Source organism: Condylostylus longicornis, unplaced genomic scaffold, assembly GCF_029603195.1.
Source record: "Condylostylus longicornis isolate FDR11 unplaced genomic scaffold, ASM2960319v2 ptg000077l, whole genome shotgun sequence".
Taxonomy (NCBI): Eukaryota; Metazoa; Arthropoda; class Insecta; order Diptera; family Dolichopodidae; genus Condylostylus; species Condylostylus longicornis.
Window position 1 is genome coordinate 339241 of NW_026578045.1, and position 72089 is coordinate 411329.

Here is a 72089-nt window from a genome sequence, read left to right on the forward strand (position 1 = left end):
TACCAATATTGTTATTATTGTATATTGTCACTTGATTTTTCATTCTTTAATTCTCATTTTAAATTTCCTGAATTCCTTATTATTCAGTTTTTCAAAATTAATGTAGACATAATCTAAAAGTTTAAGAAGGTGTAGGTATCTAAAATGATAATAATAATATTAAAAAATTTTTTTTCAAGATATTTCATTATGATTGCTAGGTATCTCACAATTTAATTAAAAATACATATTTAAATGGAATGGGAGATATAATTCGGTAGGTCTACAGGTACCTACCAAACAACACCTTATTTTTGTCAAAATTTAATTCTATTTACTTACCGTAATCACACCATCTTTAATTGTATTACGATTTCGTATTACCATGCCAGGTTTTTTAATATAAATTTTTGGCATTTTTGCAACACCAAATTAAACCACCACACCAATACGGCAAATATAGCAAAATAGCAACCAAAAAAAAATGATTTTCTTCTTCTTTTTTTATCTTTTCCCTTTTTTTGTTAAGAATTTTTTTTTTTTTTTTCGTTTTGCCCTTTTGCAATAATAATGTAGAAATTTTCTTTTCTTAGTGAAAAATTATTACACTTGAATTTTTTATTTTATTATTTGGGATTCCTTACAAACTACTCAATATTTTTCGAATAATAATTTAATAAAAATTTATTGGAAATTTTTTTTTTCCCTTAATAAAATTAATATCATATGTGTACATATAATAATTTTTAAGTAAATGCTTTTAATAAGGGATTCGAATAGAAATTTTGATATTAAAACAAAATATTAACGAAAACTAGAGAAAAAATTTTATTATTTTTTAATGTAATTAGGGTTTTGAAAAATTTTTTTTTTGGTTTCGTTTTTGATTCCTTTTTAAATATTGATAAAATTCACTTTTGTTTTAATTTTATTTTAACCATTTTGTTTGGCTTTTTTTTTCTTTTTTTTTCTTTTCTTGTGTTGTATAGTAAAATTTAAATGGGAATTGAATTTTTTCTTTTTTTTTTGATTAAATCATAAAAATTAACAAAAAAAAAACCAAAATAATGCCACTTTATATGAAATTTTAATTATTTTAATTTTTTAACTGAATTCATTATTTATTTAATATAATTATTTTATTTTTATAATTAATATTATATTTTAAATAAGAAATGAAAAATTTTCGATTATTTTCTTGCACTTGCATTTTTTTTCTTCTTCTTTCTTTTGCCTGACTGATTTTTTTTTTTTTCTTCAACCGATTTTGACGTTTTTCATATATATATATTTTTTTTTTGACATATAAAATATATATGTTTGTGTATGATGTAAAGGTTTGTCAAATGGCGCAATCGAACAAATATTTCAAAAATCAAACAATAAAAAATGATTGAGTATGAATGTATGTTAATTGTCAGGGAAAAAAAAACAAAAACAAAATTAATTAAATATTTAGTGACATCTATAATTGATATAAGAATTAAATAGAGAATTTTTGTACGATGGTCACTCTTTCGCAAAATTTTATTACAATAGGTGACTTTAGGATTTTACGAGACAGAATTAAATTTTAATTCAAAATACTCGAATCACAATTGAAAATGAATATTTTCAATTATAGATATCACTAAATATTTAATTAATTTTGTTAATAATTATTAAATATGATTATGCCACTTAAAAGAAGCTTCAGTTATTTTATCAAAAAATAATAAACATTGCCTCGTGAACGTGTTCTCTTTTTAATTTCAAAAAATTGAACATTTTCACCTTATAAAAAAAATTTGCTTCTAAAATAATTTTAAAAACTATTTTAATCATTTCAAAAATTTATTTGAATGAGGTTAAATTGAATCCGAATAAAAAATATGTTTGAAAGTTGACATATATGTTCTCTAACATGAAAATTTAAATAAAAATTTTTATAAAAATTAATAAAAATAAAAAACTTTATAACGCAATAGGATAAGGAATAACTTGTTCCTTGCATTAAGAAGATGGAAATAAAATTAAAGAATTCGTTCCAAAATAAAAAAAAAATTTTGATAGCTTCCATTGGAAACACTATGTATTTTTAATGTCACAACCACGTGCTAAAACCAAACAAATATAAATGTCAAAATATATAAACCAAAACATTTTACTTTGGTACGAATGAAACACGACATCGATAAACTAAACCAAACTACCAAACACGAGTTGTTTTAAGTGAAGTGGTTAAGTTTTATTAAAAATTATATAAATAAAAATTAATTGAATAAAAGATTCATAATGAAATTAAAAAAGGAAAATCAACAAAAAACAAAAGCTGATGAGAATGATAAGAAAATAAAAAAAAATAAAAATGGCATCTCGAAAGAAGAGATTGAGAATAGTGGCGGAAATTTAAAGAAAGTAAAAAATAATATCCAAAAACAAACAAGTCCTGTAGGAACGGAAAAGGTAAAAAGTAAAAAAAAAATAAAGCAAGCTATTGAATCGTCTGAAGCAATTAAAGATGCTAAAATGAAAAAACTAGAAAAAGCCGAATCACTTGCTAAAATCAAGAACCCAACTAACGAATCAAAAAAGGGGAAAGAAAATTCTGCTCTAAAATCTAGTATGTCGAGTAGTGAATTATTACTCAAATTGAATTCGGTATCTGCAGATAAAACTGATTCAAAAGAAAAAAAAACTGTTGAAGAAAATAACGAAAATAATGTGAAAATAGATACCAAAAAAAAATCTTCCTCAGAAAAGATGTCAAAAAAATCTAAAGATAACATTGATTCAAAAGAAAAAAAATCTCTTGAAGAAAATAATGCGAAAATAGATACCAAAAAATCGCAAAAATCTTCCTTAGAAAAAATGTCCAAAAAATCTAAAGATAAAAATAACCCTGAAAAGAAGAAGATAAAATTTGGTAAGGTAACGAAAGTAAAAAAAGTGAAGGATAAGAATGAGAAGACCAAATTGAAATTAAGTCAAAGTGTGGGTCCTTCTTTAGCAGAAGCTCCAAAATTTGATTTAGAAAATTTCAATGCGATATTAAATGAGGAAAATATTAAAAAATCTGTAAAAGCATTAAAGAAACTAGTTAAAAAGGAAACTGAAGAAATGAAAAATGCAATATTTAAAGATTATCGTTACATTATTAATTTTTGTTTGTTTAAGATTCCAAGTGCACCTAAACGACATGTTAAATTGTAATAATTTTTTTTTTATGAAAAAAGCCGAAAAATAAAAAAATTTTTTAATTTTAGAAATATAAAAAATTCGTTGGTTGGTCCTGATGATGATGTATTGTTTATTGTAAAAGATTTACAAAGAGGATTGAAAGTCGATTATGAACCAACAGTTCATCATTATGAAGACATTCTCCGTGAAAAAGGTATTGAAGGTATCAAAGCTATTATGCCCTTTAATCAACTTAAAAAGGAATACAACAGTTATGAAATGAAGAGAAAACTTGCTAATCTATATGATTATTTTATTTGTGATGGACGTATTGCAGGGCATATATTTGGATTTTTGGGAAATGTAATTCTTTTTTTTTTTATATAGCCAATTATCATAACACATTTTTTATTTAAATAATAATTTATTTTAGGCCTTTTCATCAAAACAAAGGTGTACTATATTCTCTGTACGTACAGAGAATTTAAATCATTTAAAAAAAGAAATTCATGTTGCTTTGCATAAAACTAGCTTTAGACAAGGCTCCAAAGGAGATAACATATCGATTATTGTAGGGAATCATAATAATTCATCAGAGCAAGTAACTGAAAATATCCTTGAGATTTTGAAACAATTGAAAGAAAAACTACCTGGTAGTTATCCTAATATAAGAAATGTAACATTAAAAGTTAATATTAAAGGTACTTCATCTGTACCATTATATATAAATATGGGAAAACCACTTAAAGGTACACCATATATTATTGGTTTGAAAGAGCAAAAGCTGAATAAAATGAAAGAAAAAGCTGAAGGCATTTTAAATAAATTCGCAATTACAAATGATGGCCATGTTCAAAAACTAACACCAGAAGAAATCGAAACACGAAAACGAAAGCTGCAAGAAAATAATGAAGAAAAAACTAAAAAGAGTAAAAAATCAAAAAAAGCAAAATCAGAAAAATCGAAAGAAGATTTGAATGGAAAATCAAAGGATATTAAAAAGAAAAAAGGAAAGGTTGAATCAGAGCAAAATGATTCAGATAGTGAAAATGATCCAGACTATGAACCTGCAGAAATAAATGAAGATGATAACACGGAAAACGATGACAGTGACGTTGATGATAGTGATGTTGCTGATAATGATGCTCTGGATAGTGATTAAAAATGTGAATTATTTCAAAAAAAAAATTTAAATAAAAAATAATGTTGAAAATTTAGATTAGGATTTTCTTTAATTTTTTTCATATAACTTATTCTAAGACTTAAGACTAATTTTAACAAACTATCATTTCTTATTTTTTTGGGCGACCAACACCTTTTTTGACACCCATTACTTTATCCTTATTATTTTTACCTGATAACAATGGATGGGTTTCATCTAAAGGAGCATTTGGCAGCATTATATCGTACTGATTCGTCAGCTTACGCTTTTTTGTGGGTGGTCCATTGTTGGCATCTTTTGTCGTAGTGGCAACCGCAACATTTTGTAAACTCATCAAATTTGATGAATCATTATCTTTTCCAATGTCATCTTGCGTTTGCCAGCCATCTTCAGGATCTTCAACTTCTGGCGCCATTGGTAAAAATTGCAAAGCACTTTCATCTTCAGCATCTTCATCTGAACTGCAAAACGCAGCTACTGGTTCGACTTTCAAAACATCAACCTCAATTTCTTCATCTTGTTTTGCATCTGCATTTAAATCAACTGATCGGTCTTCATCCTCTAAATCAAATTCAGATTCTCTTTCTTCATACTCGACATTTTCATCTAATTCTTTAAAATCTGGTGCAAATGCTGACCAATTTTCTACTTGATTTTGTGCCCATATAGAAACTAAACCGGAACTAATACTTGCAATTATCGGACGAACCGGATGCCATACAACATCTAATAATAATTCACCTTTTGTACCATGTAAAATTTTCACCAGATTACCAATGCTTTTTTCCCAAACATAAAGTGCATGCTGTCGTGCACTCCCAGCGCAAATATATTCTCCGTCACCTGAAAAACAGCATTTCTTCCATGTTGTTTTATTAACTAAATCTTGTAATTTTTGTATTGGCTCCGGTTCTCCATCTCTACCTAATGCTATTACTTCTTGAGAATCATAAACCCTTATAACTCGATCAGATGTATTGACTAGAAAAGCTTCACCCCTTCTGGCGAATTCAATACTTTTTACAGCAGTTGCACTTGATGTACCAACTATTATACGAAAACTTGCTACTATTTTTAAAGTTTCAACTTCTAATACTAAAATTCTTCCTTTAGCATTTCCGGTAAAAATATGTTTTCCGCGACGATCAAATGAGGCTACTATATTTAAATCACCATCATTATCTAATGGCAAACATTTATGTGAATCACCAATTTTTACTAAAACAGCAGCATAACGCATTGGACATACCAAAAATCTTAATGAATTTCTTGGATCATATTGCACTTTTAAAATTGGTGAAGGAAAGCGAAATTTATGATCTAGATCTCCACTTAAAACATCCCATACACAAACATTATTATCTGTAGAAGCTGATAAAAGTTTATGTCCATTACGAGTCCAACTTAAACTACAAACTGGATGAACATGAGCTGATATTATTTTAGCAATTCCTCTTGTTAAAAAATCCCATATTACAATGCGACCATCATTACATCCAACAGCTAAAAGTGTACCATGTTTATTGAAGGCACATGTTACTGCAAGCGATATACAACTAATATATATAGAAGAAAAAATGTACATCAGTTAGAATAAGTTAAAATTTCCGGATAACTAATAATATTTTCTTACTCCAAAGATCCATCAAATTCTTCCGGATAATTTTGCCCAAATGATTCTAATAATTCTAAATTCATGATTTAACCCTGTTCAATTGACGAATTTCTTTAATTTTTTTTAATTTAAAGAAAATATGATCATTTGTATTTTTTGAGACCGATAACGAAAGTTCAATGTATTAAAAACATAAACAAATTGAAGCAAAACAAAATGCCAAGTAAAGTTGTTTTGACAGCCGAAACGACAATTTATCGTTAGCGATAAAAATATTTGATATTTTTTATACATATGTAAATACAATAAGGGCGAATAGAAAGACGGCGATTATTACGTACGACGATTTGCAATTTCAAGCTTCTGCTTCTTTATAAAACATTGAAAGCAATGTAATAAAATTGTAATAAAAATGAATTTTTTTAAAGCTATCAGCATATTAGACAGTTTCTAGTTTTTCGTTACAGCAGTTATGTTATATAAGAATGTGTTTTCATCATAAATTTGAGTTTTATTAATGACAGTAACACAATTTGTGATACTAATTTCTAATTGAATAATTACTACCATTCGTATACGAATCCGATTTTACAGTTGATCATTACCTATGTTTACACAACGACTTTTGCATTAATATGTTTTTGGCAAGTGGAAAGAAACGTATATCAAGTCAACTATTCATGTAAAAGTCGTCGTGTAAACACAATTAATCATGATTTTTCAAAATCTGCTACACAACGTTAATTGAACAGTTTGGTTTAGTTTTTTTAGGACATCTCGATCTAATTAAAATAAAAAGTGATAAGAAATTTAAATCACCTGTGTTTAAAAACAGTCCGTTCAATATGTGCAATAACCAATGGGACTTGCTTGAACTAAAATGTCTTCTTGCATAATAACAATTTTAAATGTTCACGAAAGAACCCATAGCTTAGGTGTAAGACATTAGGGAAAGTATGTAAGTAAAAAGGTATTAAATTTTTATTACATGTTAATTAATTTCAATTTGATTAAATAATTTAAAAGAATAAGGCTAATTTCAAAATAGGCACATTTCAATTTCTATTTTATTTAGATTTTGATTGTTTCTTGAATCTCTTTTTAAGGCAAATATTTCGTAATTCAGAATCAAGTTCAAATTCATCAATTTGTGTATGTTGTGATACTAATTGTTTTTGTAATACAATTGGAACTTTTGGTGTTCTTAATTCAATTTCAATTAAATGTTGTTTATCTTTACATTTATTCTTTTTTCCCAATTTAAATAAAAATACATCACCATCTTCATCAATACATTTCTTACGACATATTTCAATTCCATCTTTTCTTGTTTTCCTATTAATATTCGTTAAATAATTATCATCAATTTCATCTGGTTGAACTTGTATGCAACGGCAAGTATTTTTAGGACAACGTTTACGATATTTATCTATTTTATTTGAATTGCAATATCCATTTGTTGAAGTCATTGATAGCTCGAAATTAGTATTTTCTTGATATAAATCATTAGCAGCATATTTTAAATTTCCACGTATTTTAGGTAAACCTTTTCGATTAATAAAAGATCCACCAGTTTGAGAACGTATTTGATTATTTAGAAATCGACTTTGTTGAAATTCCGGATCATTGATGAACTGAAATTTTAAGAAGATGCATTATGATAAAACTGAATTAAGGTGTAACATGATTTTATATTATCGATAAATTTATGCTTACATGTCGGTGACTTTTACAATTATTTTCACTTTCATAATCACTATCTTCAACATTAACTTGAAAAGCATTTTTTAAGACACGTATTGATAAACCGCTACCATTCATATCAGCTTCAAATTCATCATATCCATAAGGCTTATTTTTAAGACATTTACCACCTCCTGCGAATTTCCTGTCTTTATTTAAAATAATTTCATTTTCTGAACTATCATCTCTGAATTCAGTATCAGTATCATCTGCTCCAGCACTTAATCTTGTTGGAATATCATCTTAAAATATTGAAAATTTAGATTGAAATAAATTTTATATGTGCTTTTTGAATAAAAATTTTTGAAAAATAATGAAATTTTATTCTTATTTCATTTTAGTGTAACGTTTCAAATAAGGTTAACAATATCAAAAGTGGGATTCATGATTACTAAAGTGAAAGAAGGACACATCTGGAATTGAAAAAGCTTTGTAAATATTTAAAAAAATGAAATGCTTTACTTGGATACTAGATAAAAAAACAATTTTCAATAATTAGTTTTTCGATTACATTTGCTTTTTAAATTTAAAGTTACTAAAATTTTGACGATATTACTGAAAAATTCAATCTACTAAAATTTACATATAATTATTTCAATTAACTAAAAATTCATTAGACGATGAATTAACATTTAATTTAATTATGACATTGCCCATATCCTTTAATCATCTGGATTAATTTCTTTCCTGTTACAGCTGCTCTCATTAATAATTTCTTTGATCAATTTTTTGATCTTCAATTCCTCTATTATCAGAAATATGAAAGTAAAATGAAAAATAAAATATTCTTTAATTAATTTTTGAATTTAAAACATAAACAATAAAAGTTATTTTATTTAAATTTAAATTTTATTTTTGATCAGAACTTTAAATAAGTTTTTAGTTAAGATTTGTATTTTAACCAAAAATTAATAAAAGAAATTTTTTATTATTCATTTCTGATTTCTGAAAATCAGACTTTCAAAATTTCCTTGAAGAAGTTGGTAATTACTAGTTTCATTGTAGGAAAGTGGAGCAGATATTAAAGTTTTGGTCTTGTGTTTTTGAAATATTGTAAATTTTTATAAATTTATAAAGTTTCATTTTTATATAAATTTTACTCACCTTTATCACAATTATTCTCAATTTTATTTTGAAAGTATTCCTCTTTCGGAATACAATGTGATTTCATTTTATAAAAATATGGTATTTTAGTTTGATTTAAATTCGAAGTAATATTTTCACCACCACGTACACGATTTAATACATTGGTTTCATCATCACTTAATGATGTTATTGCACATCCTTTTTTAAATGGAAATGGTGATACTATTGTTGGACCCATACATGATAAACGTATTATTATAACCATATTACCAGTTTGTTTACCTTGTAAATCAAATAATGATAATAATTTTTTTTCAATTTCTGAACTTGGACAATATTCTTCTTGTTTTATTATTTCATTATTTATTGATTTCTTTTCTAATATTGGATTATTTTGTATAAATTCATTTGTAACACGATCAAATATATTTTTTAATGGAATTTCTGTTATACCCAATAAAAATTTACATTTTTCAATTTTTTTCTTATAAACATGAATATGTAACTTATCATTATCATTTATTTGACTATCTAAACCGAATAAACAACATTTACCACCTTTTGATGAATTATGTTCGGGATCAGTAGTAATACAACCACCAAAATCACGATCACATATTTGTACAAAAACGCTTGAACGAAATGTTAATTCAACACATGTTGGATATTCTTCTGGTGCACATTCATTTGGATGTGTTATTAATAGATCATCAATAACAAATTCAAACATATACAAGAAATTTTGATCCATTTTATTAAGAATTGGTTGATTGAGATATGACGATTCGTAAAATTGTTGGCTTTTTTAGTCGTTTCTATTAAATATTTTTGAACTTGTTTATAATTCTTTTTATTCGCAATAAAATTTGCTGTATTTTATTTATAAAAAATAAAATTTTGCTTCAAAATAAAAATATTAAAAATTAAATTTTTTGATTTAATTGTAAAATTTGGATTGTATATTGAAAATAATTTTTTAAAAGTTACAAAATTATTAAAATATTTTATGATTTATAAATCTATGTTAAGGATGTTTGAAATTTACTAATTCACTAATTAATACCATATTTTTTATTCTAATATAAAATACTTTGTTTGAAAAATTGTGCAATATTTTGAGAATTTTGAGAATTTCAACTAACATTATATTGGCTGAGTTACATTTTGCGTTTTTCGTAATCGTGGAGATTTCGATGTTTATGGAGCATAATAGAACTGAGCCGATAGTTAGTGGAATTACTATAAAAATATTCCAGTGTTTAAAGGAATTGTTGAATATGACTTGCTTGAATAGTAAGTAGGTGCTATGAGTAAATAAACATACATTTTTTATATTTTTAAAAGCTAGATCATATTCATCTATTAAGAATAAATTAAAAGTTATATAGAATTTACATTATGAACTTTTATTAAGAAGGGAACAAATTTAGAAAATTATACTCAAACAAATCAACATCAACTAGATTCAGTTGATTATTTTGCAGTAATTTAATTGATAATTTTTAAAATATAATACCTATAACCTATTTAATAATTCTCATTATTAATATATTTAACAAAATGTGTTTATGCATTATGAAAGGATCACGTTAAAAATTTTTTTATGATATGAAAAATCATAGCATATTAATATACATAGGGAGCATATCGATAATGTCCTATCTCTTAATAATTACATATATGTCACATATGTCTAACCCACTTCCCGTTATTTATAAAAAAAAAAAAATTAATAATATTTCCTACCGTTTCAAAATTATAAGATAACAGAATTTTGTAATGGAAGTTAAAAGATTCGATTTTTTTTTCTACTTTATTCAACTTTTATAATAAATATAAAAATTCATTCATATAATATAAAAAAAAATTTTTATAATATGTCAGGGGTAGTACAACTGTAATTGACACCTTATTTTTTGTTCAGTATAATGGCACCAAAATTGCAATAGGTATTATATTAATATGCAATTCAACTGATGAAGTGTAATTGCTGCATTGTACGTGCATAGAATTTTGAAGTCGCGGTTTTATTAATGCTGGGTTCAGCTGATGAAATGTAATTGCATTGTGCGTGAATGGAATTTTGAAGTTACGGTTTTATTAATGCTGGATTAATAATAGTTTATAGTTTACAGACTATTAGTATTAATAATAATATTACAATTTGATGTGTTTTTTTCTATTTTAGGGTGCAGAGGAAAATTACAAGGGAAAATCGATGAAAAAGCTGAAACTGGAAAATGAGCATATTCTTGATTTCAAAATTGCAGTAACACTAACATTAGTAAGCTTACAAGTTTTAATTAATGAATTGTATAACAATACACTTTTATTGCATTTTTTAAATCAGGGTATGTCACAAATTCGCTATACATATTTGACAAATTTGAAATTTGAAATAGGTTTCCGATCCCCGAAATGAAGATAAAATTGTAATTTTAATTTTTTTATTGAAAGAAAATTTAATACATATACATATATAATATTAATAATAGTGATTGAAATACCGATTTCTTATCGATATCAGTGGTTTTTTTTTATTTTAATGGTAGAACATCAATACAACTTATAATTAGTATGACAATTGATAAAAATATTTTTTTTTGTATAAAAAATCCATATTGTTTGTTTGTTAATTTTTAGCTTTTATATTGTTGTATTATTTTTATCGATAAGATATTTAATACATTTTTCAATAAATACATAAAAAAATATATATTTTTTTTTTTGAATATAATAGAGTACTTTAAGTTAATTAACAAAAAATTTTATTTCATTTACTAGTTAAATTTTAACTGGCGTCGTGATCGTTTGAAAATAAATCGAGAAAAAAGTATTCGATAATAAAAAATCGTAGTGATTGAAGCTTATCTATTAACGGTATAGAAAAATATATGATAATTTCTCTTCACTCTCTTTTTCTCTTCAAATTGTTAAATACGTGCGTTAAAGAGACAAGGGGGAAACCCCAATTTTGGTACAAAAGTGAATTTTTAACGAATTTAAAATGTAAATTAAAATTATCTTTTATTTTCATCATCTTATCTAATGGTATAATTGATAAAATATTCTAAATATTTTCAAAATTCTTTAGAATATTTTAGAATGATAAAAGTATATTTGTTAATATTTGAAATAAATTTGTGTATAACAGTTTTAAAATCAATTATTAGCACTCTATTTAGTATTTGTGGAAAAAAAAATAATAAAAAATAATTATTAAGATTACTTAGAAAAGATATTAAAATATTAAAAATAAATTAAATAACAATTATAATACAATTTTATTACAAAAATCATAAATTTGTAATATTTGTATAACAGTTTAATTAAAGAGTGTAATATAAAGTACATAAAAATTAGAAATATATTGCATCATAATTGAATAGTTAAAAATTATGAATGTGTATAAAAGTTATATAACATATTTACAAGAAAAATAAATATTCAACATTTGTATAACAGTTAGAATATTTTCTTTTTATACACAATTATTGAATGACAATTAAAAAGTGTGATATAAATATAAAATAAAATTTTTGTATATTAAAATTAGTTATACATTTAATTTTAAAATTAATTTAAAAAAAAAATAAAATTTTAAATTATTAAAATAAAAAACTTTTATAACAATTTTATTTATTTTTTATATTTTAATAAAATTTTTTAAAATTAATTATTTAATTATAATATTTTCAATATTTTTTTTTAATCTTTCTATATTATAATCAAATATAATTAAGTATATATTGTGAATTTTAATCCAAGATAACTTAATAATATCGATAAATACCAGTGTATTTTATAATAAAATTGAACAAAAAAAACAACAACAATTGAACCTAGATAAGATGTACTTGGGTTAGAGGTGAAAATTACTATATATGAAATTCTGAAAATTAAAAATTAATATATAAAATAAAATTAATATGTCGAATTCAAAATTTATTAAAGTTGAATAACAATTAGTGTGAAAACTGAGTATAAAATTTAATAAATTAAATGTAAAATATATAAAAAAAATTTTTTAATATAAACAAGTATATTATAATACATACATGTTATATACACAAACAAAATTATATTGATAATTAATATTGATTATATTGTCATGCGATTGACAATCAATAAGTGGCGTTTTAGTTAAACATATGTACTAATATACTTATCAAAAATAAATATACTTATTCGTGTATGATATGTTACATTAAAAATATAAAAATATTATTATATTATTAACCCATTAATAGGAAGTGTTACTTTTTGTACGTTTTTTTTAAATATACTCAGTCATATATTTTAATAGACAATATTGGTAGATACATGCGTACACACATACGAAGCTTTCCTTACATAACTCTCAAAATAATGAGTTCTCAAAAAAAAATAGCTCATTCACATGTCATCGAACTAGTGTAGTTTAAGTTAGTTTTTGTTGTTGTATAACAGAATTTCCACGCAAAAAAACCTTTTATTATTAAGCTACATGCAGCTAAGGAACAAATTAAGTATGATAATTTAATAATAATTATTAATCATTCACAACCTCTTGTTATAACAATAGTGAATAAAATTGTTAGTAATCGCGAATATATTATAGGAAACAAATGGGTTAATTTCTTTTTAATTGTGAAAAAGAAAAAAAAAATTCAAGTTGAAAATATAATTAATAACAAGTTTGTATAACAGTTTTAATTATTTGGGGATAGTTGGAATTTGGAAATAGCTATGTATATAGTTTATGAATTAGAATATAATTTGCTGAAACCTTGTTATATAGCAGTAAAAACTGACATATAAATTAAAATACAAAAGATTTGGCGTTTATTTTTTCTATATAAAATTGTTAAGTCATCTACCGGAATAAATGTGCGTAATTTTCTTAATTACAATATTGCTCCTATATTTTTAATGATTTTCATTCATTATAATATTTGATCCAAAATAAATACGTACTAATCTTAGTTTAAGCTTCCATTAACAGTTTTTTTTTTAGAAAATTAATTTACATTTTTTTTTGTTTAAAATTAACTTTTTATCGTTAATTTAGTGGATTAAGTAAGATTTTGTGATAATTTTATACTTGTTTTATAAATTTAGATGTCTATAAATTGTTGTTTATGATTAATTATAGTAAATAAGTAGAGCTTATTGTTAAAGAAAAAATTTGCAATTTATTTCTTACAGGGCCAAAAAATAGTCGAATTTTTTAAATTTTTGTTGTAAAGGACATATAGAACGATAGTAAATTTTAAAGTTTGTAGGCGAAATAAAAACTACTTTTTATCATTTTATCTAATTTATATTAAATATGAGAGAAAATTGCATTTTATAACAATTTTATTAAGTTTTGTTTAAAGTGTGCTTAGAAATTATAACACTTGTTTCTTTTTTAAAAGCAAAGAAAGTCGAGTTTGAGTACCAAACATGCAATATTTACGCATGTTTATTATTTATTTTTCTTATCAGTTTTAATAGGTTTTCAAGATTTCATATATGAGATAGCAAATTGATTGAGAGATTAAAATATTAAATATAGATTTCACTAGAAAATTTTTAATTAATATAATGCTATTAAAAAAAAAATTTTTCATTTAAAGAACCTAGTTTTAAAAGTGTGTTGTAAAATAAATGACAAATTTTCTGGAAAAATTTATATTAATATTAACTTTTTTTTTTTAAATTAAAATTAGGCAATATTTATTTAAGAAAATATTGTGGTTGTAATCATTTTTCGTATAGAAAATAAATGTCAAAATTCTGATATTTCAATAAAATTTTTACTTCAGTATAACAGAATTTTCATATAAAAAAATGCATTAATTTACGTAGTACTTCATAACTATTCCACAATAATATGGCCTTGTCATATAAATGGGACGTATATAATATATAATTTTCACTGGTATTAAAAACTTTTATTTTCATTTTAAGTGCACAAATAAGTATATTTAATGACGGTATTCCCCATACGCATATATGTACATACTCGTATATTATATATTTTCTCTTAATATTTTTATTATGTAGAATTTTAAATTTTTCTAAAGAAGCCTATCTGAAATTATAACAAATATTAACTAAAAATACAAGATATCTGCATAACTATTATACAAATATAATTTGTTATATATTGTCTATATACTTACTATACTCATAAATTCTAAAAACTTATTTTTAATTTATTGCTTTCCCTTTAGTGACAACAATTGTATGACATTATAAAATTATGTTTCTGAGAATTTGAGAAGCGTAAATTATGTTAAAATATTTATTTTGTTTAAGATTTTTTTGTTTTATATTTTTTACAAAATTACTAGTTATTATTTTGTCATCAATATTTATAGAAACTTTGATGCATATAATATGATATACCATAACTTATGATATTCCTTGATTTCAAAATTGCAATAGTTCTGTACACAATTTTACCATTTACAATTACGATCTTAATGCACTTTTATTTACAGTTATTAGTACACTATAATTGCAGCTATGCCGAAAAGGTCGAAAATAAGGTCTGAAAACTAAAAGAATCTCCTGGGTAAGAAATTACAGCGCAAATTTATCTTCAAAATTCTCCCCCTCAAATTTAAACATCATTGAATTGTGACCCGCGCCTATAATGCACTGTGTGGTGGTCGGCGGGTATATTAACAAACGGAATCTTTCTAATGCCAAGTCACCTCAAAGAGCATTTTGACCTTACTATGTCATGCGAGGGACTGGACTAGTGATTTACTCTTTCCTTAGCTACTCGTAAGACCAAAAATGTATAAAGACAAAAAATAACAAGACTATAGGAAATCACTGTCGCAGTACGAGAACGAACTGATAAAATGAAAAAGGATTAAATCAATAAGGGGCGAAAACCTTCCGAGATGCAGGTGGAGGAGGAGCAAGCCTTCTTATTTGCCGTCTCTGGAACAACATGGAAGCCTAGATGATTTAAAGAGGCGGCGACTCAGTGGAGAAATATCACCTACTGGAGTACGAGCAAGTCAGAAAACTGATGATCGCTGAAAGAAGGAATATAAGGAAGAAAACACGCCATACCCTTAATCAAGATGAGTTCTCCACAAGCTATGTAGCGGATACGAAATTAGTGAAACTGGTAGTTTTGCCGAGAAAATAATAGCTTCAGCTGTTCTGGCAAAAATCTATAGATTTGATGCGAACACTGGGTAAACAAAAGAAATGCCAATTAGAGTTGGACATAAGGCGAAATAATAAGGCGAATTAATAAGGCGAAATATTAACTTAATTTTACTTTGTTTTGAAGTATGCTAAAAAACTAAAAATTTTTCAATCATAGAGTTTATACTAAGAATATTTACATACACCTCTACATCTACAGTACATTCAAAAGAAAAAAAAACGCTTTCTCTTATCAATCTTATCAGTGTATCAATATTATGGTCTGATAACAAAAAATACTAATCAATATTATAAAATAAGTAGAGAAAAAAAAGTTTCCCACTTGTTAAGAAAACAATAACACCATTAAAACCTATTAAAGTTTCTGTTGTCGGGACATTGATTCAATAATTTATTGTTATTGTTAAAATATAAAAAGGCAATTCAAATAAATAAAAAGAAAAAAAAAATATAACAAAATTGAAAAGAAATTTAATTCAAAAAGCGATACTCTGTGTATTAATAAATATTTTATAAACCAATTTGTACTGTTATCAATACGAGTATAACATTTTAGTAAATTGTTGTCACATTATTTATGATTCATCTTGAAAATATTATACTGTGGTATAACACTTATTGTTTTTATTAATTTTTTCTACGTACATACATAGTATTTTTTTCATTTTTATTGATTAGAAAAGCCGGTAGGTGTACAGATTCAATAAAAAAAAAAATTACTTTCTTGATATCAGATTTTGATTTTTTTTTTTAAATTTTACACTGATTTATTATTATAACAAAAATATTGTCTGTAATTAAAAGTTTAAAATTATGGATGTCGCAGCTGTTTAATTATAAGTTCCACCTGGCGTGTAATAGTATAAAATTTTGGTCTGCAAAGAAACGTTTGGTAGTAATAGATAATTTAAACTTGTAGCGTTAAGCTTGTATAACAGAATTTATTCCATTAATAAAATATTCCGATGTGCCTGATCATATCTTGCGACAATATTACAAAAATGTTATACTAATGTACTCTTTTATTAAAATGTGTACATATATGTACCTGCATTATAATATATTACGCACACACATGTTATAATGTCAATAATGACATTTTCGTTAAACTTGAAATTATAAAAAAAGCAAATAAAAATTTATAATGTTTTTCAATTAATTAATAAATTGATAAAATTAAAAACATTTATTGCAGTTTTTGAAAATATTTATAAAGTGCAATCAATTTTCAGAAAACAAAAAAAAAACTCAAACAACGAACAATGTGAAAGCTCTGTTAGTGTTTATTTAAAATATTTAAATTTAAATAAATAAAAAGAATTTGACCTTCGGCTGTGATTTCACCAGATAGTAGAATTGAAGATAGTCTTGTTAATCCTTTAATTTTTAACAAATAAAAATTTTATATATACAAACTTATAAAATCTTATATAAACACAAAAGTATTATAGTAAATTTCCATTGAAAATGATGGCATACTCAAATATGTTATGATGTAATTTAATGGTTTGCATTAGGATTATTTCAATTCATATGAAAGTTTTGTATGTAAAGTGTAATCCTAACATTTATTAATTGTAATGTTGAAAAGTTTTATCATAATATACAACGGAAATACTCAAAGGTTGTAGACATTTACATTGAAATAATGTGCACGTGCATAAAATGCATACACACAATTATAAATTCAGTATTAAGCATTAGGTTTTACACATTTTTAAAAAAAAATAATTTAATAAATAAAAATATATATTAAAAATTATTAAAAATATTTATTTGTTGTTAAAATAGCTAAATTTATAAAGCTAATACTGCCGTATTTGTTAGTTGAACTGTGAAAATTGATTACAAATTTAAATTTTCAAATATTTATTCCTCAATGGATATAATTTAATGTTTAATCCGCAAAAGTTGAGTAGCGTGCATGTCTAACGTTACTCAGAATTCATTGCTTTGTCATATATAAGCTGAATTCACAATATTATACAATTATAGTTTGGCATACTCACAATTTGTAAAATGTCAATTTCCATTCCGTATACAAAATTTTGAGTTCGGCTCAAATATGACGAAGTTATGAATTCAATTTAAGAGTAGGCGCAACAAAAATTAATTATTATGAATTATAACTATGATAAGAATTATTAAATAATTATAATTTCGTTTTAGATATACTATAAATTAATATTACACCAATTAAAATGATATGTTGTATTTAAGTGTTCCAACATTTTGTGATTAATTTAAATACAATTTATTAGAAAAGTGCAATAAATATTTAATATATGTACTTAAGTAAACATAATAATAAAATGATAATAATGGACAATATATAATAAATATTATATGAAAAAATAAATTTTATTTTATAAATTTTTTAATTATTTATTTAATTTACAACAATAATATAAATTTAAAATGACTATCGTAAAAACTTTATGAAATTTTTATGCAATAATACATTATTTATTTTGATTTTCAATTATTATTACTATAAATTGCAATTATTTATTGAATTTATATGTACATGTTAAATGCAACGTAGAATATAATAAGTTTTATTAGGATTATGGATCAAGTAATACGCCGGCAATCAGCGCATATACAAAGGACATTAAATAATAGTAATAAAAGTGATAGAATTTTTTACGATAAAAAATGGGAATGGGGATTTTTAAGGGTAAGTTAAATAATTATATAGTTAAGGTAAAGTTATATTACATATAATAATATAGAAAGATATATGACTATATTGGATATTTATAGGCGTGCGTTCATAAAGACAATTAGGCGAAATTTAATGTTTAAATTGCATTTTATTTCTTGAAAAATTTTCTATTTACATTTAAATTCGATAATAATGCATTTTTTAAAGTTTGATATTAAAAATAATGCCGGATATTAAATAAATTTTATTTATTTGACAATAAGAAAATTGACAATCAATTTTGTTACACTTCAATAAAATATAATAAATTGTGTGTGAAATCGAAATCAATTGTCATGGAAAATCGATTGACTGGAATTTTTAAATTATTAAGTACATATTATATAAATTCTTTTAATAGAGTCAAGTGACATAAAGTCAAAACTCTATCGGTTAAATTTACAACACAATTCAGAAATTTTAGTACTGTAAAACAACTATAAGTACATACTATAATATTTGTGCATTTTGCTTTAAGCGCTCTGACAGTTTTATTCGTGAAATTAAATAACTAACGCTTGGAATTAAACAATAAAAATATATTAAAAAATAAATGTGTAAATTTAGTTCCTAGTATTTTTATTTTACTTTTCATTTTTATATGACACATTAATTTTATAATTCATTATAAATTGAATATTTTATATTTTTATAGAAACAATGTTTCAATTTAGAATTGGAGCCGTTTTATCAAACATATATGCAAAGATTACAAAGAAGTTACTTGTCAATATTTATTGTTTTACAATTTGTAGTTGGAGGTGCACATTCAATTGTATTAGTGTCGGTAGTAGATGTAAGTTTTATCCATTAAATTTCTTAAATTATTACTAAAATGCTTAAATTTAATAATAATTTCAATTAATTTTAGGATAAAGAACGAATATTTCCCGAAATTTTAATATATGTTGGAGCAATATTAGCAGTATGGGCATCATTATTTATAACATTTAAAGAAGATTATATTAGACGTAAACCATCAGCAACTTATATTGCATCATTTGTGGCTGTATTAGTAATGGTTGTAGCAGGTTAGCCAAACTTCTTAATATTTTCAATTTCATTCTTTTATTATTCAATATTTTACCTTTTCTTTTAGATTTATTAATACCATTATATCATTCATTAGTTGATTTTCCGAAACCAGAATTACGTCCAGCATATGCTGGTTTTGTTTTATATGCAATATATATATTTATACCGTTAAGTGAAAATTTACATGCATTAATATTTGGTTTGGCAACGACTGCTGTTTATATTTTAACATTTGCTATGATCACATACCGTTTAGATGATCAATCAGAGATTATAACTAAGACTCTTACTGATGGCCTATTTTTATTATGTGTTAATGCATTTGGTATGTATTTTCGTTTAATGAAAGAAATTGCAATACGTACAGCATTTTTGGATCGTAGAGAATGTGTTGAAGAAAATTTATTATTAAGATATGCAAGGGATCAAGAAGTTAGTATACAAAAATTTTGAAAATTATATTGTATATGAAAAAGTTACTTACATTTTTTGTAGAAAAATCTGCTATTAAGCATAATACCATCAAATTTAGCAAATGATTTGGAAAGAGATTTAAGAGAACGTATTGAATTAATTAAAACAGAAAATATTGAAAGAGATAAAGAAAAGGATAATAATAAGTAATGGAATTTTTAAAAATTTTGATTGATTCAATTCGAACTTTTCACATTGATATTGAAAATTTTTTCTGATTATTGCAGACTATCAAGGCTAAGCAACAGAGACACTCGTAAAGTATCAGTAAAACCACGTTTTTGGCGTCCAGATACAGCGTATGTACATCATATTCGATTTTTAAAATTACAATTTTTAAATTATTTGTAAATAAAATTAATATTTTTTAGGAAACTATTTGTAAATGAACATCATGATGTTACAATATTATATGCTGATGTTGTAAATTATACATATTTAACAACAACTTTAGATGTAAAGAATTTAGTTGAAACATTACATGAATTATTTGTAAAATTTGATCAAGCATCTGAGGTATTATAAATTAAATTAATATTAATAGTTATTGCATTAAGGTTTAGAAATTGAAGAGCACTCAATTTTTTTAAATAATGTTCTTTGTACATATACAAATTTTCTAAAAATGAAATATTTATAGGATTATACGATAGCATTTTTAAAATAACTTATCATTAAGTCTTTACTAAACTACCACATATTATTAGAAATAAATCTTAAATCATTAAAATTGTATTATTTAAGCTATTTACGTTAAATTATTTTTTAGGAATACAATTGTTTACGTATAAAATTTTTGGGAGATTGTTATTATTGTGTGTCAGGTATACCACAGAAAAATGATCATCATGCTAAAAGTTGTGTTGATTTAGGCCTTCGAATGATTCGCGATATCAGAGAAGTTAGGTTAGATTTATACTTTTAAGTATTTTAGTTTATAATTTCGACTTCAACTTATTTTATTTTTATTATTTTTTCTAGAACAAATCGTAATTTAGATATTGACATGAGAATTGGTGTACATTCAGGTCATTGTCTATCAGGCGTAATTGGTGCATGTAAATGGCAATATGATGTTTGGTCAAAAGATGTTGATATTGCAAATCGTTTAGAATCAACTGGAAAAGCAGGGTAAAATTTTATATGATTTTAATTTGTTAATTATAAATTGAATAGAAGTTTTCTTTTTTTTTAGGAGAGTACATGTTAGTAGACAGACATTAGAATTACTTGAAGGATTTTATCCATATGAAATGGGTACTGAAGAAGCTAAAAAAGATGAAGTGTTAAGAAGAAGTAATATTGAAACATTTTTAATTAAACAACCGAAAAAAGTATTTTAAACACATCGTTATCTTATATTATTTTTGTAAAATAAGTTAAAGTAGTAAAAATTAAATTAATTTTAAATATTTTCAGTTTTATATTTCAGATGAGCATCCAAGACAATCAGTTGGTGTTAGAAGAAAACTCGAAAGTCATTCTAGAGTAAGTATGAAATAAATGAAATTATCCTACAAAATAGGCTTATGCCCGAAATTTTATTTAATCCGACAATGGTATTATTAAACACTGTTTAATTCATTATTATTTTTACTTTTAGTCACCGAAACTTGATGCATCACCAAATTTCATGCAAAGTTCCATTGAACAATATAATCAAATTTGGATACAAGCTAAACTTGAGATGAGCAGTGAATTAGATAAAATGCCGATTGGAAAATTTCAGTAAGAATAAAAAAAAAAATCAAATTTTTAACAAAAGTTTTACTTGTTAACAATTAATATATTAATTTTAGTGTAAGTCGGCTATGGTGTTTTGGAAATCAAGGGCATTTAACACGTGATGAAATTGAAGAAAGAAAATTTCGAAAAAGTGTTTCAACATTTTTTCTATTATTTAAAGATTGGGCATGGGAAAAACAATTTCTAAAGGAGCCAGATGTTATGTTAAAGTACAGTTGTTTAGCTGGTATTTTAACATTTACTGGAATATTTATATTACAAATAATCAATAAATTGTAAGTTAAATTTTTAATTAAAATTATTTTATGGAAAAATGGAAAAGCTGATTTACTAGCAAAGTTTCTCAAGTTTAATTTTTAATATTTTTAGATCTTGTTTCTTTTGGATACTTGATGGTGTATTATTTTGTGTTTTATTATTATTTTTACCATTAACATGGTATAAAAAATTATGGATTGTATTTTCAAAAGCACCGGACGATGAAACTGATGAACCATTAGAACCAAAAAATATATTTTCAAAATTTTTTTATAAAATTTCTGATAAATTAATGCGAAATTTTTTTGGTAGATTTGTGATTTATTTATTAACAGTAGGAATACTATGTGTTGTATCGTTAATACCATTGGTAAGTTTGCTATTTAAAAAAGTACAATTTAAAATATTTGTTGTAATCATTATTATATTTCAGATACATTGTCAAGATGATGACATAAAAAAAGATGATGATTTTTATGAACGTCACCGAGTTTGCTTAAATCCATGGGTAAAAGATCATATATAATATAATTTAATTTGGGCATTTTAAGAATGAAAAATTTTTAAATATTCGATAAACATGGCCTTAAAGAAAAATATTTTATGTAGAATACATAGAATACAAGCTCAACTAACTACGGTTTAGTTTAACTACTCAGATTACACTAAGAACTCTATTAATTGCAATGATTTAGTTGTTTTCAATAACACATAATGCTAGTGTACTGTGCATTATGTTTGTTGCATTTTGAGGTTCAAGTTCCTACTGATCCTATTTATAACGCTAATTTACATTAATTTTATTATTTAATATTCAAATAAACTCATAGATACAAAAATATATTAAATTAACCAACTAAATAATATTTAAATTTTAATTTTTTAATTTATACAGGCAATTACAGAAAGTTTAATTCTAACATTATGTATGACATTTTTATTTCCCCGAATACCATATTTATTCAAATTTTTAATTGGTCTTATTATTGTAATATCATACTGTTGGATTATAATGTCATTGTATTATAATATTTATAAAGAAAGTTCATCAACCAATTTAGGATTACCAGCTGAAAGTTCACATTTATTGATATTTGTAATAAGTTTTATTGTATTTCATTTAATGGATCGTCAAAATGAATATATATCAAAAGTTGATTACAAGTAAATTAATAAATATTTATAAATTTTAAATAGTTATTTAATAAATTATGTTTTCAATGTTATTTATAGTTGGAAAAGGCAATTACAAAAGAAACAAGAAGATGCACAAGTAACAAATGAAACAATTAATATTTTAGTACAAAATATTTTACCAGCTCATCTTGGTATTCCAATATTTTCTTAATTTATTAAATTTTTTGAAAAATTTCATTAATTTTATAATAATTAATTAATTGTTTCTTAATTTTTGTTATTTTTTTTTTAGCTAAAATTTATTTAGCAAGAGAAATGAAAGATGAATTATATTCGGAGGAATATGAAAATGTTGCAATTATGTTTGCAACCATACGTAATAAAGATATTGAAAAAGTTGGATTAAATGTTTTAAATGAAATAATATGTGATTTTGATGAAATTGTAAGTAAACTAGTTTCTGTATAGAATTCCAAGTTAGTAACAAATTTGATTTTCATATACCAATTTTCTATAGTTCCTTAATTTGAATTTTAATTTTAGTTAACAAGTCATAATGGCCCATTAAAAATTGAAAAAATTAAAATTTCTGGTTGGACATATATGGCGGCATGTGGTTTAAATCCAGGTCGTTGTGAATCAATAACATCACATTGTAATAGACCAGTAATAGCTGGTAGAACTTCAACATTACTACCTAATGGCAGAAGATCTTTACATTTAGGTGGTGGTACGTTCTCTTCTAATGCATATTATTGGCAATAAATTTGAATTAATTTGACTTTTTTTAAACAATCTTATGCCTTTTCATATGTATAGGATCAAAACGTTTAAGCTATGATTCTCCACAAGTACCAACCCATAAACATTTAACTGAATCGAAATCAAATCGTGAACGTAAGGCTAGCTCTAAAAATATTCAAAATCCTGTATATGTTATGACAGAATTTGCTGTTAAATTAATGAAAAAATTACGTGAATTTGATGCAAATGAAAGTTTTACAAATGGAAAATTAAGAATTGGTAATGAAATTAAAATATTATTAAAAAATGTATTATTTAAATTTTTAAAAAATATTTGAATTTAATTTAAAAAAAAAAAAAATATTGCGTTAGTATAGGTATATCACATGGTGAAATAATGGCTGGTGTTGTTGGTTCAAGTAAACCATTATATGATGTTTGGGGTAATCCTGTTAATATGGCTTCAAGAATGGATACAACTGGAATTGATGGTAGAATTCAGGTTAAAATTTTTATATTATTCTTGATTATTCTTGATTACTTAAAATTCTTTAATTGTAATTTAATAAAAATTATGTTTTTTTTTTTAAATTTTTTAGGTGACAGAAGAAACAGCAAAAGTTTTAAAATCATTTAATATAAAATGTGAATATCGTGGTTATACATTTGTTAGAGGACGTGGTGAAATACCAACATATTTTGTATGTCAAGATGATGATCTCAATTTAATACAAGAAAATTTAAATGATAATCTTAAGCCTGAAGGTTATACAATAGCAGAAGATGTTAGTTTAAGTACAGTTGAAAGTACAGAAGATTATAATTCTGGAAAAAATGATGTTACAATTGTTATTAATGATGATACAAAACTTTAATTTATACAGTCATTAATATTAAGAGTATCAATTTATTTTTTAAGTAAAAAAAAAGAATTAATTATTAAAAAAAGAAAAACAATCGGAAATCTCAATGCAGAAAAAAAAACAAACAATTTAAAATTTTCAGAATAGCTATTAAAATATTTTTTAATTAAATAAAATAATAATAAATTAACTAAATTAAATGTATAATTATTTAAAGAAAAATACAAATTAAAAAAAAATTAATGTACTAATCAAAACAAAATTAAGACTTTGAAATTTTTTTAAATTTAAGTTTAAATTATAATTAATTTTGTATCATAACATTATTTTATATATTATTTTTTTAATTATTATTTTAATTTTTGATTTAATTATAAGATTAAACTAAAACTGTTTCAATGTAAAATTATAATAATTTAAAAATTTGTACAAGTAAAAATGTTTAGTTTAAGTATAATTATTGATTTATATTATTGAATAATTGTATTGAAAAAGACAATTTGCAAATTTATCATTAGATTTTTTCATATTGTAAATATCAACCTATATACGAATTCATATAAATATCTAATTGCACTAGATTTATTCTATATATTGTTTAGATTTTTAATCTTGTTTTTAAATTAGAATCAACGAGAATTCATAGCTCTGCATAATTGTTAGGGTGTTCGACTATATTTATTCTCTTTGAAATCATTTTCAGTGAGTTTGAATTAACTTCCTAACTTTTAATTTGTTGTATAAAAAATAATATTTTTCCTAATTTATTAAAAAATTAATGATCTGATGTTAAAATATAATTTTGATTTTAATTATTTAAATTAAAATAGTGAAGAAAATACAATGTACATTTAAATTAATTTATGTGCTCAATAATATGAAATCAAATATTAAAATTCTTCTAAATATTCAATTTTGAACAACATGAAATTTTATTCACCTTCATAATATTTTTTTTTCATCTTTCAACCAGAGATTTAAAGATTTTTTTCATTTACTACTCTTATATGAATTTTTTACCATTGGTTTTTTTTTTTAAGAACTTTTCTCCATAACTGGTTTTTATAAATTAATTTTTATTTTCTTACTTTCTTTCATTGCATCAAAAACTTTCATTAGACATTGTTCTTTAGTGAATTTCCAAACCAGATCCAACTGAAATGGTTCTTAACATTGCTGAAGCATCCAAAATGTTGTTTAAAAAAGAATTATAGGTAAATTTTATATTGTAAAATCCTTGATAAAATTCACTTCGTATGCACCAGACATTATGCATCATGGAGAAGCAATGGTAAATCTAATACCACGGTAGTCAGATGGAAAAAAGAGCTTTTTTTTTTATAAATTCATTTTTCTATAATTCAGGATTTGAATTATTGTTGTCGCTATTATAAAAATATTGTTGAAGGTTAAAAAAAATTTCCTTGTTTCGCCAGCTAAAAATTAATTCGCGAATAAGCTTTTTTATTTATTTTTATTTTTTTATTATTTTTGCATCCTCTTTTAGAATTAAAAATATAACATAGAATAAACTTTTCGCAATAAGATTCATTTTATAAATCACAGATATAAAATTTTAACCATTTTGTAAGTATATAAGATGAAAATTTTCATATTATTCTTGGCGGTCCGATGCTTTATGGGACAAAGGTTTGTTGCATCCCTATATTATATAATTATAATTGCAACATTACAAAAATATATATACAAACAAAAATAACTTAACACGGCAAAAAAAAACTAAACCAAAAAAAATATATCCTGCTGAAAAATAACATTGTTGCAATCAAATTTAACCGAACGCAAAATTATATCACAAACTATTATGTAGTAGAGTTAAGAGGGGGGTTGTTTAGGGAAGTAATTTACTGCCCAAAATATACTAATTGCGGGAGGTAATATGAAAACCTTTCTCTCTCTCTCTTCCTCTCTGCATAAGAGAGCATCAAATGAATAAAAATTACAAAATTATCTGAAATATAAAAAATATAAGAAAATATATGGAATAAAAATACAAAACAAAAAATGGAAAACAAAAATCACTCTTCAGATTCGCAGTTGTTCAAATTAGGCTCGCCAAAAAATTGGCCCATTAAAGCGATTAGCGATGACCGCTTTTTTATAAAATTTTTGTTTAATTTTTTTTTCTTCTTGTTTTCTTAGTGCAATTTGCTTTTAATATCCTTGTGATATCCTATATTGGATAAATAAATAATATAATTACTCAAGTAACATAGTTAGATTTTAAAGTGATTCTAATTATAAATACAATATTTAGGAATGATAGATCATAGAGTAGTTTATTACAAAATTCGACATGTTTAAATATCATGGTCACAAAAGTCCTTAGGCTTCAGAAATATTTTAAATTTAAAAATTATTTTGAAAGCCTAGCATATTAGTAAGATGCCAGTTTTATGACTGCTATCGCATTCAAAATTATGAAAACAAAGAGCCATCACATTATAAAATAAAGTTTTCAATATATTTTAAAGTAGAAATTAAACCACGGAATAATATTATCGGAAATATTCAGGAATATATCATTTGCAATGTAATTATGAAGCAGTAAATTAAATTTTTTTTTAATATTTTTGAATGATGCTCATAGAGCTCATATATCTTTCATACTCTGTCCGTAACTGTGTGTCTCTGACGTTGTTCCATAGGTAACGTTAGCAGTAGTGATAATTCCGTCTGTAACATTTTTGATAAATTGTTCATCGTTCACATATATAGATACAAATAAATATTATAATATTTTTAAGATATATAAACTAATTTTATATATTTTTTTTATATTGCAGGAATAGTTACTAAAAACGATGTGGAAAAGATTATCTTATTAATTTAACTTTGCTGATTTTTTTTTTTACAATCCCTCAAGAAGATATACGGATTCGACAGGAAATATCATAATTTAACAACAATATGATTTTATAATTTTAAAAATTTATTAAATCTGTGATAAGTACATACTTTTTTTTTTTAACGAAATATGGTGTTATAAAATTTGGATCATGTTAAACAACAAAACAAAAGAAGAAAAAGAACTACATTTTACATGTATATAAGTGGGTACATTTTAATATCGTCTATTTCTATATACAAGACGACGATTTCTAAATACACGACGATTACGATTTCTAACAGTACGATAACGTTTTGCTGTCCTATAACGATAACCATCATCTTGTGAAAATGAATGTCCTGGTTCTGGTTCTGGTGCTAAATATTCATTATTTGGTTCTGATATTATTGATGATTGATGTGATATACCAATATCACTACCACCATGTACTGGTGGTAAATATTCAGATGAAATTTCTGAAACATCAGCTACAACAAATGATACCATCATTAAAATAGAACAAATTGTAATGAATTTAAACTGAAAATGGAAAAGAAGAATTAAAATTAAATTTAAATAATAGAACAATTTTAAAAATGTTACCATTTTGGATTTTATATTAGAAAATTCCAAATTTTTTTTTTCTAGTTGTCTTCGGTGGTACGACGTTGAATGATTATTTATTTTAAAAATTCAATTAAATTTATATGAAAAATTCTCTTAAAATTTTAATTTATATTTTTTTAAATTTAGATAATTAAAATATAAAATGCTCTTCCATAATTAATTTGGAGATGTTAAGTTTTTTTTTTTTCTTCTTCAATTTTATGCCATTTGTATTTGCTCTCCATAGAGAGCACAGAGCTTAATTTAATTAGTTTTAGTGAATTAAAAATTAATGTGAACAAGTACTCCACCAAAACAAAAAATTTTTATTTTATTCTTCATTTTTGTTTTGACTTTTTTTTTTTAAATTATCGTAGATTAAAATCTATTTTTTATTATTGAATATTGTATAGGCATATAGTATAGTTTAAAATTAAATCTTGTTTGGTATTTTAATTATTATTTATATTTTATAAAGAAATAATTCTTGATTCTAATTATAAAAATGCTTGTAGGATGATAATAATAAAAATTGTATTATATAATATAATTGAAATAACAAATATAATAATAGTTCCGCATATAATTAAAATTTAATATGATATTTTGAAGATTGTAGCATTTCAAATTGTAAATTAATTATATAATAGTGATTTTAAACTAATTATATTATGGGGAAATAAATTCTTTATTCTGGTTAGCATAAATAATAAATATTATAATCACATGTTTAAATTAATGTGAAACGTGTAACATAAAGTTTAATGTCGTATATGAGATTTAGAACCGTAAAAATTTTCTTTATATTTGTTACACGTTTAATAAATTATGTAAATGTCTATATTAAAATGTCTATGTAGGATTAAAATAGATTGACACATTAAATTACTACAATTGAAATATAAAACTGTATATAAACCCATGATGCCGAAATTATAGCAATGCCATATAGATTTAACAATTGTATATCATGTTGTATTGAAATTTCAATGTCAAAGTAATTATTTCAACAGAATTTAGAATTTTTGTAAGCTTCAAAAAGATAAGAACAACACATAATTCCAAAAACTTTAAAGACAAGGACTTATGCAGCATAATGTAATTAAAAATTACAAAAAATATGACAAGCAGATTTTAAATTTGAACTCATTAATTAAAATAAAAGAGAGAAAGTTGATTAATTGAACAAAATTTTAATTTATGAAGAAAATGAGACAAATACCGTAAAACTTGTATCAAATTGAAGAAGTGAAACGGAATAACATAAAATCATTTTTTAATCTCAGTAAATTATAGGAATGAATTTTGATAATAAATAATTTCAAGAACAAATTGCGAGTAGAATGTATTAAGAAGCTAATATAGAAACGTTAAATAAAACAATATAATATAACTATTATTTTATCGTAAAAAATATTAAAAATCGAGATTCTAGAGTACATCATATTTTTGTTCCTTAATGTAAATTTGAATTTTCATACTCATTTATCAAAAAAACAAAAAAAAACTTTCCTCTCTCTTTTAAACGGCATATATAATTTACGATTTCTGCTTTTTTATTAAATATTTGTTATATACATATATAACATTTATATATGTACGTACTTATATTAAAATACAAGTATATTACTATAGTACAAACACATACTAACATGCATATAGCTTAGTAACATTAATTGTGTTATAATAACTGATATACTATTAGTGAAAGTAATATCGTATATAAATGTACAAAATACAAAATAACATGTGTAAATATTTTTTTTCGATTTTATTGGATAAGCTTTATTTAAGAATTTACGAAACGAGTTTTAGAAAATTTTATATTTTGAAAATCCCGGCTTGTTCTCATTTAATTATATAATTAAGTATATCGTAAAAAAAATATTTAATATCTATAAGACTTTATTATTTATAGGGTAGGCAAATGGGCGCATGATTTCGATGGGAAAAAACCTTTTTTTTTTAAAAAGCAAGTTCTAAAATAATAAATTTGATTTTTTAATTTTATTTTTATTTTTTTCAAATACGAGTTAGTAACAAGAAGTATGAGTTATATAATAAAAATTACAGAATATATTATAAAAAATTTTTAGGTAGCTTAATCAAATTTATGTAGCTAGATAAAATAATAAAATAATTTGTGCTATAATTTTAATGAATTTTAACAGCTATTAATAATTAAGACATTTTTTTTTTATATTTAAGCTAATTTTGACTTGTTTATCAGCACTCAATAAATAATCAAGATCAAATTAAATTAAAATATAAATTATGATTTAGAATTTAATATTATTGAGCATTATGGCTAATTAATTTAAGAAAATCAAATTAAATTTAAATTAAATTAATTATAAATTTGAAAACATGTTTTAATTTTAAAATTGAAAATTAATTAAAAATAATTTCGTATAAAATTTAAGAAACCAATTAAATTGCTCTTAATAATGCTTAAATAGATAATTAAATAGAAAAATTAAATTTCAAATTGTTAAGGTGTTAAACAAAATGTAGGAAACAATAAATTTATTATAAATAAATGGTAAGTTTTCCAATTTCATTTATTTTATAGTATACGGTAGTATTGAATTTAATTGATTCTACCTTTTATATTTTAGTAACAATTTAATTGGAATGAAAAAATAAATTTTAATACATGAATGAAATATGAACAATTAATTCCACATAAAAAGCTTTAATACACTTACTAATTAGTGTTGATTAATTTGGCAAATTTAACTATAATTTTTGGGAATGGTAAAAAAGATATCAGAATAAATTTTTATATAAATTTAATAAACATTTTGTTAAAAAATATTATTTCAATTTTAGCAATTGGACAGTGATTAACGAAGCCATAAAGCCAAAATTTTTCTTCACCTCACAATTCTTAGAATAAAAATGGTAATTTCCTTTTCAAATATTAATTTAATTAAGTTATATAAATTTTATTTATTTTTTTTTTTACTTTAATTTTCAGTTTAAATCCATTACAATTTGTGCCATTTTAATGATTGTATCATTTGTTGTAGCTGATGTTTCAGAAATATCATCTGAATATTTACCACCAGTACATGGTAGTGGTGATATTGGTATATCACATCAATCATCAATAATATCAGAACCTAGTAATGAATATTTAGCACCAGAACCAGAACCAGGACATTCATTTTCACAAGATGATGGTTATCGTTATAGGACAGCAAAACGTTATCGTACTGTAAGAAATCGTAATCGTCGTGTATTTAGAAATCGTCGTCTTATATATAGAAATAGACGTTATTAAAAGATATATATTTTGAAAATTTAATTAATAGCTAGAGTTTGTAAAAAAAAAAAATTAAATAACTATATCTATAAAGTTGAATATCTGTCTACTAATAACTTGGAATATATTAATATTGTTAAAGAACTAAGAAGGGATTTTAACTTTGAAAAGTAAATTTTAAATTGATACTGAAATTTTATTTTAGATATAACAATAAAATTTAATTAGTAAATTGTGAATTTATTATATAGTTCGGGTTAATAAGAGAGATGACTTATTATAAATAACAAGAGCAGCAAGAATTATTTCATTCTTTCCATTCAGTCAAGTAAAAATTTGCGCTAAGAATCAACATAGTGTAGCGTAATAATAATTGTTTAGGTATTATCATATACATATAGCAATATTACATTATTATCAAGCTATGATTAATCTCAATTTTTCGAAATAAGTAGATATCAGAGATTGTAAGAGATTTTCAATGAGAACTTACCTATATCATTTCCGCTCATCTGTTTGGAATTCGTTTAAAAAATTGTTAAAATAAAAATGTATTGTTAAAATTTAATTGTAACAATTAATATTTTAAGTAATTTAATGTTAAATTTATTAATTCACGCAATATTTACCTTAATTTCCAAGCTATAATATTAATCTTCCTATAGAAATATATAAAATTTGAAATAAAAATATAAAACACATTATGTTTTGGTTTTTCTATAAAAATTAATTAATATATTTATTATAAAAATTGAGAATAATTAGTTTTTTTTTTTTTGTTATTTTAAATAAATACAAAAAAAAACACATTTTTTTTTTAATCAAACAAATTAAAAGAATTTGTTTTAAAAAAGTGATAATATTAATGATGTGATTATATAGTAAGATAAAAGTAAAATATTTTAAGAATTTGTTCATTTTTAATATTTGCATGCACATATTCATTTATATTATATAAAATATTACGAATAAATTTATTTTTTATAGAAATTCTAAATCAAACGAGATTATATTAACTTGTTCCCAAGAAAAATTTTTTTGCAAAAACAATTTAATTCGCTTTAAAATCTTAATTTTAATTTCTATTTTTTTTTTTTTTTTTGAAAAAACATCGATTTAATAATATGTAAGTACTTTTATTTATAAAAGTACATCTAAAATTTTTTCTAATTTTGTAAAAACTGTTTTTATGATGATTATTTTTTTTTTTTTTTTATAAAATATAAAACTTTGATTGGTATATAGTTTGTTTATCCTAATAAAATATTCTACAAGTATTCATTTATTATTTAAATGTAATATTCGGAATCAATGATTTTCTTCTTCTATATTATTTCATATCATTTAATTTTATTGTATTTGATTTTATAAGTAAACGCTATTCGTTTCTAAGTTGAACAGCTTTAGAGAGTACAATATTAATATCAATAGGTGGAAAATTTTGTAATAATTTAACATTTGAGCCGAAATCATTTTGTAAAATTTGTTCACGAACAATACTAAAATTAAATTAAAAATTTTTATTTTAATATTTATTATAATATGTATAAACTGTAAGATTTAACATACACTATCATCGCACAGCAAATTTCAATTATAAAACTGAAACGTTTTTCATCAGCAAATACAGAATCCCATATTCTAACAACATCTGGTAATGGAAATTCTTGTGATAATAGTAATGTCAACCATCTTTAATTTAAAATAAATTAAATTTAATTATTTAATTGAAAAAAAAAAAGAAAATTATTTTACCTAAAACTATAGTATTGAGGATATAAATCTTGTTGTTTTAATGTATTAAAAACAACATCATCTTTTTCTTTGAGCATTTTTGACAATTTGGCCATCATAAATTTGATACCATGTTCGGAATCATCTAAAGTTTTAATAAAAAAGTCTCTTATTTCAGCCATTAATGATGTAAAACAGAAAAAACAATCTGCTTCTGCGTGTTCTACCAAAAAAATAATAAAAATTATTGTAAGTTTACAAGTGATCAATTTTTTGTTTTTTTTTTTTTTTTAGATACTATAACTTACTTCTAAATTCTATATTTGGATCTGATGCCATTACATAATAAATAGGACCAATAATTTCATTCATTCCTTGTACATATCCTTGACCAGGATTTAATTTTGCATATAAAAATAATATTCTTTGTACAACTTCCCAATGTGCTTCTTGTCCTTCATCCATTGCTTCATAATTTTCAGCTGATCTTTTTGTTATTAAATTAATCTATAAAAAAAAGAAATTCGCCGTAATTACATATTATAAAATATTATTAAAAATGTGTTAGTAAAATGTTGCAGTAATTTTTTTTTTACTTTCTCGTTTCACATGACTAATTTTATTTTTAATTCAAGCATATTTTGCAGAAAGCATTGTAATTAAGAAAAATGCAACATATTACTTAACAAATTATGTTTAACAATTAAAAAAATATATAAAATGAGTTTAGAAATGAATTTAAAAATTAAAATAAAAATTCAAAATCTCATAATCAAATATCAGTGACAATATTTTAATCGATAATTTTCTTACTTGCTATTTTCCAAAATAAGATAGCATTCAAAAAAAATTTTAAATATTAGAATTTTAGTAGCAATAAACATATTGAAATGAATAGAATATAAAAAAAAAATTCAAACCTTAGTCATTCCTAAACCTTTTCTTTCAACATTTGCTGAACTAAAAACTGATGGTGCTACTCTTTGATGTAATCTTCTTTCACCTTTACTATTAACAACAACTTCACATGGAAATTCAGTTGGCTGTTGAAAAAATGATATATCAGGACATAAACGTCTTACATCTTTATCAATTTGCAAGAGAAATTCATTATCTTTGAAGAATATACCTATTTAAAAAATAAATATTTAAAATATTATATCTTAAGTATGCATTTTAAAATAAAATAAAATAAAACAGTTTTTACTCCATGCACTTTCAGGTCCTTCACTTAATGGATGATCTGAACATTCTTTAGCTGAATTAATACCTGGTGGTACAACTAATTCATCTATAAATTGCTTATATAAATTTCTTTTTTTCTTTAATGTTTCTGGCCATGTACTTCTTACAGTACCAAGATAACCTAATAAAATTTTCCAACATAATGAACGAAAACCATTTGCATCAGGTATACCTAAAATTATAATAAATATTGTGATATTTACTTAAATATGAGTAATTTATCGATCATTTACACCATAAATAAATATATTGAAAGTAAATAATTGATAACAATTGATTTCTTTATATGGAATATTATTATGATGCATACAATATGGAAAGTAAAAAAAAAAAATGTTCCACCTACCATTAAAACAAGCGCCTGTTAATCGTTTAAAATCAATTTCTTCAGCTGAAAGAATTTCTTCAAATTCTTTTAATCTAAATAATTTTAAATTAAAAAATATTATTTATTTTCTATTTGGAATAATTTATTTTATATTAAATTTCTTTTTTTTTCTGTATTACCTCTGCCTGTAAATTGACATGTTTAATTGTATTTTCATTGATAAAATAGTAAAAAGTAGGAGGTGTATACAAAATTTTTTGACATTTGTTTTTCTTTTATAATAATATGTTTTACAACGCACAGCTGGTTTTGTTTTTGTTTTGATTGGAAAAATTCCCAGTAAACAATAATTAGGAATAAAAAATGACAGCTTTTTGGATATTGTGAAACAAAACAAATTGGAAATGAAACATTAACATTGAAAAAACAGTTATATAAATTTTTTAAAATGGTAATGGATATGTTTGCAATATCTGTTAATGAACCTAGATATAAATAAACTCACATATTTCGAAGAATGCAAATATGTGTTCAAGATTATAAACAAGAAGATGAAATCGATATTATCAATTAAAAACAAGAGGCACCTTGAATAGCTACAACACAATACATAGAGGGCATGTAATATGATACCTAGAGCGACATGAAACTAAGAAATTAAATGGTTAAACGTGCAGTGCAATAAGAATATACAAAATCTTATCAGATGAAATAAAAAAAAAAGTAAATTAATTAAGTTATCGTAATCATTGAGAAGATCACCATCAGGATTGTAGAAATATGGCCACCAGAGTGCTACACAACGAAGTTCATAGTCATCCACTGAGAATGGTAGGAGGTATGTTAAACAGGGATTCTCACTTTCGACCATAGTGTTCAACATCATGTTGGATCATTTGGTGATGAAGAAAACATTAACGTCATTGAGAGGCATTGATTCTAATGAATCGCCTGAAAAAAGAAGAAAAATTATGGGGTTTTATTTATTTTTTGTTTCTCTTGATCATAAAATTGAGTTGTTAATTTTAAAGCTAACAAAATTATTTTTAACATATTAAACATGAGTTGTCAATAATTGTAAAAAAATCTATTTTAGTAATCTTCTTTAAATTTTTAAAGTATACCTTTATTCTGTGTATTATTCTTTTAAGATAGAAACGAAAACCTCTTTCTCTACTAAAAAATTATATTTTGTGTATTGTGAGTATTGTTGTATATGTGCATGTCTAGACCATAATATTACAATATATTAAATGATTTAACTCAAAATATTTTCAAAAAAATTTTTTTTTTTGTAAAATTCTTACAAAAAGGATTTTTTATTTGGGTAATCAAATTTTTTCCTTCAAAAACAATCAAATTTTGTGTTTAGAGCTGAATTCCTCTATATATATATATATATATATATATATATACACATAATGTACATAAAAAGAAATATTTTATAAAGAATATAATCTTAATAATATTAACCAAATATTGGATCTATTTAAATGTGTATATGTTTAGCGTATATACGACATATATCTTGATCTTCTTATACAATCCTATACAATTAATATATATTATATTTTTATTAGGTGGTATAGGACGCGAGGAACATAAGAGAAACATGCGGTCCAATGCATACACGTGTAAACAGTTCCATTGTTTTAAGTAGTGCATTTGTATTTTTATGATATTTTACAATGATAAATTTTATTTTTATAGGAGAGAGGGCGTGATTAGCATAAGAGAAGAGCTGTACATAAGATCAATGAATAAACGTGTAAATAAGCCAATTATTTTAAGAAGTGCGATACAAGTTGTGCGGCTGTATATCAATGATATTTTGGAACTAGGAGAAAATATTTTTCTTTTAATATTAAAGAAACGTAAAATATTAATAAATTTAAATATTTTTAATAATATTATTATTGGTATACAAATATTTTATTATTTTTTATTTATTGCCTGTTTATTAGAAAATTGATGTCTTATAGGCATATATTGTATACTTCTATTACTAAGACTAACTGTTATACTTTAGCATACTCTATATTGCCTGCATGTACCTGTTTGTCTATTCAACATAAAAAAAAATATAGGAAATATCAAAGAATAAGTAGAAAAGTTTCTTTAAAACTTATAGAAAAAAACTTTTTTTTATTAAACAACATGGATGAAAAAATGAGACAGAACAAGAAGACAAAGAAGAAGTCAAAAAAAATATGTAAGAATTATTATTTTTAAACTAATTTTAATTTGATTTATTATTACTAAAAGCTTTTCCATTATTATTTATATATAATAATATACATACATACATATGAAAATAACCTTAGATGTGATATAAAAGTATAACAGATATAATTCTTTTTATTATATAACTTCAATTTCCTTTAACAAACTGTGCATGAATTTACATTCATACTGCATTTTGTAAAATCTGTTAGGAAGGTTATTATTTTTTTCTTTTATGCCTTCTCATGATGTGCAAAAAAAATGTTATCTATCGGCAAAGTATGTTGTTATAATAATATGTAATATATAATACGATAGATGGAGTTTTAATACATTATTTAAGGTAAGCAAGAGTTATAATAAATAACTTTTATACTATATAGATGTACGAATATAAAAACTATTATACAAGCAATAGAAAATTTCACAGTTTAACCTTAAAGTTTTTTTTTTTACAAATTTTATTATTATTATAATATTTTAGGTATTTTTTAAAATGTTATATAGGTATAAAACAAAAATGTACACCCAGTGCATCAGGAAATATTTTCGCACTTAATTTTTCAATTCTGTATTAAATTAATTTTTCTCTTAAAGTGGTGGCACACAGAATTAAATATTGTTTTACTCTTCTCATTTCTTGTAAAGAACAAGTTTTGCTCTTCTCATTTTTGTTTGTTGTATAAAGTTATTTTTTTTCTCTTACTCCATTTGGGAGCATTACGATCTTCAACTTGAATTTTTACAGTAAAGCGTCAGTTTCCCAAGTCATTATAGGTTAACTGGTCGGTGAGCGGTGATCAAATTTTGCATTTAGATCTGAACTGTATAACAAACCCTCTTGTATACTTACATACAATAATTATAGCCAGTAGGTTTTAAATATTAACTAAATTAATAAGAATAATTGCATTAATAAATTAAATTACAAAAATATGCTTAAAATAGCTATATAAATCCAACATTTAAATTAATTAAACTATTAGGGTCATTTGACCCCTATCGATGTAATATATAGAATTATATAAAAGAAGTTTAATATAATAGGCTCACTTCTCTTAATTAAAATTTTAAAAATTTTAAAAATAATTAAAAATTAAGAAAAATTTTAATAATTCCAGTACATTAATAATTATATACAATTTTATATACATACACTTAATATAAATACAACCCTCGTGACCCACCGTATATTGAATGAAATATCAATGGGGTTAAAAATAATTTTTAATACTCGTTTATATATAATATTTAAATAAAAAAATAGAAAACTCAAAAAATAATATTTATGAAGATTTTCTGTGCAATGAGCAGTACACCCTCGGAAATTTTTTCCAATTTCCAAAACTTTTTTATTTTTTCTTTCTTATTACATTTTATGCAAATTTCAATAAATATATGCAAAGAAAATTTATATATTATAGGTGCATACACCTACACAGATATACAATAGTATAAAATAAATAATTTTTTTTTCCCCCATTATTTTAATTTTATATATATTACGCCTTGACCGAATGAAAGATATATGAGAATAATACAACAATTTAGTTTAGCATGCTGATGTCTAACTTTTTAATCTATAAATTTCCTATTATACACTTATATCAGGTATACATATAAGGTATTTTATAAGGTAATGTTATAGTAGGGTAAATATAGGCACTTAAAATGCATACTTAATATGAGATGAGCGTATGCAATAAAATAAGCTATTAAAGGCTATACAGAGCTATACAGAGAAGAAGAAGACAACCTTTAAAATGCATTTAAGTTACCTTTAAGTACTTTATTGTCCAATTGTTGTTGCTATTATTTTCCCTAATTTTCTTTTTTTTATACGTTGCAATATATTAAGAAATAAAGGATATTATTATATGTATGAATGAATGTATATATTGCGATGATGGTGCATTGAAATTCAAATACATATTATAAATAATGTGAAAAAGTAATAACTTTTAAAGAAAATGTTTAAGTAACAAAAGAAAAAATGACTAAAAGAAAAGGAGAAATTTAATAATAATAAAGTTTGATCAAACCAATGGTTTGTATTGTAGCACTTTTCCCTTCAACAAGTGAAAATATTGCTTTAAAAACAATCTATACGTATATCTACCATACTATTAAAATTATTTTCATTCATAAACGAAAATATTTCTAGGATTGCATATATTTAGGATGAACGATTTATGCGGTCTTTGAAAAAAAGTAAAAATAAATTTTAAGACGGGTTGCAATAATGCTCGCTTTTAAGGGTTAATTTCGTGAGTTACAAAAAATAATTATATTTTTTAATGGCGTGGAATTTACCGTTATCTCTTTGCGTTTATAGATATTTGAAAAACCTTGCAGTTTCGGAAATATAAGGTGCCGAAAATTCAAATTTTACAAATTTTGAAAGGCGATAACTTGAAAGAGGGTGAAGATGGAAAAAAATTTTCTTCTAACGAAATAAACTATTTATTATTATCTGAAAGTTACTAAAATTTCAGGCTCCTACAACCTGAGGTCTAGAAAAAAAACGATATCAAAAATGTAGAAAAAAACATATTTTAGATAACGGTAAATTTTAACGGCCATTTTGTTTTTTTAAAGTTCAAACATATTATGCTGCGGTACAAGAAGGTAGCCACTGTATTTCTGTGTTAAAAATGCTTATGGTTTCGCTGTATAAAAATTAGTTGAAAAATGGTATTTTTAGGGTTTTAGGGGGGTATAATTTTTAGAGTCGGGGGAGATAGGGAAAAATTGTTTTCTATGGAAATAAATGTCTAGTAAAGATCTATGTACATATGAAATTTTATCTCTCTATCTTTAAAGGTGTGGAAGTTTTGTAAACAAAAAAAAGTGTCCACGGACGGACGGACAGACGGACAGAGTGAAACTAATAAGTACTTTTTTTCAAAAATGTTTTTTTTTTGGAAAAGTGCTAAAAAATATAGAAAATTTAAAATTTAAAATATATTTTTGTTTTTTTTTCATTTCTTATTATTCTTATGTCTGAATAATATTAAAAGGAGTATAATTTATTATAATATAAAAGTTCTTGTAATTTACACAATGCATATACAATGTATAGGATATACCGGAGAAGGAAGGAAGTTAGAAGTATATGAGATCGAAAAAAATTGTAAATTTCAAAAATTTTTTTGTGCATTTATATACGTAAATATGATAGCATAGCCTTAAAATTGGTAAAGGATATTGTAGAGTGAATCAGAAAATTTTCAAAATTATATAATTGATTTTATCGATTAACTTACATGAATATTTTGTTAACTTGTATAAGAATGTTATAAATATGAGTAGTATTTACATAATTAGTTGTAGCATACATATACCCTTTTCGAATACATTTTGTAAAAAAGTTACAAGTTTTAACGTATAACATGCATCAATCTTATTTAATATGTATATTTGCAAAACAATATTGTGAAAGGATTATAACGGTTATAGTATAAGTATACTCGTAATGGATAGATAAATGGAACCGATTGAATATATAAGCCTATTAAAAGTATATATTCATTGATTTACAAAACTACATTATTTAAGAATGAAATACAAAAAATTTATTGTAATAAAGAAGCAACATATTACAGTTAAATGGCCTCGTATGGTAGTTGGATACAGATAATATTGTGACTATTGAATTTGTATGTTATGTACATAGTCTATGTACATAACATATGTACATAGACTATGTATAAGAATTCTCTCTGAGGCTCGTTAACAAACATGGCTATTGATGGTGAGGGAAGGTGTTTTCTATCAGATTTACCGTACCTATAGAGACACCGTACGAATAGAGCCTCCCCGACACTTGTATCCATTCGCATATTTCCCGTCTCGACCGTAGGTTTATCCAATATAATAGATTTCGCTCCGTTTTGCTTTCATGTACTGAAAACTTCCCGAAGTATTCTCTCAGTATATGGCTCTCCTTAATGTTATTCTCGTCTCCTCTTAATTTTATAAGGCATTGTAATTATTGTATATATTATACATATTGCATGCATAGTGTCCTATTATGTATCAAATTCATCGATTATACGAGAATTCCATTTTAAATATTATGCAATAATTAAGCCTATATGAAAAAAAAATCTAATTTTAAAATCAAATTATTATTAAATTGTTATTTAAATTAAAAAACCTAATTATTATATATTTACCATTCAATAAAAAAACAAACACCAAATCCTATTCACCATATTCTATAAAAGTTCAAAAAACTCTATATAATTTTATTCATTTGTGCTCATAATATCCTGGTGTACAGCCATACTAAACCGATTTAATTTTTCATTGAAATTTATTGATCTTTGTAGTTAAAATTAAACTAATCATTTATATTGTAAAATAATTTAGTTATAGTCTGAAATTTTCTATCCATATAATATACAAATAAAATTCAATTATAAATTTTTAATTTAGGGGAGAAAAAAAACTAAATCTCATTACACGAATAAAATTGCATCCATTCGAAAATGTTTTGCATATAGGAAAAAATTAAAATAATCAAAAATAATGCGGGATTCACAATATTGACAAAAAAACAAAAACAAAATTACAAAATAATTTAAAATTAATAAAATATAAAATTTTGTATTGAAAATATAGGACCTTTGATGCACCCGTGTTAACAAAATACAATTGAAAAAATTAAATACACACATTCACATTATGCATATTATAGTAAAATTAACATATTTTTAAAGGATAGTGGGATAAAAGCGAAAAAAAACAATAGTTTTCAATTAATTGAAAGAGTCTTCACAAAATGTATTTTGAATTTTTTGGGAATTTTCTTATTAACAACATAAAGTGTACAAGTAAATTGTATATAGGCTGTTCAAAAAATTTTTAAAAACAAAAATAGGGATTCTAAGATGAAGGTTTTGGAAAGTGTAATAAAAGCGGGTCGAGATTAAACAAGAAATGGAAAGAATTTAGAAATTATGCATATGTTTTAGTCATATACTAGATTAAAAATCAGATAAGGTAACAATGCACCGTGTCCCATGGAATGGATCCAGGAGTTTTCACCCTTTTGCCCCCTAATTTTGACAAATAGGGGGGCCACACCTATATTTTGACAAATTTGAATATACTTTAGGGATCGAATTTTCGCAGTTTTCTTGCTGTGAGAACGTAACTATCCAAGAGGCTTCCTTCTGCTGTGGATCAATGCGTTAAAATTACTGAGAAGTTGCATCGGGGTTTCCTTCATTTGACTATATAATCTGTAATAGCCTTAGTATTCCAAGCGCGAACTCTTAATATAGTTACACACTACATCGTGAACGTTGTTAGCTACATCGTAAAAAATAGAATGGGAAACTTATTATATTTATAGCGTTCTATTTTTATTTAGAAATTATCATCACCTAATTATTAAAATTTTTCTAAATTATTATTTACATTCAATATTGAATTGGTGAGTTGTGCAGGCCTGTATTTACTCATCTCTATTCTTTAAAAATCAGTGTGATCCAAATTATTCGGATTTTATTATTATAGATTCTTTATTGAAGCTGCTACTTGAATTCCAATATCTCCTGACCAAACCAACCTGACCAATTTTAATTATCTAGATATCGATACAAGCTACACGTTATGCCAATTTTCTCAAGAAACCTGAGCATACACCTTTCGGAGATGTATCAGATATTCGTATTTAAGGTGGTGAAACCTTTGCCTCCCCCCCCCCTCTCCCAAACTCGTCAAAAATGCATAAAATTTTAAACGAACCTCATAATTAAAGAAAATTTATTAAAATATTTTTCTAATTAACTTTGTGCATCCACCAAAATCCCTTGGCATACACAAATTTTCTCTATATATTCTAAATAATCTGGTATAGAACTTATATATTGTGTTTACTATAGGTTATATACAATTATATATACCGTCATCTATATTTTCATTAAATTATATTTCAATGACACTTCTGTATTTTATACTAATTTTATTCAACCACAAATATAAAATTATGCAGACCGCATATACATACTATACATACGTTTATGTGATATAAATTTGTAGCGCCCTAAAAGAACAGACAAAACAATAAAATTAAAATAAAATTATAAAAACAAAAAAAAAAAAAATAAAGAAATTATCTTGTACTTTATTACAAATTTAAATAAAAATAAAAATGCAAAGAACAGAAATGAAAAGACATGTAAAGAGTAAACGCGACGATTAAATCAAGGATAATAGAATAAACAATTAAATTTAATAAAAAAGGAAGAGTGCAACGTTCACAAGAAAGTCCCCGTCTCTGCCTTCTCTCCTTTCCGATCTCTTGGGACTTTAGAATATAATAAACTGTTCTAAATGCGTTCTCTGTTATTTCATTCACTAAATAAAGAAATTAAATACAAGTGCAAATTACAAAAATGAAAAATAAAAAAGTTCAAAAAAATTAAATTTAATGATTTTCAGGATATTTTGTTTTTCTTTACACTCAAAGTTTTTTGTATTTGTATATTATTCGTATTATCATTATGTTAGAATGCCCATTTCATACTGTATGACATCTAAAAATTAAATTAAATATTTCAATACTTGTTTGTGAGTTTGCAATCACATGTTTTATATTTAAATAATTTTCAATTATTTAATTGAAAGAGTTCAATAGTTTACTAGTCTTCGTTGATATTGCAGAATTACGTTGCAGTATGATTAAGTTCGATGTATGATAGATCAATTTTTTTATATCGAACTGTTTGAGTTTGAGTATATAAAGTGATATTGATTTTCATTCAATGTGTTACTCCTATTTTGTCTATATTGAAGAAAAAATTTTAATCAATTCACAATAAAATGTGTAGATCGTGCTAATTAAAACATACGTATATTCCGTTTCATGCAATGTTCTTCAAACAAAATCATTTCATACCTTGTTAAAATTACAGCCAATTTGTATTGATCGGTTTACTTAATGTTAGTGATATTTGAATAATGGTTTGAATTAATCATTTACAAAATTTTTTAATTCTGTTATACAAATTGTAATTATTTAAATATTGTTCTCAAATCACAATTATTTGTGTTTAGTTATATTAAGTAATTATAGATTTAACAAACGAAATTCATTTAAGTTCACATAAGCTTCCGAATTTTATTCCGATTTTAAATAATTTAATTATGTAAGAGTAATAAAAGGGCTCCAGTAGCCGAGTAATTTTTAGTTTTGTCACTGTTTGATTGCTTGTTTGTTTGATTTTGCAAGTTTATATGCACGCATGCAACTGTATGATAGCATGAAATTAAAGTAATCAAACACAATTTGTGATAATTACAAAACTTATTAAAATTTTTAGTTAAGCAATTGATTTGAATTGTCTCCTATTTCGTTTTTTTTTCCCGAGTTGAAAAGAATGATGTTTGATAAACAAGTTTGATACAACATTTTGTATGACGAACTTCCATTTATACAATTCAGTTCCTAATTTCGAGTTAAAGAAAATTTTTGGTTGTGGCTTGATAAGTGACTAAATTGTGTTATAGTTGCAACAACTCTTATAAAGAGAGAATCGGGCAGAGTCGAATTTCTCGATTGCTTCATACATTATTTAGAATTTTAAAATTTTGTTCCAACACTACTACTACCAGCGTTATACCTTAATGTTGACCTCTTTTAACTTTCTCTATTTTTATTGTTATATAGTTTAAAATGTTTTTAATTAAATTCCCATACACATATTATACTGTGAGAGTTCGTTATTCATTTGCAGGACGATTTTATTATTTTTGTTTTTGAAATTGTCATAATAATTTTTATTTTTGCTCCTTTTATAGTTTTACAGTCCTTTTTCTGGCATTATAATTTATAAAGCAAAAGGGGCGAAATTCGAAAATATTTTTTTCTTTCTCTATTTTTATTTTTTTTTTACTTTTTAAGGATAATAGAATCCACTAATTCTTTTATTATTTTGCTTGCTGTTTGAATTTTTATTAAAAATTGCATTAAAGATTTTTGCAAAATTTTCAGTTTTTTCAATTAAATATTTTGTGTATAATTGCGATAGCAAATTTTGGAATTAATTTTAAATTGAAATTTAGGAAAAATAAGTTTATTATGACAAAAAATAGAAAAAAAAAATTTATCACGTAAAATTGTAAAATTAAAAATGGTTTTAATAATTAAAATTTATTTTTGTATGTGAGTTTATTTAGGAAATTAAATTTATGGTTAATTATGAGAAATAAAAAATTTAGGTGATTAAACAACGTTATTCGAGAAGGTGCTCAAATGTTTTGTATTCTTAAATTTTTCGACTATAAAATCAATCAGGAAAAATGTCATCTAACAATACCCATTGCAATTTGCATTTCTTATTTAATTATGTTGCTCATAATGTGCCAGCTTATATTTGTGAGTAATTAAGTTAACTCGGTCTTAATGTATTCCATTCTTCTATTTTTACTGACAGTGCCAATAGTATAATAATACACTGAATGGCAAATAATAGGTTAGGTTAGACTAGGGTAATGCAATTACCAAAGGATCTATCTGGAGGGTTATCACCATATCAACCCTGGATTTCAATATCACTACACTCACTTGAATTAGCCTGAGTATTTAATAAACAGGTTTAGATCCCTGGAACTTACATTCGTCAAGTCCATAACTAGTAAATTGAAATGCGTCCAAAGGAACCTTTGCCTTCCCCATGTCAAAACTCGACATGATTACTAAAGATGAGCCACCGTCCGCTCTTTTTTGTTCTCTTCACAGAAATAAATTAAAGCTTAGTTAATAGGGTTGTTAATTGTGGTAAAATTAAAGAGAGCTGCACTTGAAAAATTAACGTTTGAAATGAAAAGTTCAAAATTCCAATTATTCGCATTTCAAAGTCATGTGATTCCCAAATTAAAGGTGATTATAACTGAATTAGATATTCATGAAAAAATTCTTATTCTCATGTTTTCGTGAATGATGTTAAATAATGTGCTTATCTGACAGAGAAACGGTGTTATACTTCAAATTTTCAAAAATAAAAACAAACCAATTAACCAGTCAACATTTGTTTTCATACAAAAAAAAATTGCCTACTTATGGGGGTCTATAAAATGCTATATAGCAGTGTACTTAGATGCGAGCCACCTTACGTAATTCCAGGACAATATTCAAAAGTATTTAACAAAATTTTCAAATTATATCCAATTAAAATTGAACAGAATAATTTTGTTTTATTAATAGAGGTTTTGCATTCAATATCAAAAATTTATAATTTTTCTATTCACTCTAATTATCGAAACGAAAAAATATTTAAAGTACTTTATATTTTTTCCTTGCATATTTATTTTATAATAGCTAATAAAAGACAAAACCAAAATAAGGTTACATAATTATTATGATAATAATTTTTGTGAGTTCACATATTCTCATGTTTCACTTCTTTATATACAAATAATAAAATTATAATTTCAAATGGATATGGAAAAAGTTGAATGAAAAATTCAATTTTATACTCTTGTAAATAAGATATTGTTGAATTTATTCAATTTAATATGTTTTTCTAAAAAAAAACCTTAAAATTACATTTATTATGTAATAAGAGAGCATATTATACATTATAACATTTAGGATACCTACAGTGTTATTCAATAATACGAGTATTTTATGTATTAATTTTCTATAATTTTTCATTGTATAATTACCAATATTTTGACTTATTCTAGAGCAGCCAATGGTAAACTTCGGTTCATGAGCAGCATTCAGCCCATTAAATTTCAAAATGTCCGCAACACATAAAATTGTGTCAATGGTTGCTCTAGAGAATAAATTATGTTACAAACTTAAAAACAAACATTTGCATTAAAATTCACAATTAACCTTTAATAAACGTGATGGTAGTCAATGCTACCCAAGTAATAAATTAGCCCAAAATATCTTCATTAGTAGTAGAAAACCTTAATTTTAAAGATATTTTTGTATGTGAAATTAAAAAATTTTAAAAATTTTATTTTAAAGTTTTGCACAAAAAATATGACCAATAAAATGTTCAATTTGAAGATAGATCTTCACTTTTGGTAGCACTGGCCATAGTAAATTTAACACTTTTCCATTTGCTTTTGTTATTACTTCCTTATATTTCTCTCTCACACTCTTAAATTCTCTGTACCTTTACTCACCTTCATACAATATGCTCTCCTAGTCAGGGTTAGCTTTTACGTGCACAAAACACTATCGGATAGATTGGGATTGAAGGAGAGCTGTAATAACTAACAATATTAATATCAACTCGAAGAATTTTATTAAAAAATTCACATCTTTACTTTAAATATTGAAATTTTATTATTTTTTTTTCTAAATGAAAATTGGCGCCTGAACATGACACTTCAATTTACTTAAAAATTAGCTAAAAGTAGCTCAAATGAGCTCACCTTAAATAGCTTAAATTATTGGTATAAAAGCAGAGTGTATAGAAAATTAGAAGTTGGAATTTAACTTTTAATAGCAACGAACATTGCATAACAGATTTTAAATGTATAGAATACGAACTGGTGTGGAATTATAGTGCATTCTTAATTTAGAAAAAAAAAAACATCATTTTTATTTGTGTATATTTTGCAGCATATTTTTAAATTAAAATTCTTGAGTCTTGATTCAATGCAAAGTTTACTAGAAAATATGAATTATATGGTGGCAGTAAGTTAATGCCTTAAATATTTAACGCTCAATTTCCTGAGCGATACGGTCGTATAGCGCATAACGATGAGGAACGCAATGAAATAACAATGAAATTGCGTATTTAATATATTCTCGTGAAATAGAATCTTATGAGATTCGAAGATTCCAATTGAAACATTCTATTTATGTTCCCTACATTAAGGATCTTGAAAAATTTCATAAATTGTATATAAAATTTAAAATCTTATTATGAATATTTTTTTCAAAAAAGCAAAATGATAAATGCTTTTAAATACTTTTTGTACTCTTTATATAAATATAAAGATATTACATAAAAAAAAAATGTATGTACATAAATAAGAATTCAATTTTCTGCTTTTCTTTATTTTTATAATTGGGCATTTAAATTTACCGTATAGCGTACATGATTTTCAAAGAGATTTAAGCATGTTATGTGTGTACTCATGTTTTTTATATTATGTGTTGCTTCTTTTATCATCTTATAAAGAAATACTCTAATCATATTTTTTATATTTTCTGATTATATTTATATTGCCTATAGTGTTATTGAATATTTTGCATCATTTTCAAGTAATTTTCATAATTTTTCTATTTTTTCTTATAGTATTCAATTTTTTGAAAATATTGTGCACGTTGCATTGCATGTTATGTAAGTACCGTACAGTTATCTGCCATATTATAAGATAGCCATCATGTGAAAGATTTTCGAGAATTTTTAATAGTAATGACAAAAGAGTGCTTGCTTATTCTTAAAATCTAATCCAATTTAATAAGCCTATATAAACACAGTGAAACTCCGAGAATACGACCTTTTCTTAAACGAAAATTTTTGTAAACAGGAATTTTCTGCATTTCTTTTCGTATACTAAGGGATTTCATCTTTTGCATTTCCCATTTAAATTCCAAAAATACTTTGAAATTTTTTTTTTTTTGGAAAAATTAATTGATTTTATTAATTTGGCAAGATTAATTGGATTTTAATTTGGTGCACAATAAGAAATGAAAATTTTTTGAATGATTTCTTCAGAAATTTTAAGATTTAAGCTTCGAATTTTGGAAACTTTCTTATATAAAACTGAAAATTAGCAAAATATTCAATAGAATTCGGCATTAGAACTGTCCAATTTCAATTAAATTTTCTTTCCCCTAACATTTGAGCCCAGTCAATCGAATTGGTCCAGAGAAAAATTCTATTACATTACCGGAATAGTTGAGAATTTAATATTCCAAAGAACTGTTGCAAAATTGCAAAAGCAAAAGCAAATTCGTAATATGAATGTCTTCTTAGACTTCTTTGACAACAACAAGAAAAAAAGAGGGAGAATAAAGAATTTTATTTTATTTTACTCATTTTTTTTTGTCCTTTTCGTCTCGTCAATTTTTCATTTTCCTTTTTTTTTATTAAAAGATGGCATTAGCATTCCAGTTTTCTTAAACGAAAAATTTTGTACTTCAACATGTTCTTTGTCGTTTCTTTTTTGATTACCTAATATAAAAGTATTGTGTACCAACAACATAAAATTCATGATGGAAAATCATCATAATTTTTGATGTAGTTGAATTTTCAATCTAAAATTTGTATCCTTTACAAAAATAAATATAGATAAAAAATGAGACGAATACAAAAAGTATATATAGAAGGAAGAATATTTGAAAAATCAAAGAATTTCCGATGTAATATAAATGCGGTTGTCGGTTATGCATAAAATAGAAATGCAAAGGAAAAGAAAACGAAACGATAAATTTATAGAAAAAAAAAAAACTGGGTAAAGAAAACTCAAATCCATGTCACTTCCTTTTTCCTTATTTTCTTTTATACTATTGTATATTTTGTATATATATATATTTTTTGATATATATGAATTGAGAAATGAAATATAATTATATTTTGAATATATTATGATTGAAAGGATTACACGATGCTAATTGATTACATTGTGATTTTAAATTTAAAAAAAAAATTTAAATTCCCTAAAAGTATGCAAAATTATTTAGTGAAAATTATAGCTGATTTGGAACATTTTATACAGCTATTTTTTGAAATTTCATTTATAAATCTTAAAGGGAATTTATGAATCAGTTTTAAATTTACAATTTCTTTTGTAAATGAAAAGTGATTCCCGAGCATGGGTATATTAAATTATTAATATAAAATTTGAACTTCACTATTTATTATTTAAAATATATTATAAAATTTAATTTAAAAATGAATCTTTCAGTCACCCAGTACAATACAAGTATAATTTTTAAATTACAAGTACAAAATATTTTTTTCCTTATTATATATACAATAAGCGAGGTATCGATTTCCTATCGAATTCCATGTACCGAGATATTAACAAAAAATGTATTTTTCTCTGTATTACAGCAGTGTGTCACGTCATCTCTTGTCTTATTTATTTCATATAAACCTTCCTGACTGCAAATCTAAGTAACACTTTTTGTCTTGTAATAGTAAATAATATCAGCTATATGGTGACCACATCACATCACATTTATTCTCTGCATTTTACGAATATCTGGTAATTTTTAAATATTTTACCTTTTTTTTATATTTTCTTTATATTTATTTATTTTATACTATGCAATAAGAAAATTTAATAAATTGTTTAGCGTTATTATAAAAATTTCATTTTTACGCCTTTTCAAATATTTTATAGCATTCACTATATATGTGATAGCAGTGAAACAGTTCCAAGTATAACAAATATTTTATGATAATTTAAAGAATTTTCATAAGAAAAAAGTCGGAGTTTTTTCTTTTGGTTGCTACTTTGAAAAGGACATTCTTATAATATTTATGAAAAAGGATATTCATGTTTTATGAAATAGTAAATTTTTAGTGCTGGCGGAGGGGGGGGGGGGATGGTGAAGGGGAATAAGAGTGCCGCTATATTGTGAATATGAAAAATATGAATTTTGATTTTTTAAAAAATTTTCATTTTATGCAAGAATACAACAGTAGCAATAGTTGCATTTGATATTTACTATTGTAAATTAAATGGCAAAAAGAAAGGAATTAAATTTAGTTTTTTAATTTGAAATTTATTTTTAGGAATATTTGAATGAAAATCGCGTTTGCAATAGCTACTTAAAAATAATTGAGAAAATTTGAGATAAATTTGGGATTATTATGCTTTGAAATAAGCAAAAAGATTAAGTGACATCTATAGGAATTTGAATGAATATCATTACATAAAATAAACTTCAGTTTCTCGGGAAAAATGCTAAGCCGTTAAAATTGGCTATATGAAACACTTTTAATCATTCATAAGAATCTATACACAACAGTATACAAGATTGTACTTAGAGCGCCAAATATTATGTCTGTTTAAAGAGAGTCCTAGATCATTCTTGGAATAATTCCAAGGCATAAAATAATATATTAATAAGTTAAGAGAATAGATACTCAATCTTATGATTTAGTCTACAAAAATCCAAATAGACTACTAATTACTAAACTAGATTTCGAATTAAGACAAGCAGGATTTAGTCTTGTTCCAAATGAAATAAATTTTGGAATGTGTTATACTAAACCAGTGTGTACCAAATGATTTTCAACTTATCCAAGGTACAGGAAAAATATAATTACCATTGGGAACTTTTCATAAATTTCTTGAAAATCATATTTTAAAATTTTAAATTCATAATTTTTCAAGTAAATCCTACGCATGTACAAGATCTTAACAGCTTGAAACAAAAACTATCACTCCTGCATTTATTCCAACATATTTTCCTTTAAATGTACCACAATTGTACCACAGAATGTACCTAGATATAAAAATTTTCCACGTATTTCAACTGCAAATCCTATTTGTTTAATGGAAATTAGTCTATTGAATACAGAAATATAAATATCATCTTCATTTCTTATTTAAGGTATTAATTAGCTTACATATATAATTCATATTTTCTAGAATTTTTAAACATTCACATACATATACAATTCACAATAGTATTTAATTCAAATTAATTATACTTTTCATTGTATCAAATTTTGATAAACTATACAAACTAATTGTTATCCGAATTAATATAATTAAGGTTCCCTATCACTGTTATACAGCCCACATAATATGTATATCTACTGTTATACACGTAAATATATACATCCTTAAATGGGTTAAGCTTAATGTGGGTATGTCCGTTATAAATTTATGTTGCGGTATATTATTATGTTGTATTGCGTGTCCTATTCCAAAAAATATATTCAGAAAATTTCTATATACCATACCATATGGTATATTTTGATGCAAATATACGCAATTACTTGCATTTTAATTTTACATTCTTAAAATAAACATTGCACGCAATTTGCATTCTATACAATATTATTCTAATATGAATTCCAAGTATACCCTGGGGAAAATAAAAACACAATATACTCTTATAATATAAAGATTTTATTTCACATATATTATAACGGGAATTTTAGACTTGTTGTGGGGATTTTATACAATATTGTACACTATAGTATTGAATTCTGAATACATTTATGCGTAAAGACACACACACACACACACGCATTTCTATTATTTAATATATTGTCATTCCGGTACCAAAATGAAAAATATTTTTACGAATTTACAAATTAAATGCAAAACAGAAACTAAAAGAAATAAAAATCAAATAAAAAATGACGCGACGACATTTATTTGTAAATGTTTTTGCTTTTATTCATTGACAGAGCGCGATTAATTTGCATTTGTATATAATATGAATGAATGCGTTTTACTCGTGTGTGTTCGTGTGTGTGTTTGCTAATTTAGATTTAGTAGATTTTTGTACATGAGAATTTAGTTATTATATGGGTCTACCAATATACCTACTTATAAGTACTCAGTTCTTGTTTCGTGTATTGGAAATAAAATTAAATTTACATTCGTAATGCCAAAAGAGTCAGAAAATGTGAATTAAGTGAGTTTATTCGAATTTCTTATGAGTGATTTACTTCTTTCGAACACTCAACACTAGGGCAACAATGAGGTGAATCTGCAACAGTTTACAATACATTACATCACCTAAAACCATTCGACATCCTTTACGAAATCCAACAGATTCTTTATAAACACTTGCACATTCCAGATCCGGCAGCTCTTACACATTCCCAAAATTGGGACTCTCAAAGATATTTCTCTCCTTCCACTTTAGACGATAACACTCGAAGGGCACATAACACATTTTTATAGCTTATAACACATACCGATATTTTAGCAAACGACGGTGAATTTTCGATAATTCACCACCCAGTCTCTTGACCATCTGATCCAAAAAGCAGTGCCGCGTAAGAGTTTCGATCACAACGTTGATATCCCTCCTATTAAAGCCAATAAACTCGCTGTTCTCGGTATATCCTTCCAAAGCTGTAAATAACTTGGTTGTACGCTTCTACTTCTCCTAGCTTCTTTTCCAAATACTCTTAAGCTCTTCCAAAGGCAGAAATATCAAAGGTTAGTTGTAATATCAGCCACTTCACCTAGCCTATAAATTCTATAACAAATCGTTTAAGTAAAAGACCATCTCATTAAACTTGGATGTTGCATAAACATATGCTATTCACCAATACAAATACAGTCATATTTCAATTGCAACACATTTATAGGCGCGGAAAGCAGGATGTCTTTTATTCGAATCCAGAGGTAGTTATTATATTATTATTCGAATTCGTATGAGGTAGTTTTGAATTCAGAAGGCAATAATTCTTGCCTGTAATAGACACATTTAGATCTACAATATACCTGTCCCATTAAAATTTCTTAATGGAATAATATTTTATTTTAGCGTTGATTCGCTCCAAATAACAAAATCCTGTAGAAACTATGCGATATTTCATGAAAAATACCAAATATTTTCGAAAGTCACCTCAATAATTGTGGATGTCTTAATGCAGTCAATCAGCTTGTAGTTTTATACTTTGAATTTGTATATTTAATTTCGATATCCTATGGTTCATATAATTTTTTTCATACAAACATATTATACAATATTATAATAATGATATCGTTTTTCAATGAGAGGGCGATTGGTTATACGAGTATTAATAATAAATTATATCTTTAACATGAATCCGTATACAATACGCATATATTCATATATGTATATATATATATATTAAACCCTGTACATAACTCTACTGTGTACCATAATATGCATTCATATACGAGTATATCAGTTTTAAATTCTCAAAATAATACTGAACCGTATAGTGTATATAGGGTTATAGGAAGGGTACAAGAGGAATATTATGAGCAAGGATATTAATTAGAATAAATATGTTTCGATGTTGTTTAAAGGATTTTCATGTTTTATAAATGAAAAATATTTTAATTGTTAGTCGTAAATTTTTTTAATTTTCAAATATTTTATGTATATAGTCGTATTCAATAATATGGCTTCATTTATAGGTAATATTATATTATAAGGCGGCAGGTATATTACTTCAGTTATGCTATATACAGCCATCCATTCTATGTTCCTATATGTATGTTATTTATTAAACAGTTCATTAATTAATTAATATATATAGATAGCTTTGTATTTATACTATCAGAAATGTAATTACAAATTATGGTAAATAATTATAATATATTTAATTTTGTATGTCGATTTTGTGTGCGTATATATTGGTTTACGTAAATTGAATTTGGCGTATATAAAATATATTTTATCCGTAAATTAGGTTTATAATGTTATATAGGCTGATCAAATAACTGAAAATATGGGATAGGAGTACCATTTAATCCTTTTCTATTATTTATATAATGTTATAGTTCCCTAATAATTTATTAACTTTTAAATAATTCAATTGTGTTATATTTAATAAGCTTTGGTTAAGAATGTTGTCATTTTTGCAAATTGTATGGGAATAAAATATATTCCGGAAATAAAATTTTTAAAAAGTATAGCGAGTGAATTAGAAGAGGCTTAAAATTTTAGTTAATATACTAGTGAATAAGTAGATTAAGAGCGTTAGGATAATATAACCTCACAAATTAGTGTTCTCATGCTAAGCTTAATAAAATTTTTCTAATAAACTAAAATTCCATGAACATTCCATGTACTATCCAATACAAAATATTAGATTTGTTTATGGCAAGTAATTCATTATAAATGAAAAACGTTCAAAATAGAAATGTGACAACATAAAATTGAGAGAAATATAGTTAACGGTAATCATTTTCTCTCTCAATTTATTTAACAAATTGTTACAGGAGGAAAATATATCATTGTCACACATGGCGTTTTAATGACTTGTTAATGGTAGATTAAAAAATCGAGAGTATATTTTCTTATAGAATTATTTACTCTTTTAACTGCTTATTAATCACTTAAAGAATGGGAATTCTTCATTAACAAATAACAATAATTTGAAAAGGTGTCAATCTCTCTCTACGATTGAATACAAGCCTTACTAGACCGGTAGGAAAATGAAAATAAATTTGTTAAAAATTTTAACAATTTGTTACTGAGAACCCGAGGAAACTAAAAGAGAGTAATTGCTTTGTTATTACGGCCGGAGTTAGGCAACGACAAACGCCCTGAAAGTGACCGGAAAGGAATGATGCAAGGACAAGGGAGCTGTTGGCATTGAGAAGGGTGAATATAAGTATTGCGGTTGGCATTTTGATGGGACACTGTTTATTGGGAAATATGGTTAAGAGTCTTAAGAATTCCTAATCGAATATTTTTCAAGAATGCAATGACATCGGGATGACAGAGCATGTACGTCACGTTCTCTGTGAGTGCTCCGATCTGTTGCGAAGGAGGATACCCTTTTTGGGAGGATATCGGTCCGGAAGTTTGGAGTACCTCTCGGAGTTACTTGTGAGTAATCTGCTAAACTTTTTCAAGAGACTTCAATGAATTTAGTGGGATGAGGTGTGTTGCATGAAGGGATGTCGATAAGCCTTCTACTAGCCTAGTGCTGGGTGGTGGCGTTTAAGGTGTCGCTCCCCTCTCTAACTAACTAACTAACTAACTACTGAAAACCTACACATATATTACCTTTAATTTAAATTAATATTCAAATATATAAATTAATAATGAAAATTCCATTAAATTATTTTTAAAAATTTAATGAACTACTTGTATTCTTTTTGATTGAATGCCATTAGGAATCCATTAAATGCTTTTAATAAAATACTTCTATTATTCTTCCAGTTTTTCTCTCTTCTTTTTGAATAATTTTAAAAAACCACATCCACATCAAAACATTGTCAAAATTATCTTATGACGTAATGCTCAAAATTAACTATTTTCATAATTTCCTCTTTTTCTTTTCTATACACTTTTAATTTAGTTTTTCATGTTTTCTTCTTCCTGCACGTTACAATAGTAATGTCTTATGACTTCAGGCAAAAAAAAACTTCTTTATTTCAAAGATTTCTTCCTTTCTAGTAGCAAAAAAGAAAAATTTAAAAAAAAACTATTGTACACTTTGTAACTTTTCCCTTTCTCTCTATCCTTCTCTCCATACGCCTTTATGTCTCAATTTTTTTTTCAAATTCTTAGTGAATAAAAGAGGGCATTATTATTATAATATAATTATATTCTTAAGAGTACCTATTTCAAAGAGAAAATTAAACTATTTAATTTTGAATAGTTTAATTTAAAATATCGTGTTGTGGGTAATTTTTTATTAATTTCAATGTTAATTTCTAAGTGCGTTTGAGTCAGAATGATAGCTGCTATTAAAGTAAGTGTTATGATCGCAGTATCCATTTAAAGCCGCATTAAATGAGAATATCAAAAAAGGCAAAAGTTTTAAGATGTCTTGGATATTTTAAATCGTCTGCTCTAATTAAATTCATTTTTCGCTCAAAAATAATCCAAAAATTCGCTCAAACAGCTTAAATTATTCTTCTCTTGGCAAAATAAGCTCAATCACATTAATAAACCACGCTCATCTGACGATCATGAAACTTAAGAAAACTGTTTAGAACAGTTCCCCGGTAACTTAAAAAAAAAAATTTGGAAAACCTATTGGTTCAGAAGTTTGAGGAAATTTTTAAGCCTTTTTAATTTCAGTTATATTAGAACTGAAGAACGAATGTGTTCAAATGGGATATCGTTGAAAAAAATCTCGTCGAGATCTATAAATTTTGTACTGAAAAGTTTTGTATGTAGAGATTAGCCCTGTCACAACCCCTCAGGGTCCGGTACAGGGATTCGTGAAAAAAAAATTAAAAATTACTAATAACATAATTAAATTTTGTATAACTAAAATTTCATATATATTTGTAGGCTTAAGAAGAAATTTGTGAAGAGGCCAACCGTGATGACAGGAAAGGGGTTAAGATCACTGGCCAAATTCTAAACATGAATAAAATTTTAATAAATAATCATGTGAAATATCAATGAGAATGACATTTTTGTAATACATTCGAGAATTTTGTAAAAGAATCAGAATAAATAAATAAAATTTATGGCACTTGCGGCATTTCTCGGCAGTCACATGCGTTGAGCGAAGCCTGAATTTTATCGTAAATTAATATTTAAAAAAATTTTATATAAATGCTCCTCCAGTATTTGAACATAGTTTATGCCATATAACCTAAAGAAAATAGACCAAATTACATAATGAAATCACAAGAAAAGAAGTAGAGCAACTACTGTTCTTACTTAACAAATTACATACATACTTATTTACTACTTATTATGCTTTCGTTCCCCTAAAAACACACAATATTAATAATAAGAATGTGTTTTCAAGAGAATTCATAATTATATTCTAATAATGTTATACAGACATTTTTTTTCGGAAAATGCGTTAAATGTAAAAAAAAAACGAATATTACATTAACCTTTAAAATAATTTCTTATTCAAAAATGAGAATTATTCCTTTATAAATAAACACCTTGATTTATAAGAAAACTGAGGGAAATTGACGCGTCTTTTAATTTTCCTCTTTATTTATAAAAATAAAGGAAATAATGAAGTTATAAAGTGGTAATTTAGTTTGCATAGTTGTTCGTTGTAATATAGGAATTCGTCACAGAATAAATTATGTAATTTATTATTAAGCAAGTAGTTAATTGTAATGTTATAATTTGGTACATTCCAGATCCGAATTAATATAATAAATGAACAAATATTTAATTTGCTTAAATTAAAAATGGGATAAAGAATTACCAGAAAAATGAAATTTTTGAGCTGTTTTCTTGATTTATTTTTCTGTTAATGCTTCCACTACGATAAGTAGTTGGTATATAATAGCTTTGTGATTAAATTAAACTACGACACCAAGTTTTGAGAGCCCGTCTTATAATATAAGTCTGTAATTCGAATAAAATCTGAAAAATGAAAATAGTATATTGGAATCGTATTGCAGTGCACAGCTATAATGACCGTAATAATATAGAAGAATTGATTTCAGAAAAAATTTAAATTGAAGTTTGCTTCAGTTTTTCATTGAAATAGTTTGCTCTTGCTGGTAACTACTATATTATTGTACTTAATACAGGACAGTAATGGAATAATGTAAGTTCGTCATATGCATATTTATATTTGCGCTATTGTACATGAATAATTTATATAGAATTATCGAATAATTTCGAATATTTTATTAAATGAATTCGAATACACAAGTTTTTAAAATAACAACGAAAATTTCTTATTCTTCGATATATTATAGCCTGATTTTCAACTAATAATATTTGAAACAGGCCTACGATAGCAAAACTATGAAATTAAATCCGAATTTGAAACGAAATTTTCATTTAACAATACCTGCGATTTTTTCTTAATACACATAATATGAACAAATTTAAAAAAAAAATTCTTTCTTAAAAAATTACAGTGATATCTCGCTTAAAATAATTTCTTCAACAGAAAATTTACAACTCCAAATGAGGTTCATACCTCCAATAGTAGAGAAATTAATTCTTCTGTTAATAAAGAAAATGACATTGTGCCGGGTTGAATTATTTAAAGTGAGAAAATTGTATTAAAAATTTGTGAGGCTCACACAGCAAATTTTTATATTTTTTGGGGTTACTTTATACGAGAGATTACTGTACGAAGTTTTGTACTTAACATTTTCTTCTTCAAAAAAAAAACATTCTACTTTTTTAATTTTTTTTCGCAATTTCAAAAAATTTTCTTCTCTAAAACTTTAAATTTCGACAAGGCGTACACATAGTATACACATAGGTGTATCACATTGTATGCACGTGTGTATGTGTATATCAATGGTATATAATTTAACAAGATAACACGAATAATGTTGTAATCAAAGTAACATTCAAAATTTTTTTTTTCTGTTTGTTAACATAAAAATTACTTTTTAAAGTACCAAAATAACTAAAAAGAAATTAGAAAATGAAGTGCTCCGTTTTCTACTTTTCTAAATGGTACTACTACTTACTTCAATTTGAAGTGAATAAAACGTGTATAATGAAAACGTGTAGTATAAAACCGCGCAAGAGACCCAGAGAAGAAAACAGAAAATTTTTCCCTTATATAACCTTTAAATATGGTAGATTATTAAAATTTGATAAAATTTTAATTAAATTGGTTTTTCTCATATTTTCTTTTCATTTTCTTTAAATTTAATTTTAATAAATGTTTGTATATTGTGTGTATAATAGTGTTACTTAATGATATGCAAAAAGGAAGTGAAGAAAAACTATTGTAAAAATGGAAAATAATAGCAAAAACCAAAAAAAAAAAAATTTCACGAATTTTATTTTTAACCTTTAGTTTTTTAATGTATTAAAAATGGAGGAGTAAAAATTCAAATAAGGAAAATTAAGAAATTTCGTGTTATAAATTCATAAATTTAAAAATAAAATCGAAAAACTAATATTATCTATGCTTTATTTAGAATCTAGAATCGAAAATCTTTAAAAAATTTAAAATATTTTTCTGATTAAAAATCGATGAAGTGTAAAATTTTGATATAAGAAAAAAAATTGCATACTTATGGGGGCATGAAATGTAACAAATTTTCAATTAAATATTGAAATTTTTTAAATATTCTTTTGAAATAGCAATTCGTCTACTATAATAAGTAATAATTGCAAAATATAGAGTGGAATATTATTTTAAGAAATCTTAAGAGATCAAATTTTTTAATAAAAACTCAAATATAAATGAAAATTAATAAAAATATTGCAATAATTTTTGAAAACATATGCAAACATATGGAAATTTAATAATCTTGTCTTAACTAAGTTTGATATTTTAGATGAGAGACTCTCGGTTCAAACCATGGTATCATCAATTTTAGAGAAATGTATCTTGTAGCTCTTTGTTTAAGTATTTGTTGCCTTTAAGAAGTAAGCTGTAATGATTCAGCAAGTACTTGCTAAAAAAATTCCTTGTTTTTTGTGTGCAGGGCCGGTTCTGTTTTCGTAAATGAAACGTACAAGAGAACTGTTGGCTACAATACCGAATTTAATTCCCAATCTCTTCTTTTTCATCTAATATATTATATTTTTACACATATGCTTTTGAACAAATCGCAAAAAATACTTCTTTGGCCTCATAAAATAGTGTTGTGTCTGTCGCCATGCTAATATATCTGTTTAATTTTTGATCTTTCATATTCAATTTTCCTAGGTTATATGTACAAAGTAAACTAGTTGTCCTCAAACAAGAGAAATAATTGAGTTATTCAGTCTATTGTGGCAAATATACACCATTATTAATGATGAAATCTGGTAAAAACCTAGGGTAACTAAGCAACTATCTATCTGTTTGGCATTACTACTGTGTTGTATACTCAATAGGATTTTATGAAGTTAAAAGATCTGAGTAATATTCTTTCCATGATATTAAACCATTGCTTGTACTGTCTAAATTACATTTTGGTTTATAGTTGCATAGATTGCGTTACAACAACCATGACACATAAAAAATTTTAATGTCCAAGTTTAATATCCAACTTTCAACCAAATATTTAATCCATTTAATGATGTACGAATTTAAAATCCGACAATTTACAATCTAATCCGACGATTTTTCTATACTGTATACCTTTGATAATAAAACAAGAAAAATTGTTTTTCAACTTAAACACCTCAGAAAAAAAGACCATAAATAATTTTCACATACTATCTTGATAGCTTATCATCACATAAATGATATTATATTTTATCAGTACCCCATCCATCCTGTGCAATAAAGTAATGATATACGATTAAATTCAACTGCTTTCTCATTAATTATTTAAACACTTGCTTTAATACCAAAAAATTAACTTTTAAAAAGCTTTTTAACACTTTAATTCTCAACTACATTAACAAAAAAATAAAAAAATAAAATTTGAATGAATGTTAAAAGTCTTATAGTCAACAAAAATACTACCGCAAAATTAAAACTATTATGCAATTCAGAACAGGAACAACAGAAAAAATAGAGCAATGCATTAAACATTGCAAAAGCAAAAAAAAAAACGAGCCAACATATACGGAAATAGTAAAAGGATTGAAAATGTTAAATTTGAGATGTTTCATAAAATTTTAATCATCAAGGATTTTTAAAATAAAGAGATGAAGTTATCAAAAATTTCCACTGTACATTTATTGCGCCGGGTTAGTACTTAAGCTCAGTCTGATGTTATAAACACAAATATACAGAAGTCTAGATGAAAATTTCTCATACACTCAAACTGAATATAAAAAAAAATTAACATGTTTTTGGTTAGTTATCCTTAAACTTACACAAATATGTAAGATGCAGAATACAGACATGCTTAAAATAATGTCCTTAAATTTTTATTTTTCCGAATATCAATTTAATAATGAAAATATTTTTGACAAACTGGGAACGAAAAAGAAAACAGGAAGAGAAAAAAAAATTTCTTTAGAAATTTTTTGAAAAAAAATTTTTACTCTTGTTTTTTTTTATTAATTTTAATTTTATTGTTTCGCGAGAGAATTTAAATTTTAAAAATATTTTAACCTATAAGGAAATATTGTCCGCCTTTTCAGTCAAATTAAGGTAAACTTGAGAGAGAAGAACAAGACCAGATAGATTTCTCAAATAAATTGTTTTCCTGGCAGCCACTTTTTCATATTTTAACGGTTCTACCAATAAATTGCGTTCAAGGCAGCCGATTTTTGGAATAAATTGCGTTTCAGACAGAAATTTTTCATAATTTTAACGATTTTTCAAATAAATTTCGTTATAGACAGTCGCTTTTCCATATTCCCAAATAAATTACGTTTCACACAAACGTTTATACATATTTTAATGGGTTTTCTAGTAAATTGCGTTCCAGGCAGTCATTTTTCCTTGTACTAACGATTTCTGAAATAAATTGCGTTCCAGACAGCTGTTTTTTCTTATTTTAACGATTTCTAGTATAAATTTGGTCCAAAAACAGTTCTGATTTTGAATGCTTCTTATTAACCGAAACCATTGTGAATTTTTCTAAAATTTTTCTAAAATTCTTTAAAAATGAGGCACTTGCTTAAAGCTCGTAAATATATTTAGCTCACTTAATTTTAAAATCCACTCACTTATTTTCTTTCCTTTCTTTAAAAATCTTTGAATTTTTACACTTACTTTTAAAAAAAATATCTAAACATTTTCTGTAATATCCTTTTTGTAGCATTCTTGTAATAAAATAATTTTTATTGTTACTTTCTAGTGTTTTTTTTTTCTATAATACAAAACAAAAGGACTCCAAACGAACTCCTTTTTACTTTCTATTGTAAAAATGCTATTTAAGAAAAAAAAATTGTTATTATACAAAAAAATAAAATTATTTTTTATTTCAAAAGTCCATTTTTTCATTTTGCTTGTTGTTCAAACAAGAATTTTATTAAAAAGAGAAATAAGAAACACTTTATGTACCTGTAATTCACTTAAATAATTCTATGATTATTTACCACATTGAATGACTTCAATATACCATTTTGAGGCGCCTAAAGATATGCAATATAGAAAAAAAATTATAATAAAAATATTTTTGTTTAATTTTTGTATAGCTAGGCTATTATCAAAATGTTTACAAAATTTAAATAATAAATTAATTCTATTGTTGATATGAATTAATAAATTAATTCATTGTGGGTGACTCGTAAAGGGGCGGTGGTTTGTGGTGTCGAGGACGACAGTCATACAGGCCTTTGTTAACCGGATCAAAATAGTGATTAATGAAGTCGGTGCTCAGAAATTTTACACTCCAAAAATTTTATGTAGCCATCAAGGATGGAGCTAAAGATTGGGACTATCTGCTGTCCAAATGTAGTCCGTACTGTTGTTTGAATAAAACTGCTGCTATACCCTTTCATAAGAAAAAAAAATTATTTAATTTCTACTCATATCCTGCATGCCATTCAAGTGAAATTATTGCCAGTTAATCGGTCAATGTTACTGTTTTAAGGACACCGTTTATATGCCATTTTACTAATCCCAAGATTGCAATGAATAAATGAACATTGTTACTTTGCCGGTCAGTGCTGCCGTATCAACAAAATTATTACCATTTTGCTAGTGAATGTAACCTCTTTTATGATATTACTGTTATTTCACCAGTTAATGTAAGTTTGATGAATGAAATAATTGTTAATTAAGCAATTGAAATCAAAAGAGTATTTTATTTTTATCAGTCGATGTTGCCATTGAAGTGAATTTACTGATATTTTTCGTGTGATATCAGTCGATGTTGCCATTTGTATTAAATTACTAATTGTTTCTTCCAAAGTTGCCCCTTTTAATGCTATCTTATCAGTCGGTGCAGGTATTTAATTAAACGGTGTTGCCACTAGAATGAAATTATTGCTATTATTTCACTCTATGTTGACAATTATTTAGCAGTCGAGGTTGTCATTCTTTTTATAAATGAGTGTTGCCACTTGAATGAAACTACTTTCATTTTACTAATTAAAGTTATTACTTGATTTAGTAAGTAACCTAAGTTGGTTTTTTTTTTGAAAAAGTCAGAAAATAAGTTTTTCAAATAAATTTTCCTTTAAGGCTTCTTCTGTGAGTAAAGAATAATCATATACCAATGCTCCCACCCTTTATACAATAAATATATTATAGGAACTGAATAGTATTGGAGCACGTATACATTATAGTTTTAGTATACAACGATTCCCCACCAAATTTCCATATACTAGAACCTATAAAATGTAATATTCTCTTTTCTAAAAGTTCTTTTTCCTCATTAGTTTTCTCTCCTTTAATAATGTTGTTGCACATTGTGTTTCCCAATTTTATATTTTATTTGTATGTGGTACATAATAAGTAAATCCCGATGAAAGTTTCTTTAAAAAAAACAAAAAAAAAACTTTATAATTTTTATATATTTTTTATATTTTCTGCTGATATATACACGATTTTAAAAATTACTATAAAATTATTTAACCTGTCGATACCTTTGTGCTGAATTAAAAAAACAAAAAGCGTAGTAGGTTTACAATTGAATAACAATAACAAAAACAGAAAAATTCATTTAATATCCTTAGTGATTTTTGCCTATATATACCGGTATATTATACTCTTTTATGCTCTTCTGCAATATTATTATTTTTCACGGAACTATAAAGCGCCGTCTGGTCTATTAAACATTGAACAAGAACTATAATGAAAAAAAAATTGGAAATTCAGCGAAAATAAGAATTTTATATAATTTTCTATACCGTATATATAGAAAACCATTCTATATAAAATTTTCTTTAATTTTATATTGTCAACCCTTTTTTATTCTATAGCCACTCGTTTTGGTATATAAATTACTCTCTAATACTTTATTAGAGTAAAAAATACAAACCAAATCCTTTGTACCTTTATAAATATGGGGTTTTGTTTTTAATACAAACATTTATATTAAAAAATTTTTAGTAATAACCTGAGAAATGGTTTGTTGTTCATAGATATAAGATTATAAAAATAAAGTGGAGGATACGGGATTAATTTTTTATGGGTAGCAATATTGTATAATATATGCTAGTATATATTGCATATAATGCACTTTTATAATGTAATAAAATATTTAAGGTATTTGTAATCTAAAATTATTTATAAAAGCAAATTTTAATATTAAAATTGCAAGAAGGTTGATTCCACAAGGGAAGAAATGAGGTTTAATATTTTTGGAAGTGAATAAACAGACAAATCGATTTGATATTGTATAAGGAAGTACATAGTACTTTTTTTTTTAAATTGAATTGAGACTAAAATATTTTTTAAAAATTTAATTAATTACCCTCTACTATACTCTGTGGGTAATTACCCACAGCAAAGAGTAATTACCCACAATTTGGGCATTCTCTTAAAAGAATAATTACCCAATAAAATTTTTAAATGAGGTGTTTATCCTACAGTTTTTTCTATTAATAAATTTAATTTGACTATTTCAATTTATATTGCACTAGATTTTGCTTTATTGCTGCAGATTTGTTTCAGTAGGATTATACTTGTAAAAAATAAATAAATAATTGAGCAAGAAAGTAAAATTAGTGAATAAACAAAAATTCTTACCTAAATTTTACGTCCTTAGAGCACTCTGTTTGCATGTTAATTAGTCACGTGAATCATACATATGTGCCCGACGCTAAGAAACTTTTGACTATAGTCGTTTTATTTTTCAAGATGCTTCGGATTTTAACAGCAAAATCTGAACTCTAATTCTGAATTCTATGAAAGGAGAAAAATCTACTTATTATTGATCAATATACTCTTACAAATTTCAAAAGATATCGCGGTTCGAATTTAAGTTGGAATTAATCGAGTTCAAAACAGACAGACAAACAATATATTTTTAAAGCAGTAAAAAAAAATTTACTTTTTGATTTATCCTTAAATTTATATATAAAATATAAAATTTACTATTAGTTTTTATCCTTAAAAATATGATTCAAGAAAGGATATATTTGGCGCATATGTGTGCACCATAATAAAAACTTTCATATACAAAAAATCAGTAAATGATATCGTATCGTATGATTCCCATTTCTCCCGCTATAATAATTATTGTCGTATTATGTATAATTCTCCCAAAACCAGTGTAGAACAAATATATTTGGTGTAATAAAGTAAATCGCATTGAAATACTCTCGCATATGTGTGCGTGTGTGTATTGAAAGTGTTATAGCCAATTTTCTATTGTAGGAATAAAAAGTACTTAAAATAACAGTAAAAAAAAATTACCACATTTTATTTTAATATGAGAGTACATGTGTTATTTTTTTGATTTTATTATTGAGATTTCACAAAAATAAAATTAAAAGTTTCTATATATATATGTATTTAATTCTACAGGTAAAAGTTAAATGGCGGCAAATTTTAAAATGGGAGATTGTTCTAATATTGCGGAAAATATTTTCAAATTTAAAAAATAAAAAAAATTATCATTGTTTGTTTCAACGAAATTGGAATAGAAATACGCTCACCTACAAGTTTCACACAACACTTCTATCTGTGTATTCCCATGTCCTTCTGTTCGTAATACTATGCTTCTAAATCGTCTGTACCTGAAATTTTCTGCATTAAGGAATCTTCTTAAGAAATCCACTTCTCTAAAAGAGAAAATTTCATCTCTTCTTAAATTTACCATCCCTAAACCGAAATTCTAATAATGCTACTTTTTACTATACCGAAATCACAAATATCTTTTTAATTCGACAAACGCAGATAGAATAACAACTTGCTTTTCTTATAAATATATTTCACAGATGAACCACAGATACAATGACAAAATAGTCACGAAAATCAACCGATACCTTGAAGATTTTTATGTTTGCTCAAGAGACTAAGGATTTGGAATTAGAAATTTTAGACACAAATTGAATTGAAGAAAATTACTTACCTTTCACTTCGAATTTGTCGCCTACAAAAGTTTACATTATAAATATCAAAATTTCAAGTGTACATTATAAACTACATGAAATTTATACGAAATTAACGGTATAATTTCATTAAAATGTCATACGGTTTCTTAAATTTTGTTTTTATCCTAAAAATATGCAATAATTGTGATGTATTAGTGTAAGATCAACAGAACAGTGTTAATATTATGTAGCATATCGTTTGCTTGAAAAAAATGGTATTTTCACTTGGAAATGTGCTACTTTACAAAACCTTTAGTTTAATTCGCATTTATTTTTATTTATATTTTTAAAAATATTCAATTGTCGTCGTTGTCATTTTCTCAAAATGGAGCCATTCTTTTTTATATTGTTAAATTACATTTAATTGTAATTCTTGTTATTCTTGAATATTCATCTGTGATACTGTGCAAGAAATCTTTAAATCAATGCAGAAAAAAAAATATGTTTAAAATTTTTAAAGAATTGCAAAAATTAAATTAGAAATAAAATTTAAGTATGAAATGCACATGTTTTTTTTGGTCCAATTAAAAAATATGAGTGTAATATTTAATAAAAACTCTAAAGCTATTACGAATTCTATATAAAAAGGTTTTTAGGTTTAATTTTCTCTATAATAATTAAATGGAATAACAAGGATATAGTTTTAAATGAATAGAATTAGATTCTAATCTAAATGATGGGAGGAAGCGTTTGTATGAAGTTTATTAAAAATTTATGCAGAATAATTACAAATTTTATGGAATAACTTTATTGAATTAGTAAAAAGTGACTATTCAGTAAATTATTGGATTTTTTATGGGTCACAATCCAAATATTAAAGCAAAATAGGGATTAGTTATTACCTAAGATCAGCTTATAATTGGATTGTACAAAAGAAAAACGGAGGTTTTGTTAAATATACAATTATGATCTTGGAATCATTAGTGAAAAAATTGTGAGACTTATTTTTGTGCTTATATAAAAATTTAATATATTTTATAAAAGTTTTATTAACAATTTGAGTCTCTTAATTCTTTTTAAGCATCGTATTTTAAGTATAAAGGCAGAACTGAAACGGAAAACGAAAATGACCAACGATTTCGGCGGTAATTTCGCTTCATTCAGGATAGTCATCCTTATATTCTATATATAAATTTTGACATTTCTCCGCTAGAAATTGCGCTTCCTCTATTATATACGTCTATTATATAAAATTGTAAATGTCAGAATACATTTGTCTACAAACAGATCATCAATAATTACAAAATGTCATAATTCTTTGCAAATATACTGTCATCTATACTGTGTTCTGCATAATTATCATATAAATACATTAAAATACAAACCAAAGCAATTTTGACAGAACTTCTTCGTATATATACTATAAATTATTAAAATTTTACATTAACACGGTTGTTGCCGTCATTCTCCAAAGAAATTTCTCGATTTTTGGTCCTTATGGAAATTTTTATGTCTTTTGATTTACGAAATTATGTTTACGTACCACTAAATTTGACATTATTGACAATGATAATTTGACATTGACAGTTTGAGACTGATAATTTCACATTGACAATTTGACAATGACATTTTGATATTGACGATTTGACATTGACAATTTTGTTCAAATTGTCATTTTGTTCATTTTATCAGTTCGTGTTCCAGTTGTTTATTATAAGTGGAGAACTTTTAAATGTACAGTGAAAATATAGCGAACATCAGAAATCTATACAAGTGTTTAATGACTTTCTATTAAAATTTCTTGAAATCTAATCATACATCCTTTCTTTAGAACAATTAAGGACCCTAAAATATTCCTATATATAAAATCTGAACAAAATATTAACTGATCCTTTTTCCTTTTTAGTTCTTTTAACCCAAAAAACGAAAACTTGTTGTTTAAAATTTATTTTATTTATGATCAGTTATGTGGTAACCCTTGTCCTTTCAATTATATCATAGAAAATTAGATAACATGCAATTTTTGTTGTTTATTTTTTTGTTTAATATATTTAGTTTCCAAACTAAAATTAAACTTTTATTAAAAGTTTTTTTTTTTTTTAACCGTAAATGTCATACAAATTATTTCCCTAGATTTCCGTTCAAAATATATGAAAGTTTTGTTGTTGATTTTTTGAACTCTATCCTCTCTTCTCTTGTCATTTTTCTTCTCATACAAATTTCTCATATTCTCTTATATAGTACATTTATATGTATACTGGGAGAAATTAGTGTTTACATCGTATAAGTAAAATATTTATTGCACTTTTTAAAAAGTATATGAAAAAAAATAACAATAAAATAATTTTTTTTATGATAAACTTTTACTTGATTCTTGATTCCGGATAATTTTATATTTTTCAATAATATTTTTTTCTTATAAATACGTACATACGTACATATATGAGTAGAGTATGTGTGTATGAAATTTCTATGAAAAGTTATAAAATTTTTTTTTTGGAAAATAACGAAAGTAAAATGGCAAAAATATAGAGAAACCTAAATGCATTAGTAATAACAGAGAGAGAGGGGGAAAGAAAGAGAGAAACGGAATAGAGTAAACCAGACCAAAACTATATTACAAACTTTTACTTATATACATACATATCATATATATACATACATACACTAATACATCAATAAAAGTTGAAAAGAAAGTAGACAATAAGTCGCTTATGCAACAACATAAACTAATAAAATAACATTTTCAATAATAAAAACAAAAATAACAAGAAGAGAAAAAAAAAGACAAGAAGAGAAAGAGAAAAGGTTCAATAATGTTAAGGATAAAAATAACTATATGATACCAAAAATAATTGTGAAACTTAATACGATACTTTTGTATATGTATAAATGTTAGTGTAGACCAATAACTGTGTGTAGTATACAGTGAAATTACATTTTATTAAACACTCATTTTCTAGATCTAACTATCCGAAAAACATGCCTGGCAGTGGTTTTCATAAAGTCCATAAATATTAATAAAATTTTGTTTTACTCAAGTTGCTCAAGAGTTCATTTACTCACAGCCCTCGTTCTGAACCAATAATACTAAGGTTCAACATTCCTCGTCTTTACTCCTTAGTTCTTTCACTCATCACACTTGTTTTGACCCCATAAAATTGTAGGTTCAACACTCCTCGTCTTTACTTCTGAGTTCATTTACTCATCACACTCCTTCTTGACTCCGTAATTAATTATTCTATACCTCACCACCTATATTTCATTACAATGCTCATTCATTAACTAATTACGTTAATTCAAAATATTCATTATTAAATATATGAGTATAATAATGCATCTAGATATACTTATTGACTCATAAGCGTGTCTCATTCATTACTCATTTACCTAAAAACGTTATTAACAATATAATAATTTACTATATAGAAAAGAGCTTTGTCTCAGGCCCGAGTGCCATTATTACTACTGCAAATTTTAATGTCAAATAATTTATAAATAATTTATAAATTAAACATCTTCTATGAACTGTTAAAAATTTGTTGTAGCGGTAAAATGTAGAAATTTTAGAGTTGCCGTGATTTATTTGTGCTTCATTTATAAGTATTTTATACTTCTATAAATGTAATCGAATTAAATTAATTAAGAACCTAATTGTTTTAGTTCCGAGCAATGATCTTTTTCAAGAAAATCACAAAATTTAATTAAGTTGAAACGGCAACACTAGGCAATATTCAAAGCAACAAAGGCAATATTCAATTTCAACTCGAACATAATTTCGTTATAATTGGAATTCACTGTAGGTATACATTGAATGTTCTTTAAATACTTTCATAGTAATAATATTATAGGTTGAGATCAGGTGAGGTTATAACCAGAGAATATTTGAAAAAGTTGGAAGGAATTCATTTTGTTTTCATTAAAAATCATTTCACCCGCAATTTAAAAAGTCATAAAAGTTTTTCGAATTTTGTTTTTTTTTTGTTACTTTGTGTTTTTGTATTCTTTTTCTTCATGGCCTCAATGTCTTCTCTATTTTTTTTTAGTTTCCTCATTTTTTGATTATGCATTTTTATTTTTCTATCTATTTTTACAAAAAAAAAAAAACAGTTTATATAAGTAGATATATATGAATGTGTTTTAAGTGTGTGTAGTTGTGTGTAAGTTCAAAAAATTACAATAAGAGAAGAAAAAAAGAAACTGTTATATAAAGAAACGGGTACAGTCAAGCAGACCCATCATTATTATCGTTACAGTTAAAAAAAAAAAAAAAAAAAATTAAAAAGTTTTTTTGTTTTTCGAGAAAATTACCATTTTATTTAATAATTTTTTAGTTTCCGACTACTTATTTCATTTAGGAAATTTTTTGTAATTTTTACAAAATTTTGAATTTTTTCTTATTTCTGCATTAAAACATAAAAAACAAAGACGCCGAAGAGTTCGGAAACATCAACTAAATAGCTTATTGTGTGTGTTATCAGCATTACTAGTAATATTGAAGCCCAAAAGCTATAGTTTAATTTTTTATTAATGGAAAAATTTTAAACTTTCCTTTTTTGTTTTAAAATAAAGAAACCGGCTTGGACTTCAAGATCGACACAGTTTACATACAAATTAAGATCTATTGCGCAATTATTGTACATAATTTTTCTATATATGTACACCTAAAATGCTACAGCTATTATTATTGATTTTAGTACGTTGGGTAGGAAATGGTTGATTTATTTGCAAATTTGTATTAGTATAACATTTATAAAGTAATGGAACACTACACTGACAACGTTATCAATAGCAAAAATTTTTATATATAGTCGCATTGAAATATTGTATAGGATAGCAGTCATTTGAACCATTGATGTAATCGTTGCTATATTCTTAAGCCCCTAATCTAACTTAAAATATGACTGATAAAGTGAGTGGACCATATAGTTAAATAAACCACATTCTACACGTAATTGAATTATTTTCTAGTATTTTCATGGTGTGTCTAAGGCAGTTGATGTTAACTACAATTTTGGTATCAGCTATTTACATAAAATTTAATATTGGTTTAAATAACATTTTAACTATAATAAAATACCAAAATCTACTCCCAGACTCTTGCTTAAATTAATTATTTCGTCATATTTAATAATTTCAAATAATAAGGAAGAGCTAAAATAGAAATTATATATTTATTGGGGTATCCGTACGTACGTATTAATATTCCACTTGTACCCACATATATTATATAATATGTATAGGTATATTGTCATAATTTCATATTTGAAAAGTCACTTTATTCTCTTTTAAATATTCTCATATTTACATAAAATAAAACTGAATTTTATAATTCTATTTTGTGTTTGCAAGTTTTCTTGTATTTTTAATTTTTTCTCTTCTTCTCTTTTTTTTTTGTTGTAAATAATTCCATATAAAAATATCCCTAAAACTCTTAATAGCGTTCAAACTTTCATATTTGTAATGAAATTCAAATTTATGGTCTTTTATTTTTTTAATGCATTTCCTTCTGTTCTTATTTTAAGCTCTTCCTTTTGCCCCCCCCCCCCCTCGCCCTTTCTATATACCGC

The 72089-nt window shown here is 24.6% G+C and overlaps 5 protein-coding genes across 5 annotated transcripts; 2 read left to right on the forward strand and 3 right to left on the reverse strand.

Annotated features, from left to right (window-relative positions):
• Positions 1 to 2164: 2164 nt before the first annotated feature.
• Positions 2165 to 4359, forward strand: LOC129612800 (ribosomal L1 domain-containing protein CG13096-like). Its single transcript, XM_055526576.1, has 3 exons — positions 2165 to 3167; positions 3225 to 3501; positions 3572 to 4359. Exons 1-3 carry the CDS (start codon positions 2254 to 2256, stop codon positions 4298 to 4300), a joined length of 1920 nt encoding a protein of 639 aa, XP_055382551.1. The 5' UTR covers positions 2165 to 2253; the 3' UTR covers positions 4301 to 4359.
• LOC129612801 (retinoblastoma-binding protein 5 homolog) lies at positions 4352 to 6094 on the reverse strand. The gene is made up of 2 exons (XM_055526577.1): positions 5934 to 6094; positions 4352 to 5856 (listed from the first exon to the last, which is right to left on the reverse strand). Exons 1-2 carry the CDS (start codon positions 5996 to 5998, stop codon positions 4431 to 4433), a joined length of 1491 nt encoding a protein of 496 aa, XP_055382552.1. The 5' UTR covers positions 5999 to 6094; the 3' UTR covers positions 4352 to 4430.
• An 888-nt stretch (positions 6095 to 6982) lies between these two features.
• On the reverse strand, positions 6983 to 9495 carry LOC129612740 (uncharacterized). The gene is made up of 3 exons (XM_055526500.1): positions 8763 to 9495; positions 7632 to 7900; positions 6983 to 7549 (listed from the first exon to the last, which is right to left on the reverse strand). Exons 1-3 carry the CDS (start codon positions 9493 to 9495, stop codon positions 6983 to 6985), a joined length of 1569 nt encoding a protein of 522 aa, XP_055382475.1.
• Positions 9496 to 18207: 8712 nt separating this feature from the next.
• On the forward strand, positions 18208 to 25125 carry LOC129612838 (adenylyl cyclase X E). Its single transcript, XM_055526621.1, has 22 exons — positions 18208 to 18582; positions 19265 to 19405; positions 19481 to 19640; positions 19709 to 20076; positions 20140 to 20264; positions 20346 to 20417; positions 20490 to 20634; positions 20888 to 21024; positions 21100 to 21249; positions 21314 to 21452; positions 21538 to 21606; positions 21722 to 21846; positions 21918 to 22139; positions 22234 to 22492; positions 22556 to 22630; positions 23018 to 23286; positions 23356 to 23450; positions 23552 to 23703; positions 23803 to 23989; positions 24079 to 24282; positions 24381 to 24505; positions 24603 to 25125. Exons 1-22 carry the CDS (start codon positions 18472 to 18474, stop codon positions 24876 to 24878), a joined length of 3606 nt encoding a protein of 1201 aa, XP_055382596.1. The 5' UTR covers positions 18208 to 18471; the 3' UTR covers positions 24879 to 25125.
• A 7680-nt stretch (positions 25126 to 32805) lies between these two features.
• LOC129612878 (TBC1 domain family member 13) lies at positions 32806 to 35159 on the reverse strand. The gene is made up of 8 exons (XM_055526684.1): positions 35078 to 35159; positions 34917 to 34990; positions 34533 to 34742; positions 34246 to 34454; positions 33634 to 33832; positions 33347 to 33548; positions 33161 to 33283; positions 32806 to 33090 (listed from the first exon to the last, which is right to left on the reverse strand). The coding sequence occupies exons 1-8, from the start codon at positions 35113 to 35115 to the stop codon at positions 32970 to 32972; spliced, it is 1176 nt and encodes a 391-aa protein (XP_055382659.1). The 5' UTR covers positions 35116 to 35159; the 3' UTR covers positions 32806 to 32969.
• Between the last annotated feature and the right edge of the window lie 36930 nt (positions 35160 to 72089).

Coding starts and splice junctions, on each gene's coding strand:
- LOC129612740 (XM_055526500.1), bottom strand. CDS start 9,495: ATGGATCAAAATTTCTTGTATATGTTTGAATTTGTTATTGATGATCTA. Junction 7,901..8,762: donor TGAGAATAATTGTGATAAAG/GTGAGTAAAATT, acceptor CAATATTTTAAG/ATGATATTCCAACAAGATTA. Junction 7,550..7,631: donor ATTGTAAAAGTCACCGACAT/GTAAGCATAAAT, acceptor TTAAAATTTCAG/TTCATCAATGATCCGGAATT.
- LOC129612800 (XM_055526576.1), top strand. CDS start 2,254: ATGAAATTAAAAAAGGAAAATCAACAAAAAACAAAAGCTGATGAGAAT. Junction 3,168..3,224: donor CCTAAACGACATGTTAAATT/GTAATAATTTTT, acceptor TTTTAATTTTAG/AAATATAAAAAATTCGTTGG. Junction 3,502..3,571: donor TATTTGGATTTTTGGGAAAT/GTAATTCTTTTT, acceptor AATTTATTTTAG/GCCTTTTCATCAAAACAAAG.
- LOC129612838 (XM_055526621.1), top strand. CDS start 18,472: ATGGATCAAGTAATACGCCGGCAATCAGCGCATATACAAAGGACATTA. Junction 22,631..23,017: donor GAGTTTGCTTAAATCCATGG/GTAAAAGATCAT, acceptor TAATTTATACAG/GCAATTACAGAAAGTTTAAT. Junction 23,704..23,802: donor TATGTGATTTTGATGAAATT/GTAAGTAAACTA, acceptor TTTTAATTTTAG/TTAACAAGTCATAATGGCCC.
- LOC129612801 (XM_055526577.1), bottom strand. CDS start 5,998: ATGAATTTAGAATTATTAGAATCATTTGGGCAAAATTATCCGGAAGAA. Junction 5,857..5,933: donor GAATTTGATGGATCTTTGGA/GTAAGAAAATAT, acceptor TATATATATTAG/TTGTATATCGCTTGCAGTAA.
- LOC129612878 (XM_055526684.1), bottom strand. CDS start 35,115: ATGAAAATACAATTAAACATGTCAATTTACAGGCAGAG. Junction 34,455..34,532: donor AGGACCTGAAAGTGCATGGA/GTAAAAACTGTT, acceptor TTTTTTAAATAG/GTATATTCTTCAAAGATAAT. Junction 33,549..33,633: donor TCCAAATATAGAATTTAGAA/GTAAGTTATAGT, acceptor TTTTTTTGGTAG/AACACGCAGAAGCAGATTGT.